This window comes from Monodelphis domestica, chromosome 8 (assembly GCF_027887165.1).
Source record: "Monodelphis domestica isolate mMonDom1 chromosome 8, mMonDom1.pri, whole genome shotgun sequence".
NCBI lineage: Eukaryota > Metazoa > Chordata > Mammalia > Didelphimorphia > Didelphidae > Monodelphis > Monodelphis domestica.
The window spans coordinates 198,880,541-198,952,629 of NC_077234.1; the positions used below are offsets into that span (position 1 = coordinate 198,880,541).

General features: G+C 39.8%; 1 protein-coding gene and 1 long non-coding RNA gene across 5 annotated transcripts; one reads left to right on the forward strand and one right to left on the reverse strand.

Annotated features, from left to right (window-relative positions):
• Positions 1 to 686: 686 nt before the first annotated feature.
• Positions 687 to 13,330, reverse strand: LOC103095922 (uncharacterized). The gene is made up of 3 exons (XR_001624130.2): positions 13,136 to 13,330; positions 5,509 to 5,604; positions 687 to 1,015 (listed from the first exon to the last, which is right to left on the reverse strand). It is a non-coding gene; the product is annotated as an uncharacterized LOC103095922 (long non-coding RNA).
• Positions 13,306 to 48,397, forward strand: LOC100016558 (zinc finger protein OZF-like). Of its 4 annotated transcripts, XM_016424877.2 has the most exons (6): positions 13,306 to 13,486; positions 15,026 to 15,082; positions 17,981 to 18,033; positions 38,333 to 38,459; positions 40,173 to 40,268; positions 46,511 to 48,397. In XM_016424877.2, the coding sequence occupies exons 1-6, from the start codon at positions 13,429 to 13,431 to the stop codon at positions 47,701 to 47,703; spliced, it is 1,584 nt and encodes a 527-aa protein (XP_016280363.2). In that variant the 5' UTR covers positions 13,306 to 13,428; the 3' UTR covers positions 47,704 to 48,397. The 4 variants fall into 4 exon arrangements, with proteins under 4 accessions (XP_016280363.2, XP_056663506.1, XP_056663507.1 ...); XM_056807528.1 differs by having other exon boundaries at positions 13,362 to 16,616; XM_056807529.1 differs by having other exon boundaries at positions 13,363 to 16,616; positions 38,303 to 38,459.
• Positions 48,398 to 72,089: the final 23,692 nt, after the last annotated feature.

A 72,089-nucleotide genomic window follows, 5' to 3' on the forward strand; every position in this document is an offset into this window, starting at 1 on the left:
ATCTCCTAATTGAACAATGAAGGTACTTAACTCTTACCTTATAGTGAAGCTAGAACTTTAAGCTAAGTCTATTTTAAGATCTTAATACAAAAAGATGTTAAGTAACTATAGAGGTTAAATTAATCACAAAAAGGTCAAGTAACTAACAAAAGGTGAACTTAAAGAAGTGTTAAGTAATTCTAAAGATATAATCTAATCAAAAGAAGATGAGAACTAAAAGTATGGGCAGTCCTGGAGAAAGCCTTTGATGTGATTGGTAGACGTGAAAATTTAGAGGAGGAGACACAAGGGTGAAAGATCTATATATTTGGGTCACTTCCTCTCTCCGTCACTTTTTGGTGGTGGAGAGTTGGCTGATAGCAGCGTGCTGGGCCTTTCAGCATCTTAGCATGGCTACAAGCTATTCTCTGGTTCAGTGGTGAGTTTCTGGCTGAGTTTTCCTCCTTTACTTTCCAACTTTATCCTCTTAGAAGCCTCTAATCTTCTTCAGAGGCCTAGAGGAGGGGATTTTAAACTCCCCCTAGCACAGGCCAGGCAAGAGAAATCCTATATCCTCTTCTCTCCTCCTTAAATTCCTTCCCTCTATATTAATTAAATTACCATAAATTTCCAGACTGGCTTGGGTATTTTATTTGAGATTTCCCTTGGCGACCAATTAAATCTAGATTTAAGTCACAACCCTAAAATTATCTTTACATAGGTGCTTCATTTATTTTTTGTTTGATATTTTCAAATTTAGATCAGGCATTTGGTCTTTTTGTGTGCCTCTTCATGACATCCATGATTGACTTTCTGGCCTCTTTCATCTATTCATAATCATCTTCAACCCAAAGGTCCCACCCTTTTTCAGTTTTAGAGTCAGCACTAGAAGTTGAATCTTTAAGAGCCCAATGGAGTATTGAGCAAAGCAGCTCTATGATGCATTGGAATGATGCTGAGAAGTGTCCTACTCTGGAACATATCGCCCTATGGAGTCATGGAGAAAGTCTGTGTTCTTGCTGGGAACTGTGTGGATCTGTGGAGAAGAAAGAGAGGCTGAAGTGAAAGTTCTTCCTTCCCAATACTTACAAGTGACATGTTCTCAACCACAATCTCTGAAGAGTTTGTGAGAATCTGGCCAATGCCGTATATTCTGAGGGGAAGAGAGTTCTACAAGGTGCCTAAAAAGAGAACAAAGGTCTAGAATGTTTTCTGCATGACTGAAACCCAGTCTGATCTGGATAAAACACAAGGAGGGTCCTAAGGGGATGTTAATTATAATCCGGACTCGAAGGAGTGATCTGGCATACTTTCCAGACAAGTGAAGGAGACTTTTTTGTTGTGACAGTCAGGGCTTTAAGTACCTCTTGGTAGGATGGTTCATAGTCCAAGCCCTTGCTTTATAATTGCTTTCATTTGTATAAGGCATATATTTCTTAATCATATATCATGTCACAAAATAAAAGTAATTATGATGGAGAAGGGAGAGTTCCTTTATTCAATTAAAAAGCAAGATTTCATCAATTTTGGTTTTCTTTCAGCTAATACAGAGGAAAAAATGTTGGCACTTTCCTTATGAGAAAGAAATGATCTAAACACACAGCTAGAACTCTAGAAAATTCAAAGAACAAGAGTCAAGGGAATGAGTAAAAGATACTGATGGCCCATAGAAAGGAGAGGTTGGCCAGATCTGAAAATAACCTGATACTCTGGAGGGACCACTTCTATTTCCAACCTGCTTTATGCATAACATGTGTCTGGTGTGCTGGAATGAGATGTTTGTCCATTTCACTTCCTTTATTCTAGGATTTGACTTCTGAATAATTTGAGGAATTTCTGTCTCTCTCTAATGCTTTTTCAAATTCTGAAGAATTTATAAATCTTTTCTTTCCTCTAGGATCTCTTGAGTTACTCTTCTTCACTGCCTAGTATTAACCATGTGGATTCTCAGCAAAGAAAAGCAGACCTGTTAGGGACTGATAACTGATCTTTATTTGATTCCCTGACTCACACTTAGCAGATGCTACTCCAACCTCTTTCTTTCTCAGACCTCCCACATCCATCCAACACCACCACAGGGAGAGGTAATGAACTCTAAACCTCTTTTCTTGAAGAAAGAGAATCTCAAACATCTTGTTTTTCACATGGATCTACTTTTTTGGGTCTTCTCTGATTGAATTCTCCACCAGGGCCCTGATATGGGCACCATCTCTCCACACAGAACTCTTTTCATCCCACTTATGCGTATTGTGTATCTCTGTTAGATTGTTAGAACCTTGGGGCTAAGAGAATAGAAAACCAGAATCTACCAGGGCAAGCCTCCCCAAAGACAACAAAAGAGGGAACAAGAGATCTGGAATGGAAATCCATAGAAGGGAAGGAAGGACAACCTAGAAGAAAAGTCAACAGTAAAAGAAAATCTTTCTACTTCCAAAGCCAAACATACTGAACTCAAAGATAGGAGGAACACAAACAACCTAAAGGTTAGAGCCCACCCAGAACAGAATTGGGTCAAAACTATGAACACAATAAGGAAAAGAACAATCAAAGAACATTGGCCAGAACTTCAGGACCAAAGAAAATGAAATTTCCATGGAAAGAATTCATAGATTGCCTTCAGAAAGGAACCATCCCCAGGCTGCAAACAGCAAGATTGCAAGTGGATACTGTTTTTATTAACTGTTATTGTAGGTTATAAACCCTAGCATTGATTAATATTGATAGCTGGCTATTAGATTACTAGCTGTTGATAAAGGTCACTGGAGACTGAAATATAACAAACCTATTTATTTGTTTATCAAGATTAGGGAAAGGAAAAGGAAATAGAAAAGTAGGAATATTGCTTATATATTATTTTACCCTAAAACTAAGACTTCTAACTAAGACCCAGAAAAACCTTTATCCCTCACAGGATTGCTTCTTTGCCTACACTTACTATGCTATCTGACTAAAATTAACCCTCTATCTTACTAAACGATTCTAAATTAATGTATACTTAATTCCTTCTATGAACAAATTAGACTTCTCTATTTTCTTCCATCTCCAGCTCAAGATGAGACAGTCACTGACTGACTGCAGATTCACAGAAATAAGCCCTCTTCTGCCCCTTCTGGTTTCAATCAGGGAACAGTGAGAGTCTTCAGTCTCTGTTGTTGAATCTTCCTTCAGTCTCCAAAAATGTAGATGTTATTCTCGAACAGCTATCTCCAATTCGCAGGAATAGCAGAGGAAACTACCAAGCAACCCACTGTTTGTTTGAGTCTCAGAATCCAAAAAGTGACAAAGTCCAGTAAATCCAACTGCCTTTCCTCAAGGAAACTCTGGAATTCTTCCTTCATCATCACCTAAACATTCTTTTTCTCCCAGTTAAGGTGCCCAGCACCCCTCAAATCTTCACTCCTGCCTAAGTTTTATTTCAACTCCTAAAAGTTACTAATTACTTAATACATGGAACAGTTCAAGTCAGAAACAAAAAGTACTACAAGTCCTCAGAAGAAAGACCTTCAAATACAATGGTAAGGACACTGGAATAATACCAGATTATTCCAAATCCATGAGAAATGAGAGAATGTTCCAAAGGGTGAGGGAACTCAGGATGCAGCCCAGGGAGACCTATCCTCTGAGAAGGCTGAACTGATCTTGTATCATTTACTTACTGATCTTATTTACCATTAACTGCTTTTGCCTGGTAACTGCCCAAGTCATGGTTCTCTGACTCTTGTCTTGGTTCCATATTCAGCCAACCTATAATAGGTGAAGGGCAAAATCCAGTTCTTGGATACTTCATTACAGTTCTAGTCTTGTTTCAAGGCATTAGCTGATCTTGGAGGATTAAGGGGAGCCCGAGGAAATCAGGTCTAGTATTTCAACACCCCCAAACCAACTCTCAAAGATGTCTGGTTTGCTGTCCTAAGTTGGGGCCCTAACCTTGTATTGGACTCACATAAAAATCACACTCAAAGGAGAGAAAGGGTGGGACACTTCTGGCCCCTTATAATTGATTATTCTGATCAATCATAGTGTCCATGATTATCTCAGCTCTATAACCAATGGTGGGCCTCAATTCTATGATAGAAATCTCTTATCCTGTTGGTTCTGTGCTCCCCCAAACTTATAAAAAAGATCTATCTGTATTCTTAGGGTTTGGGGCATTAATAGAGGCAAGCCCCTAATCCCTTTTTATTGACAGGAAGCATCCCCCTGCTTGTCTTCCTTGGAGAACTGCCTCAGTTTACCCTTTGATTAATTTCACTCCTAAGACCTACAAATGTGAGCTTCACAGCACTGGACAGAACAGTAGATATTCACTAATGAAGAGGAATCTGAAGTATTTTTGGAAGGAAAGCCCAAAGTGAAGAGATAATTTGCTTCATGTATACCCTAAGCAGCAGAAATTCAGGGGAGTGAATAACTGAAGACAACAGTAGCAGCAGAGAAACATCAGAGACCTGAGAGAGGCTTCTTTTATTTTTTTTAAAACCCTTACCTTCCTTCTTGGAGTCAATACTATGTATTGGCTCCAAGGCAGAAGAGTGGTAAGGGCTAGGCAATGGGGGTTAAGTGACTTGCCCAGGGTCACACAGCTGGGAAGTATCTGAGGTCAGATTTGAACCTAGGACCTCCCATCTCTAGGCCTGACTCTCAATCCACTGAGCCACCCAGCTGCCCCCAAGAGGCTTCTTTTCAAAGCTACAGACAAGGAGAAAGGGAGGAATGAGGAAACCCTGTAGGGCTAAAAGTGAAGATGAAGAGAGAGGGGATCATGAGAAGAATCCTGTGTTGTCCCATCTGCTCCAGAAGAATGCTTCTTGTGTTGGACTGGAGGACCTCAGGGGAGAAGAGGAGGTAGATACAGAGAAGACAGGGACATACCCAGAGCATCTGAAGGACCAGAAAATTTCATTTGCATTCCAGCTACATTCAGCATCTGTCCTGCCCCAGGCCCTGTGCTATGCTCTGGGGATTCCCCAAGAGGCAAAAGACAAACCTTGCTCTCCAGGAGTTCACAGTGCAATGGGGGAGGGAGATAATATGGAGGCACATGTGGACACAAAGCAAGTTCTGTCCAAGAGAAATAAGGAAGAATGAGAAGAATGAAGGCACTCAACTAAGAGGGACAAGGGAAGATTTCCTGCAGAGTTTTTAGTCTTTAGTTGGGACATATAGGAAGTTCAAAGGGGTCAGTGTTCTGAACTGTGGACGAAAAATATTCCAGGCATGGCAGAAATCCATCAAAAATGCCTGAAGCTAGAGGCAACCAGGTGACATAGTGGATAGACTGCCAGATCTGGAGTAAGGAGGACCTGGGTTCAAATGTGACCTCAGACACTTCTTAGCTGAGTGATTGATCCTATGCCAGTCACTTAACCCTGATTGCCTAGTCCTTGTCACTCTTTTATCTTAGAATTGATTCTGAGATGCAAGGTAAGGGTTAAAAAAACAAACCCTTTCCCATTTTGGGACAGTTAGATGACTTTGTGAATAGAGAACTAGAACTAGAAACAGGAGGTCCCAGGGTTCAAATCTTACCTCAGACATTTCCTGTGTGATGTTGGGTAAGCCACTTAACCCAATTGCCTATCTTTTAGCCATCTTCTGTCTGCCAACAGATGCTTAGTATCTATTCTAAGAGAAAAGATAAGAGATATTTTAAAAGTCTATAGCTGAAGGAATCCAGGAGGTCAGGATCTCTGGATCCAAGAATACAGACTGGGTAGTAATGTATAAAAAGACTGGAAAGAAAGACTTTGAACAACAAACAGAATGTTTTGTAAATGATCCTGGAGGGAATAGGGAACCACTGGGAGTCATGGAGTAGGGGAGTGACATGATCAGAACTGCATTGTAGGAAAGCCACTCTAGTGGCTGAATGGAGGAGGCCTTGGAGTGGAGAGAGCCTTGTGGGAGATAGACACAGCAGCAGGTTGTCCTAATAGTCCAGGAGGGGGGATGTGGGCCCCCACCAGGATGATGGCAGTGACACAGGACAGAAGGGGGCACTTTGGAGAGATGTTACAAAGGTGAAACTGACAGGTCTTGTTGCCATATTGGATATGTGGGTAAGAGACAGTGAGGAGGCATGAGTGGTTCCTAGGTTTTGAGCCCCAGGGATGAGGAGGACACAGCTATAGAGAAGGTGGGGGCTCTGTCTAAGTGAGAGAGTCTGTTTTGGACATGTTGAGCTCAAGATGTCTACTGGTTCTCTAGTATGAAATTCCTGTAAGAAAATTAGAGATGCAAGACTGGAGGTCAGCACAGAAAATGGAGATCTGAGACTCATCAGCAGGGAAATGGTGATTGTATCACTGGTAGTTGATGAGACCACAAAGTAAAGAGGTCCAGAGGAATAAGAGGAGAGGGTCAAAGACAGGGCTGGAGGAGCTCCCTCACTCTAACCCTAGCCCTACTCTTATAAGGAGTGATGTAGAGGAGGAGCCAGCAAAGAAGATAGAGAATGAGAGGTCAGAGAGGTAGGAGCTAAAGCAGGAGAGAGCCATGTCCTAAAACCCCAGAGAGAAGAGAATATCCAGGAGAAGAGAGTGGGCCAAAAGCACCAAAGGTTACAGACAGGATGGATAGAATGAAAACTGAGGAGGTGGTCTCTATTGTAGTTGAAAATCTTCAGATCTGCCCCTTAGGGACCCCCTGATGCTTGAAGGACTGGCTTTGCAGGGCTGACACACCCAGAAGCTTGCTACAAACAGGGTGACCAATAGCTCCTCCTTCCCCTCCACCTGCTGGAACTCCATAATAGAGCAAGTGGTTCTACTTCACAGGGCACTCTTACTTTCCATGCTGTGACCTGCCAAATCCATGATGGATTGATGCTCTGGACTTGTCCTGTCTGTACCATATATACCTTAAAACAGATGAATTAAATTAAGAAGAGTGGATGAAAAGGGAACAATACAATATTGGGTCATCTGCCTTCTCCCTGGAGAAAAATTAAGGACTTGCCAAGGTGGGAGGGGGAAGAGGAACAGATGGGATTCCCAGAAAAGGGGTCTCACACCTTCCCAATACCTATTCCCAAAAAACTAAAGGCCAATCATATCATGGGAAATGATGAAAAGAAGCCAGGATAACTGGGGAATAGCACTACCAAAGCTCAGACCAGATCACAAGTTAGGAGTTCTCCTAAACCTGGGGTAAGGGTAAGATAATAAGGAGATAAAGCAATGGGACAGATTAAAGAAAGGAGAGTCAGAAAAAAACTCAGTGTCTGATAAAGTAGAAAACAAGCTATTTGGTGGAAAATTCTTCCTTTGATAAAAACTGCTAAGAGAACTAGAATGCAGTCTGGAAATAAATGAGGCTTAGACCATGAGCCTACAGCATACTTTATTACAGATTCTATAAGGAAATGTGACCTTAATATTAAAGATCATACTATAGAAATTAGAAGAGAAACAGCTCACATACATCTCACAGCTACATGCAGGGATATGTGTTTAGAATATTTTATTTTCTCCCCAGTTACATGTAAAAATTTCTAGTATTCACTTTTTAAAAATTGAGTTCCAAATATTCTCCCTCCTTCCTTTTCCCATCCCCCAGGAGAGCAAGTCATCTGATCTAAACTTTACCTGAGAAATCATGCAAAATATTTTTCCAAATTATTCATTTTGTGGAAGGAATCACAAATGAAAACAAAAAGAAATAAAAAAGAGGAAACATACTTTAGGTTAAATTCAGGGTCCATCAGTCCTTTCTCCGGAAGCAGATGATTTTTCTCATCATTGTAAAGATTAAAATTAATTTCAATAATTAAAAATATTTTAGGAGAATTATTAAATGATCATTAGAAATAAAGGAATAAAAGGGATACAACATTAAAAAAAAACACATGCCAAGAGTGATAGCTTGGTCTCCTCATTGTCTATTTTAATACTTTCAATTTTTTTTTCTTCTCTAATTGTTACTGCTTCTAGTTTATCCCCATTGCAGATGATGTTTTCTGATGGTTTCAGATATATACTGTTTATTATTTTTAGGAAAGATCCTTCTATTCCTGTACTTTCTAGTGTTTTCAATAGGAATGAGTGTTGTATTTTGTCAAAGGTTTTTTCTGCATCTATTGAGGTAATCATGTGATTTTTGTCAGTTTGCTTGTTAATATGGTCAATTATGTGGATGGTTTTCCTACTATTGAACCATCCTTGCATTACTAGTATGAATCTTACCTGGTCATAGTGAATAACCCTTGTGATGACTTGCTGGAGTCTTTTTGCTAGTATCCTATTTAAAATTTTTGCATCTATATTCATTAAGGATATTGGTCTATAGTTTTCTTTCTGTTTTTGACCTGCCTGGCTTTGGAATCAGTACCATATTTGTGTCATAAAATGAATTTGGTAGGACTCCTTCTTTGCTTATTCTGTTAAATAGTTTGTATAATATTGGAATTAGTTGTTCTTTGAATGTTTGATAGAATTCATTTGTGAATCCATCAGGACCTGGGGATTTTTTCTTACGGAGTTCTTTAATGTCTTGTTCAATTTCTTTTTCTGATACAGGGTTGTTTTTCCTCTGTTAATCTAGGTAATTTATATTTTCGTAAATATTCATCCATATCACCTAGGTTGCCATATTTGTTGCCATATAATTGGCCATAATAGTTTTTAATGATTGCCTTAATTTCCTCTTCATTAGAGGTGAGGTCTCCCTTTTCATCTTGGATACTGTCAGTTTGGTTTTCTTTTTTCAAAGACACTCCTCTTATTAATCCCAAGATAGAATTATACACTGATGGGTCCTCATACGTGAATACAAAGGATGTAGAATCACAGGAGCTGCAATAGTTGACAATGACAAAATGCTTTGGCATGCATCATTGCTAAGTCATGTTAGCACCCAAGGCACCAAGCTAAAGGCCCTGCTCATGACTCTGGAGTTAGCAAAAGGAAACAGGGTTAACATTTTCATAGACTTGCATTATGCTTTCTCTACCTTGCATTCTTCTGCAATCATATGGGAAAACAGAGGGTATAAAACATCTGCTGGGAAACCAATTGCATATGGCAAATTAATAGACCATCTTATAAAAGCTGTAGATCTTCCAAAAGAAGTGGCTGTAATCCAATGCAAGTTACATATTCATGGAAAGGACAGAAAACATAAGTGGACTATCTTTTCTGGGGCATAGAGGGAGCTGAATCTCAGGACAGTCTATTACAAATGGTCCTTATCGGAACCCTAATGGGTGACCAAAGCCTGGGGAAAGGCTTGTCCCTCAAGAGGGTCTGTGTTTACCCGCTCTGGGACATATTCGGCATCAATCCATAGAGAAGACATCCCCGCAGGCTATCATAAGGGGCTCATTTCTTGGACACCCCATTTTGTTCAAAAATAGCCTCTCGGCAGGGGGCATTTCTCTCCTTTGCTTCACCGGCAGCCATATCCCTCTCTCCCTTCAACTCCTCCATTCCCTGCTACAAACTTTCCTTGTCCCCCGTTCTTCATATCCACTCATCTTTCCCTATAAATATTACACTGGCTCCTGATTGGGTAAATGCATAATTGCTTAAATAATTTTAATTGGGCCCTGATTCAAGGACCTGTTATAGATTTGTTTTTCCTTTACTTATATTTTTTTAGACATAAGACTTTTACATTTTGTATTTCATCCACAAGTTATTTTTCTCTTTTATTTGGATTTTTCATGTTTTTTATTTTCTTTTGAAAATTGATTTCTATACCTCATAACTCAGCCATGCATCTCTGAGTGATCCCTGTGTTTATTATTCACCTGGGGTGGGGCAAGTTATTGTTGTGAACTTTGATTTAACGTTGAACAATTTTAAGGTAAGAAAATTACTACCTCTCAGACTCCAGAATGTGCCATGAAGATAGATGCCTGCAGAGACCACATGCTGCACCAGGAGATCCAGAGTGAACTTTGGGATGTGAATTAAACTATGAGGGGTTGAAATGCCTTTGTTTTGAATGTATATTCTCATGCCAAATGGGACTGTTCTCAAATTGGCTTTTTGTCAACCTAGCAATCATTGGTTTTGTTCTCTTTTCCTTTTATCCACAAATTATTGCAATTTTTAAGTTGATTATGTTTCCATGATCTTTTTGGGGAAAACTGGTTTCCCAATATGATCACTGGGGGGGGGGGGTATGTATAAATGGAGATTTTGAACCTTTAACTTCATTCCACAGAGGTCCTTAGTATTTCCCAAAATTCCCTATAATCTCTCCTGTGTCTCCACATTGGCAAGATCATGTTATTAGTATTTAAGTGGATATATGCTCCACCCATGCCTCTGTTTGACCTATGACCAGGCTGAATTCAGGCAGTTCTTTTGGTTTAGTTATTATTAATAAAACTTTATAAAATTTAATATTTAGTTATTGTATATTAATTTTAATATTTACATCATGGTACCAATATTGAATAATACCAGTGTGCCAATATGGGTAACACTAGTAAAGTCCACATCACTTTCTGGTACATCTTCACTTTCTGTGTTCCCCCCCCCCCCCAATTCAGTTGTTTTTTTACAAGCCTCTCATTTTACAGGAACAAAGACATCTGTTTTAATCCCTGTATGTACTTGTATAGAATTCTGTACCCCAAGATGGCTGCCCCACCCCCCAGTCTCTTCCAACTGTCAAGTGTAACTATTGGATTCTTGTTGTCTGGGATGCCAGCTGTAATAGATGGGGAAATGGAGCCCCCCACTATGTTTACTTGAGGCTAGAGCATGAGAGAGATGGAATGGAGCAAGAAGGTGAAGAGGGGGATAGATTGTTCCTTCTCTCTCTTTCCTTAGTAAAACCAGCACTAGTTGTCTTCAGAATTACAGAGTATATCTCTTCAGAGACTGGGTTGAATGTAAAACCAAGGGCTGAAAGTGATTCTTCTTCCTTGAGGAAAAAGTATAGTTCTCCCCAAGCTTCATATCTCTCTCCATGAATATTATGAAGCAAGCACTTGATCTAAGGAATAACTGTTTGTTCTAAGGGGACACTAACAAAATAGGGTAAATAGGATTATTGGGTAAGGAAGAGGAAAGTGGGAATTAGGAGATCCCTAAAGTTAACAACTGACGCCATCCCCAAATCCTGACCCTCCTAGGTCAGTTGTGAGATCTGTCTTGACTTCTATCTATCCAGGCTGTAGTATAAAGTTCAAGGACAGACTTTAGGGAATAGAGAGAAAAATCTTCTTTGGATGGCTGGCTTTATAATCAAAGTCCTATCCACTGCTTTTCTCATCAGCTGGATCCAAGAGGTTTGAGTTCACAGAGAGAGATGGTCAAATGCTCAGAAGGTCTTTCTGCTTCAGAGATTTCTCTGAGACCAACCACTCTTGAGAAGCTCCCAAAGAGAAGTGAAGTAACTCTTTTGAATCTTCTCAGCTCTTCTGTTTTTTTCCCAGAATTCTCTGTCTTCCCTGCTCCTCCCCACTTGGGTTGCTCTTTTGCATGCTGAATCTGACTTTCCTCTCTTACAGAGGGTTGTATAGTGTGTTAACTTGGAAATAGCACAGACCTACTTAAATAGCCAGAAAAATCAAGTCTTTACTGAGGAAAGGGATGAGTCCACACTTGGCCTTTACTCAGAGCCTGGCACTACACTTTTGCAGGGTCTACACCTGGGACTCTGGGACATTACCCAGGAGTGACACTGCCTAGAGGACAGCTCTGAAGGACTAAAGAATTTGGGGAACTGAGGTCTAGGAAATATTATTGATTGGCATCCCCATGGCTATACAGAAACTGGGAATGTCAAACCAGCTGACCGGCTTGGGACAGGAAGCAGAGCAGAGGCCAGGAGCTGAGGGAAATGGCCTGCCAACAATGGACACTAAAGGGGGTGGCCCCTTCCCAAGTATGACTATGGCTCTGCTTGGGAAAGGCTCTCTGATACAATGGGAGAAGCTCCTGAGACAAAGGATAGTTTAGCATTTGATTAAAATGTCTTAACCTCACCTAGCTGAGTCCTTGCACTATGATTGTTCAGTCTGAACCTGCTAGTTTGTGACTGCCTTCAACGCAGATTCTTCAAGGGAACAAGGACAAGCTTTGGGGTCTCCATCTTTCAAGATGACTGAACTTGGGGTTCATTAGATCTTACTAGGCTTCAAGTTTGAGGTTTCTGGATTTCACGTGGATAGTGGGGGTGACCTGGCCTTCCCTCCCTGTATCTTGGTCCCTGTGAACCTGTGCAGAGTTTTAAAATATTGTGAACTTCAGCCCCCAGCATGCCCCAGGGTTGCTCCCCTAGCTCCTGGTGTGGGATTGGTCTTGAATGGACCAATCCTGTGCTGGGGAGGGACCACGCCTCCTACATCCAGGCATGGGATTGGTTTATATAAAGACCAATCCCACGCCTAGAAGGGAACTTTGAATCTACATTCAAAGTTTAGCAGAGTTAATTTCAGTTGGGGGAACTGGTTTTTCTTATCTTATTAAAGTTAATCAGATAAAAGTTTTTTTGTTTGTTTTTTAAATTTTCTTCAAGGGCTTGAAAAGACAAGTAGGATCCCTCCTGTGAGGAGCCTTTCCTAGCTCTTGAGCTGGTCCTACCATCTGGACCTGAGGATCTCACACAGCTGAATCCATTCACTGCCTTGGAAGGTCTTGCCACACACTTAGCAACTCACCACCAAATGTCAAATCTCCTCAGATCATGGTCAGCGGGAAAGTGGTCAGTTTACTTACAGCCCAGGCTTCTAGGGGAGAGCACGTATAGACAAGTATAGGGCCTGCAATCGGAGGAGTCAGATGGTGGCAAACACAACCACACGAGGGAACTGGCCTAAGAATTCTTCAAAGCCTCCCCCGCAGCCTGGCGCCAATCTCACGGTATTACTTAGGGTTCAGCCTTCTGCAAAAGGTTATTTAGAGGACCAGGAATGAACAGCAACGCCGGTACGATCCCACTCCCGAGCCTGGCTCTCGAGACCCTCGGGAACCTGGACACGCACACGTTATTTCTTTTCCCCTCCTTTTCTGCAAGGGTGGTGGGGGGAGGAGAGGAGAATAATTTTGCGTCTCCCAAACTGTTTTATTGCCAAAAAGAGCTTGGAACTCTGGACCCCGGAGGCCCCCGGGATCCTTTTCTTTCATCTCGAAAGTGAGGAGACAGTGCCCTGAAGTGGGCGAGCACAGAAAGGAACAGCCCAGAAACCAATATTTCCTACCTGGCTCCCTGGGAGGACGCTAGGAGGAGGGGCTGGGCAGCCCCGCGGTGACGGGGAGAGGGGATGAAGGGGTGGAGCGAAGCTCAGACTGCTCCCAGGGAAGACGAGGGTGTAGGATCAGCCCCCAAGGAAAGGGCGGAGCCGTCCAGCCCATGATGCACCAGCAGCGCAGAGGTCTCTGGGAAATAGGAAGTCAGGCGCTCGCTCTGTCCATACCTCCTTCTTCCCCTTCCAAAGATTTGTGCGGCTAGGAACCTCCTGCTCCCCCAACTGAATGAACGGCTAATTAGTTTATGAAATCGTGGAACAGGGACTGCGGGGAAAGGAGCGACGATCACTGGGGGAGAAGAGGTCTACAGTGGGGAGGATCTAGTGGTAGAGGGCATAGCTCATGGTGGGAGAAGGAATGGGAACCGCAGAGGGCATTACTCCCTTCCCCACGGGCAGCCCCAGGCAGCGTGGATCCCCTGGGATATTTGTGTGGGGGGCGGTGTTTGAAGTCTCGTGGTTTTTTGGGGAGGAAAGACCAGCTCCCGCGGGTGCCGCCTTGAGGCTCATTCATGTACACACTCCGATCTGCCCAAAGTCGGGACCCCCTCGAGGCTCTGGAGTTTGGCAGGGCTGGATGAGGTCCGGAAAGGACCTGGGTAGGGCAGGAGCTGACCCGGAGGGAATAGCCGTGCCCGGATGACAAGCTGTTGGCAGACTGCGAATTTCGTTACCGAATGATGTGATTTGCCCATGGGGCTGCTCTTGTTTCTGGGAGGGTTTGGCTGTGGCTGCCTGCTTCCCCTTTGGGATCTTGTTTCCTGCCAAAACATCCTGACTGGGGACAGGAAAAGATACAATTTTCACACGCCCTGGAAGGACCCAGGGGTCCTGCCTCACTGCTCCTAGGACCCAGACACCCCCCTAACCCCCCTCCCACTTCCCTCCCCGCCTCTGCTTTTTTCAAACCGTCCAGCCCCATGAAAGGCAGCAGAATCCCAGGCACGATCCTGACTGAGTCTCAGGCTTCCCCTGCTCATCCCTGGCAGCCTTAGACCCCTCTTGTTGGAGAAGACTTGGGCTATCTCCTGAAACTTAGAGCCTTTGATCTGATCAGAGGTTAGGCACTCCTCAAACCCCAAATCACTTTCCTGTTGACTTTTATTTAAACACATCCCCTTCTGTCTTGGGGAGAGGGGCAGGGATCCTGCTTTACTTCCACCTTAGTTGGTGACTCCCTCACTGCAATCCCTCCAGCCAAGTGAAAAGCCCTAGTTGCCACTTGGGCAGTCCTCTGTTTCAGGTTACCAAAAGCACGTTCTGATCAGGCTAAATAGGAAATACTGACCAAAGAGAGGGCACTAGAATTGGGAGGAGTTGAGGAAAGCTTCTTGCAGGAGGTGAGATTCTAGTTTGGACTTTAGGGAAGCTGGGGAGGTCATTGGTCTGAGCTGGGGAAGAGAGAGCATTCTGCCTGCCCATGGGGGACAGCCAGAGAAAATGCCTGTGACCTGGGACACAGTGGTGGTGCTGGTGGTGGTGCTGCTGCTGTGGTTCCTGTTCATGGAAGCACCAGGAGGCTAATATGGCCAGGTTCCAGAGTATGTTTCAAGGAGAAAGGTGGAAGAGAGGATAGGAGGGGGATGGGTCCTAAAGGGCTTTGGATGCCTGAGGGCATTGGAGCTTTGATCCTAGAAGAAATGTGTGCTTTAAGTTAGCAGTGGGTCAATGAGATGCCCTGGGCCTGAGCAAAGTCACCTCAGGGGCTGAAATGAGAGCAGGAATAAAGGGAGACTAGGAAGACTCTCCCATAGTGAGCTGCCCAGAATCTAGCAGGAAGTCTTGGTCCTCAGATTCCTTTGCTTTCTTTTTTGGATGGGAAATCTCTCATTTTCCTTGCAGCTTACTCACCCTACCTTCCCTTGGAGCAGCAATCTCACTGCCTTCTGGAGGTTACAGGTAGGTCCGATCCCAGCTGCCCTTCTACCAACCTCCACCTATTGACTTCTGTTGGCTCTCCTTGTCATCAGGTCTCCTTCTCTTCATCTAACCTACCTTCATCTCTTTTCTTTTTTCATTTTTGTCATGTCTACAGTCCCCCTCCACAGATTTACCATTAGGTCACACTTTTCAGACCTACAGATTTTGCCCAATGTAAGGGTTAAAAATTAAGGTTGGACTAAACATATGAGTGTGGTCCAAATTAATATATCTTAAGTCAAAATGACTTTTAGAGCAGTTTATTTATAGAGGGAAAGAGTGAAAGTAGAGAAATGAGAAAGAGGGTAGTATAAGAAATGTGACTTAACCAGCTAGATACCTGCTCAGGTGCCTGGCATTGCTCTGGCAGGGCTCCCAAGGCCCAGCAGGAGGGCCCAGAGGTAAGACCCCTGAGAAGGAGGCCTATCTGGTGTTAATCTCTCAGGAAGTCAGGAAAGGAAGGTCAGCTTTTTCCACTCACCAATTCAAAGTGAAGTACAGTCTCACCAAATGATCTTCCATCAACATTCATAACCTCTAAAGAGCTTCAACAACTCCCTCACAGGAAGTTGCAACCTTATCTTCCTCATTCCCTGTGCCTTCCCCCTAGTTCACAGGGACCAGTTGTAATTTTAGAATTTTCTTAAGACTGCCCAGTGAGCAGTCAGTTGTTTCTGAGTTGTCATCCACTTTAGCACTTGGGTTGCGGATCTCCCCCCACTTAAGCATAAAGTGGGGGTGTATAAACTTCTGTTGATTAAATCTAAAAGTAGGCAGGGGAGAATTAATCCATCTTCACACCAAAGGATGCTGAGGCCTGTCTTTCAGCCTTCCCTTCAGGACCCAGGTGTCCTATCTCCCTGGCATAACTTCTGATTAGGGATTTCATTGTCCTATCTTCATACCCAGTCCCCTGTAAACATCCATGAGTTCTTTCTTCCTCCTCCAAGGACCCAGTTTTGGATGCATGTGAAAGGGAATTCTTTATCCCTTTGTCTATTTTGAGTTAATCAATCAAGAACTTAAAGTAGCCCTTCTTAACCCTTGGTAAGACTCTTAAGTGGAAGAGTTCACAAGTCACCAAATTACTCTACAGACACAGTCTGTGCAGGGCCAGACAAATTTGGGAGCTGTGATTGGTTTCTGTGAAGGGGGAGAGACAGGAAGTGACAGGAAAAAGGACTTTAAAAGATGAGACTGGGAAGAATTTTCAACCATTTTGCCCTGGTGGTTCATGCTGAAGGATGGCTTCTAGGACTTGTGCTCATTCTGGGATGGTGAGCCTGGCTGAAGGGAGAGTTGGAGGCAGTCACTTTTTTCCTGGACTTGTCCTTGACTGGAGCTTTCTGCACTGGATTGGCTTGCTGGGTGAGTTACCAGAACCGAAGGAGGAGGCTTGCATTGGTGGATTTCTGGCTGGAGACCCCACCTGGACTTCCATGTGGAGACCCGGAACTTGAGGGAGCCATTGCTGGGGGCTGAGCTGGACTTCACCAGAGCAGCACGTAGAGAGGTAGACTAGACCTCTGTCTCTGCCTTCTTCCTACATTTCCCCCTTCAATTCCTCTACCTCATTGTAAATAAAAGCTACTAACAGTCATTTTGACTTAAGGGCTAATATTTTATAATTGGCAGCAACAATCTTACTTTCATAATGCTTAATGCTTCTATTTGTCAAACCCATTTAATTAAAACCAATTTTTAAATCTTACATGCAAGATTGCAAATTCTTTCCTTTCCCCCTGACCTTCCCCTTGTTAAGAGTTTTCTTAATTCTTCCCTTTTTCTCTTTAAGAGGCAAAGGAGCAAAAGGTTTGTATGAGCCCCTCCGCTGGGCAGTGCCAGTGGATGACCCTTAGAAGGGTGTGGCTGGCAGTTGGTAGGTGACTTGCAGACAGCTGAAAAGATGCTTTTGTCTCTGGGTTCCCCGGAGAGCAGAGCTGTCTGTCTGTGTCTCTGAGGCCAACTGGCAGCTGGAAAAATAACTGACAGTGTGTATAGAGCAATGAATTTAAGGAGGTGGAAGGTGATTGATGCTGATTGATTCATTCAGATGGGTGGTTAGGTTGTGGGTATATCATTAGAAAGGCAGAGATAGGCCAGGCCTGGCCTGGCAGAAGACACTGTCCTGGAAGACAGATAGATTTAGGGGCTTTTAGAAATGCTTAGTGAGGAGTGGGACCTTAGGTATAGGCATCAGAGTTGTCTCACTCTCCTCCTTGCTCTTTCCTCTCCAAACTTTCCTCAGAATAAACTAAGTGTTTTATATTTTACTGAACTGCTCTCCTGACTGTTGTTCAAACTCCTACCAACATTTTAACCCTTTACACCCCACCGCCCTTGCTTTGGAGCAGATTCTCTAGCAGACCCCAAGCATTGGGCTCCCTGTCTCCAGTTTCCCTTCAAGGATGCCTGAGCTCTACCACAGAGCCTCTGGAGTCCTCCCCAGCTCCTCCTTAGACTTCAGGGTCTACTTACCTCGTTTCTCCAGCCTCAGCTGTCCAGCTGGAACACTACCACTGAAACGTTTCTGACTTTCTGGCCACGACTCATGTGAAAATCATCTTCCCAGTCCCTCCCTTTGCTCCCCTTATTCATACTTACTGATTTCCTGCTCCACTTTTGTCAAAGCCATCCAGCCCCCTTTCCTGCCAGGGGTCTGAAGCCTGTTTTTTTGCCCACACATTTCCACTCCTCATTTCCTGGTGGTTCCCCTCTAAAACCCTGCTCCCTCATCCCCATCCCTGCAACCTTCCCTTGATCAGTGAGTCAATCTGTTATCTAGCTAATGGGTAACTTTGGAAATCTAGTGGCATAATGGGAAAGATAGGAATTTTACAAAATGGAGTTACTTGGGCTACTTTGCTACCTCTACAGGAATCCTGGAGTCAGGGAGAATGGCCTCTGAGAGTGACAGACTTACAGCCCAGGTGAGTGTATTTCAGGCACAGATTTGACCAACGTCAGCCAATGAGGTGAATTTCATTCATTATAAAGAATTTATTATGAAGATGGCAATAGCTTACTTAGAGACCATTTCTTACATAAAATAGGCTTGAAACAAAATGCAGGAGGAACAACACTTTCCTGCTCTTCTTCTGTATTTTCAATTGATTTTACTGTCACTTTGGTATCTCAGACACTAATGTTTCCCCCAGAATTACTGACCTTCCATGTTTGATTTCTCCTTCTTTAAAATTACTGACAAAGACAACCATTTCACTCAGTCTTCATTACCTAGGGATCATGTCTTTGCTCTCTTAAGTGCCTGGACAGGCCTGAAGCCTAGTCTTGAAGGTTTCCCCAGGACTGTACTTTAATCAGAGAAGAAATGATGCTACTAATTTCCTTCTGCCTCAAGTCATACAAATCTCCCAAAGTCAAAAAGGCTGCTCCTTCTTTAACATTTCCTTGGTCTAGGCAATGAGGGAGTAGAAAAGCCCTTCTCTGTGCCAGGCACTATTGAAAACAAGGACAAAAAGCATGGCATATCCTACAAGTTCCTCCCAGTCTGATTGAGGAGGTAGACCTGCAGCTGTGACTGTGCAAACAGGCTCTATGAAAGGTTTATGGGAGGTATTCTGAGAAGGAAGACTGACCAAGAATTATTTGTTCAGAAGGTGAAAATTTAGCTTACAGTTGAAGAATGCTCAGAGGCCAAAATGAGGATGGAGAACATTCTAATAACAAGTGACAGCCAATGGAAAGGCACTGAATCAGAACTCAAAGATCAATCTAGAGGCCAATTTCCTGGATTATAGAGGATTAAGGTGTAAGAAGACAGGAAAGGGGGTTGAGGTTTCTTTTATGAACCTAATATGTGCCACTAGCTCCTGTTGCAAAAATTATCAGTCATCAATAGTCATAGCCTGAATAAGACACCCAGATAGGGGGAGTATTGATTTCAGATCCATTCCAGAGTGTCACCTACACAGCTGCTATCCTACTGAGCTCCCTGGCCCACAGAGTCAAAGTGGTTTTAGGTAAGACCAAGAACAGCTTAAAGCCATTCAGAAATAGGGCCTTTTTTTTAAAAGAGAAGCTTCAAGTATTCAAAGACCTTTAGCAAAGCTATTTGTAGTTGACCCAGGAACAAGGCACATTATGTGAGGATAATTTTAGGGTTGTGACCTAATCTAAATTAATTTGGTCGCCAGAGAAGATCCCAAATAAAAATAAAAAGTCAGTTTGGAAATTTATGGTGATGTTAATTAATTAATTAATATAGAGGGAAGGAATTAAGGAGAAGAGGGAGAAGAGAGAGAAAGAGGGTATAGGATTTCTCCTGCCTGGCCGGAGTTCAAAGACCTCCACCATGAGGTCTTTTTTTTTTTTAACATTATTTTATTTGGTCATTTTCATACATTGTTCATTGGAAACAGATCATTTTCTTTTCCTCCCCCCCAACCCCCCGCCACCCCTTCCCTAGCCGGAGCGCGATTCGACTGGGTATCACATGTGTCCTTGCTCTGAACCCATTTCCTTGTTGTTGGTATTTGCATTAGGGCGCTCATTTAGCGTCTCTCCTCAATCATGGCCCCTCAACCTCTATAGTCAGGCAGTTGCTTTTCCTTGGTGTTTTTACTCCCTCAGTTTGTCCTCTGCTTGAGGATAGTTTTTTTTTTCTTTCTCGTAGATCGCAGCAGGTTGTTCAGGGACGTTGTAAAGCCATTACTGGAGAAGACCATTACATTCTCTTGTACCACAATGTGTCAGTCTCTGTGTACAATGTTCTCCTAGTTCTGCTCCTCTCACTCTGCATCAATTCCTGGAGTTCGCTCCAGTCTCCATGGAATTCCTCCACTTTATTATTCCTTTTAGCACAATATTATTCCATCATGTTAGATTTTAAATGGTTGAAGGCCTTAAACTGTAACAGTTAAAAGAGTGATGTTGTAAACTGTAGTGAGTTAAAATGGTGGAAGATATAAATTGTGATAGATATAAGAGAGGGTGAGTAAATTTGACCGCAGAAATAGGTTTCACTACAGTGTCTTGGTTTTTTTTTTTTTTGAAACCATTCCTACCCAAAAGGGCTTATATTTTCTTTTTTTTTTTTTAATATATTTTATTTGATCATTTCCAAGCATTATTCGTTAAAGATCATTTTCTTTTCCTCCCCCCCACCCCCCATAGCCAACGCGTAAGTCCACTGGGCATTAGATGTTTTCTTGATTTGAACCCATTGCTTTGTTGATAGTATTTGCACTAGATTCTTCATTTAGAGTCTGTCCTCTGTCATGTCCCCTCAACCTCTGTATTCGGGCAGTTGCTTTTCCTCGGTGTTTCCACTCCCATAGTTTATCCTTTGCTTATGAATGGTGTTTTTTTCTCCTGGATCCCTGCAAGTTGTTCAGGGACATTACACCGCCACTAATGGAGAAGTCCATTATGTTCGATTATACCACAGTGTATTAGTCTCTGTGTACAATGTTCTCCTGGTTCTGCTCCTCTCGCTCTGCATCACTTCCTGGAGGTTGTTCCAGTCTCCATGGAACTTCTCCACTTTATTATTCCTTTTAGCACAATAGTACTCCATCACCAACATATACCACAGTTTGTTCAGCCATTCCCCAATTGATGGGCATCCCCTCGTTTTCCAGTTTTGGGCCACAACAAAGAGCACAGCTATGAATATTTTTGTACAAGTCTTTGTGTCCATTATCTCTTTGGGGTACAGACCCAGCAGTGCTATGGCTGGGTCAAAGGGTAGATATTCTTTTTTTTTTTTTTTTAAATATATTTTATTTGGTCATTTCCAAGCATTATTTGTTAAAGACATAGATCATTTTCTTTTCCTCCCCCCCCAACCCCCCATAGCCGACGCGTAAGTCCACTGGGCATTAGATGTTTTCTTGATTTGAACCCATTGCTTTGTTGATAGTATTTGCATTAGAGTGTTCATTTAGAGTCTATCCTCTGTCATGTCCCCTCAATCTTTGTATTCAGGCAGTTGCTTTTTCTCGGTGTTTCCACTCCCATAGTTTATCCTTTGCTTATGAATGGTGTTTTTTTCTCCTGGGTCCCTGCAAGTTGTTCAGGGACATTACACCACCACTAATGGAGAAGTCCATTACGTTCGATGATACCACAGTGTGTTTGTCTCTGTGTACAATGTTCTCCTGGTTCTGCTCCTCTCGCTCTGCATCACTTCCTGGAGGTTGTTCCAGTCTCCATGGAACTTCTCCACTTTATTATTCCTTTTAGCGCAATAGTACTCCATCACCAACATATACCACAGTTTGTTCAGCCATTCCCCAATTGATGGGCATCCCCTCATTTTCCAGTTTTGGGCCACCACAAAGAGCGCAGCTATGAATATTTTTGTACAAGTCTTTGTGTCCATTATCTCTTTGGGGTACAGACCCAGCAGTGCTATGGCTGGGTCAAAGGGTAGATATTCTTTTGTCGCCCTTTGGGCATAGTTCCAAATTGCCCTCCAGAATGGTTGGATCAGTTCACAGCTCCACCAGCAATGAATTAATGTCCCTACTTTGCCACATCCCCTCCAGCATTCATTACTTTCCTTTGCTGTTATGTTAGCCAATCTGCTAGGTGTGAGGTGATACCTCAGAGTTGTTTTGATTTGCATCTCTCTGATTATAAGAGATGTAGAGCACTTCTTCATGTGCTTGTTAATAGTTTTGATTTCTTTATCTGAGAACTGCCTATCCATGTCCCTTGCCCATTTATCAATTGGAGAATGGCTTGATTTTTTGTACAATTGATTTAGCTCATTATAAATATGAGTAATTAAACCTTTGTCAGAGGTTTCTATGAAGATTTTTTCCCAATTTGTTGTTTCCCTTCTGATTTTAGTTATATTGGTTTTGTTTGTACAAAAGCTTTTTAGTTTGATGTAGTCAAAATTATTTATTTTACATTTTGTGATTCTTTCTATATCTTGCTTGGTTTTAAAGCCTTTCCCCTCCCAAAGGTCTGACATGTATACTATTCTGTGTTTACCCAATTTGCTTATGGTTTCCTTCTTTATGTTTAAGTCACTCACCCATTTTGAATTTATCTTGGTGTAGGGTGTGAGGTGTTGATCTATTCCTAGTCTCTCCCACACTGTCTTCCAATTTTCCCAGCAGTTTTTATCGAATAGTGGATTTTTGTCCCAAAAGCTGGGATCTTTGGGTTTATCGTATACTGTCTTGCTGAGGTCGCTTTCCCCCAGTCTATTCCACTGATCTTCCTTTCTGTTTCTTAGCCAGTACCAAATTGTTTTGATGACTGCTGCTTTGTAATATAGTTTTAGGTCAGGGACTGCAAGGCCCCCATCGTATGTGTTTTTTTTCATTATTTCCCTAGATATCCTTGATCTTTTGTTCTTCCAAATGAACTTTGTTATGGTTTTTTCTAAATCAGTGAAGAAGTATTTTGGTAGTTCAATGGGTATGGCACTAAATAGATAAATAAGTTTGGGTAGGATGGTCATTTTTATTATATTGGCTCGTCCTATCCATGAGCAGTTAATGTTTTTCAGTGTCTTGGTTTTTAAATCAAATATAAGGTGGTTGCCAGGGAAATATTCCCAATTATTCAAATACCCAAGTCAACTGGGTTTTATAGAGATTTTAATTAATACAAATGTGGAATTAAAGGAAAGAGAGAAAAAGGAAATAAGTATGAAGGGCCTTAAACCAACATGGCCTAGACCTGAGTCTTAAGAGAGAGAGATCAGTCAGTCAGTCTTTTAACACTCACCACAAGGTCTGTCTAAGCAAGGATTCTAGTGACACCAGGCCAGCTCCATCTCAGCTGACTTCACCAGAGAGAGTTCCAGCCAGAGTCCTCCTTAAAGAGCCTTCCAGTCAGAGACTGTTCCAAAGGGCCTCTCTCCAGAGCCTCCAGAGGGACAGAGTCCCCTCAGAGGAGCTCTAGCAAGACCTCCTTAGAGATTGTCCTCCAAGAGCTTCCCTTCTCCAGAGCCTCTCTCAAGAGAGTCTTCCCAAGCAATCCTCATCAGAGATCCTCAAAAAGGATTTTTTGCTCAAGAGATTCTGCTTTTTCTTATATAGGGGTTTTTCTCCTATGTCACCTCCCCTAAGTCCTTACATCTACCAATCACTGTAGACGTTTTCCAAAGGACTGCCCATCTGAATTCCTACTAAGTCGACTAATCTCCTCAGTAAGTCTGAACCAGAAAAAACGCTGCTGTGTCGACTAATCTCCTCAGTAAGTCTGAACCAATGAAAACACAGCTGAGTCAACTAATCTCATTAAGAGAAAACTTGCCTGACCCTTTTAGGTACCTAGCATCTCATTGTATCAATTCTAAAAAACAGGCATGGCTCAAAGAACTCCTTGCCTTATTATAAGCATGGGTCCAAGTACTTTCATTGTTTAGCAAGGAGTTTTCTCCCCTAAAGCAGTCTTAAGTATGGATGGAGTAGAGGTTCTCCCATTTCTGATCCTGGCGAGTTCTCACATCAAAATGGGGAATGTTTCCCAGTAGGGAATTTGTTCCAATGGAGGATTCCTCAATGTGGAAATTTTTAACATTCACAAGTCTGAGAAATTTCAAGATTTACAATCACCAACATATACCACAATTTGTTCAGCCATTCTCCAATTGAAGGGCATCTCCTCATTTTCCAATGTTTGGCCACCACAAAGAGCGCAGCTATGAATATTCTTGTACAAGTCTTTTTCCTTATTTTCTCTTTGGGTTACAAACCCAGCAGTGCTATGGCTGGATCAAATGGCAGACAGTCTTTAATCGCCCTTTGGGCATAGATCCAAATTGCCCTCCAGAATGGTTGGATCAATTCACAACTCCACCAGCAATGCATTAATGTCCCTACTTTGCCACATCCCCTCCAGCATTCATTACTTTCCTTTGCTGTCATGTTGAACAATCTGCTAGGTGTGAGGTGATACCTCAAAGTTGTTTTGATTTGCATCTCTCTGATTATAAGAGATCTAGAACACTATTTCATGTGCTTATTAATAGTCTTGATTTCTTTAACTGAAAATTGTCTATTCATGTCCCTTTTCCATTTTTCAATTGGAGAATGGCTTGATTATTTTTTACAACTGGTTTAGCTCTTTATAAATTTGAGTAATTAGACCTTTGTCAGAGGTTTTTGTTATGTAGATTGTTTCCCAATTTGTTGCTTTCCTTCTAATTTTAGTTACATTGGTTTTGTTTGTACAAAACTTTTTTAAATTTGATGTAGTCAAAATTATTTATTTTGCATTTTATGACACTTTCTAAGTCTTGCTTTGTTTTAAAATCTTTCCCTTCCCACAGGTCTGACATGTATACTATTCTGTGTTCGCCTAATTTTCTTATATTTTTCTTCTTTATATTCCAGTCATTCGAATGCCCATTCTGAGTTTATTTTTGTGTAGGGTGTGAGGTGTTGATCCAAACCTAATCTTTCCCACACTGTCCTCCAATTTTCCCAGCAGTTTTTATGAAATAGTGGGGTTTTGTCCCAAAAGCTGGGGTCTTTGGGTTTGTCAAAGACTGTCTTACTGAGGTCATTTACCCCAAGTCTATTCCACTGATCCTCCTTTCTGTCTCTTAGCCAGTACCAAATTGTTTTGATGACTACTGCTTTGAGATCTGGGACTGCAAGGCCACCTTCCTTTGTATTTTTTTTCATTATTTCCCTGGATATCCTTGATCCTTTATTCTTCCAAATGAACTTTGTTATGGTTTTCTCTAATTCAGTAAAATAGTTTTTTGGTAGTTCAATGGGTATGGCACTAAATAGATAAATAAGTTTGGGTAGGATGATCATTTTTGTTATGTTAGCTCATCCCATGAGCAATCAATGTTTTTCCAATTGTTTAGATCTAGTTTTAATTGTGTGGAGAGTATTTTGTAGTTGTGTTCATATAGTTCCTGTGCTATCTCGGCAGATAGATTCCTAAGTATTTTATATTGTCTCGGGTGACTTTAAATGGAATTTCTCTTTCTAATTCTTGCTGCTGAGCTGTGTTGGAGATATAGAGAAATGCTGATGGCTTATGTGGGTTTATTTTGTATCCTGCAACATTGCTAAAGTTGTTGATTATTTCGATTAGCTTTTTGGTTGATTCCCTAGGATTCTTTAAGTAGATCATCATGTCATCTGCAAAGAGCGATAGCTTAGCCTCCTCCTTGCCTATTTTGATGCCTTCAATTTCTTTTTCTTCTCTAATTGCTACTGCTAGTGTTTCTAATACAATGTCAAATAGTAGAGGTGATAATGGGCATCCTTGTTTCACTCCTGATCTTATTGGGAATGCATGTAGTTTATCCCCATTGCAGATGATATTAGCTGATGGTTTTAGATATATACTGTTTATTATTTTTAGAAATGTCCCTCCTATTCCTATGCTTTCTAGTGTTTTTAATAGGAATGGGTGTTGTATTTTATCAAAGGCTTCTTCTGCGTCTATTGAGATAATCATGTGGTTCTTGTTGGTTTGCTTGTTGGTGTGGTCAATTATGTGGATGGTTTTCCCAATGTTGAACCAGCCCTGCATCCCTGGTATAAATCCTACTTGATCATGGTGGATGACCCTTCTGATCACTTGCTGGAGTCTTTTTGCTAGTATCCTATTTAAGATTTTTGCATCTATATTTATTAGGGAGATTGGTCTATAATTTTCTTTCTCTGTTTTTGATCTGCCTGGTTTTGGAATCAGTACCATGTTTGTGTCATAAAAGGAGTTTGGTAGAACTCCCTCTTTGCTTATTATGTCAAATAGTTTGTATAGCATTGGGATTAACTGTTCTCTGAATGTTTGATAGAATTCACTTGTGAATCCGTCAGGCCCTGGAGATTTTTTTTTAAATTTTTAAACATTATTTTATTTGGTCGTTTCCATACATTATTCACTGGAAACAAAGATTATTTTCTTTTCCTCCCTCCTTCCCCCCACCTTTCCCTCTCCCATAGCCGACACACCATTCCACTGGTTATCACATGTGTTCTTGACTCGAACCCATTTCCCTGTTGTTGGAATTTGCATTATAGTGTTCATTCAGAGTCTCTCCTCAGTCTTATCCCCTCCAACCCTGTAGTCAAGCAGTTGCTTTTCATTGGTGTTTTTACTCCCACAGTTTATCCTCTGCTTGTGGATAGTATTTTTTAGATCCCTGCAGATTGTTCAGGGACATTGCATTGACACTAATGGAGAAGTCCATCACCTTCGATTGGACCACAATGTATCAATCTCTGTGTACAATGTTCTCCTGGTTCTGCTCCTTTCGCTCTGCATCACTTCCTGGAGGTTGTTCCAGTCTCCATGGAATTCCTCCACTTTATTATTCCTTTTAGCACAATAGTATTCCATCACCAACATATACCACAGTTTGTTCAGCCATTCCCCAATTGATGGGCGTCCCCTCGTTTTCCAGTTTTTGGCCACCACAAAGAGCACAGCTATGAATATTCTTGTACAAGTCTTTTTCCTTATTATCTCTTTGGGGTACAAACCCAGCAGTGCTATAGCTGGATCAAAGGGCAGACAGTCTTTTAGCGCCCTTTGGGCATAGTTCCAAATTGCCCTCCAGAATGGCTGGATCAATTCACAACTCCACCAGTAATGAATTAGTGTCCCCACTTTGCCTCATCCCCTTCAGCATTCATTATTTTCCATAGCTGTCATGTTAGCCAATCTGCTAGGTGTGAGGTGACACCTCAGAGTTGCTTTGATTTGCATCTCTCTGATTATAAGAGATGTAGAGCACTTTTTCAGGTGCTTATTAATAGTTTTGATTTCTTTGGCTGAGAACTGCCTGTTCATGTCCCTTTTCCATTTTTCAATTGGAGAATGGCTTGATTTTTTGTACAATTGATTTAGTTCTTTGTAAATTTGAGTAATTAAACCTTTGTCAGAGGTTTTTGTAATGAAGATTGTTTCCCAATTTGTTGCTACCCTTCTGATTTTGGTTACATTGGTTTTGTTTGTACAAAAACTTTTTAATTTGATGTAGTCAAAATTATTTATTTTACATTTTGTGACTCTTTCTAAGTCTTGCTTGGTTTTAAAACCTTTCCCTTCCCAAAGGTCTAACAGGTATACTATTCTGTGTTCACCTAATTTACTTATAGTTTCCTTCTTTATGTTCAAGTCATTCACCCATTCTGAATTTATCTTGTTGTAGGGTGTGAGGTGTTGATCCAAACCTAATCTTTCCCACACTGTCTTCCAATTTTCCCAGCAGTTTTTATGAAATAGTGGATTTTTGTCCCAAAAGCTGGGATCTTTGGGTTTGTCATATACTGTCTTGCCGAGGTCGCTTTCCCCCAGTCTATTCCACTGATCCTCCTTTCTGTCTCTTAGCCAGTACCAGATTGTTTTGGTGACTGCTGCTTTATAATATAGTCTGAGATCTGGGACTGCAAGGCCCTCTTCCTTTGTATTTTTTTTTCATTATTTCCCTGGATATCCTTGATCTTTTGTTCTTTCAAATGAACTTTGTTATGTTTTTTCTAAATCAGTAAAAAAATTTTTTGGAAGTTCCATGGGTATGGCACTAAATAGATAGATGAGTTTGGGTAGGATGGTCATTTTAATTATATTGGCTCGTCCTACCCATGAGCAGTTAATGTTTTTCCAATTGTTCAAGTCTAGTTTTAGTTGTGTGCAGAGTGTTTTGTAGTTGTTTCATAAATTGTGTTGGAAATATATAGAAATGCTGATGGCTTATGCAGGTTTATTTTGTATCCTGCAACTTTGCTAAAGTTGTTGATTATTTCAATTAGCTTTTTGGTTGAATCTCTAGGATTCTTTAAGTAGACCATCCTGTCATCTGCAAAGAGTGATAACTTGGTCTCCTCCTTGCCTATTTAGATGCCTTCAATTTCTTTTTCTTCTCTAATTGCTACTGCTAGTGTTTCTAATACAATGTCAAATAGTAGAGGTGATAATGGGCATCCTTGTTTCACTCCTGATCTTATTGGGAATGCATCTAGTTTATCCCCATTGCAGATGATATTAGCTGACGGTTTTAGATATACACTGTTTATTATTTTTAGGAACGACCCTTCTATTCCTATGCTTTCTATTGTTTTTAATAGGAATGTGTGTTGTATTTTATCAAAGGCTTTTTCTGCATCTATTGAGATAATCATGTGATTTTTGTCGGTTTGCTTGTTGATATGGTCAATTATGTGGATGGTTTTCCTAATATTGAACCAGCCCTGCATCCCTGGTATAAATCCTACTTGATCATGGTGGATGACCCTTCTGATCACTTTTTTTGAGTTTTTTTGCTAGTATGCTATTTAAGATTTTTGCATCTATATTCATTAGGGAGATTGGTCTATAATTTTCTTTCTCTGTTTTTGACCTGCCTGGCTTTGGAATCAGTACCGTGTTTGTGCCATAAAAGGAATTTGGTAGAACTCCTTCTTTGCTTATTATGTCAAATAGTTTTTATAGTATTGGAATTAACTGTTCTTTGAATGTTTGGTAGAATTCACTTGTGAATCCATCAGGCCCTGGGGATTTTTTCTTAGGGAGTTCTTTGATGCCCTGTTGAATTTCATTTTCTGATATGGGATTTTTTAAGAATTCTATTTCTTCTTCTGTTAGTCTAGGCAGTTTGTATTTTTGTATATATATTCGTCCACATCACCTAGATTGGTATATTATTGCCATATAATTGGGCAAAGTAATTTTTAATGATTGCCTTAATTTCCTCTTCTTTGGAGGTGATGTCCCCCTTTTCATCTTTGATGCTGTTAATTTGCTTTTCTTCTTTCCTTTTTTAAATTAGATTGACCAGTACTTTGTCTATTTTGTTTGTTTTTGTCAAAGTACTAGCTTCTAGTCTTATTAATTAAATCAATAGTTCTATCACTTTCTATTTTATTAATTTCTCCCTTAATTTTTAGGATCTCTAGTTTGGTTTTCTTCTGGGGGTTTTTAATTTGTTCGCTTTCAAGTTTTATTATTTGCATTTCCAATTCATTGATCTCTGCCCTCACTAGTTTGTTAATATATGCACTCAGGGATATGTATTTACCTCTGATTACTGCTTTGGATGCATTCCAAAAGGTTTGAAAGGATGTTTCGCCATTGTCATTTTCCTCGATGAAATTATTAATTGTTTCTATGATTTCTTCTCTAACTTACTGATTTTGGAGGATCATATTTAATTTTCAATTAATTTTTGATTTGGTTTTCCATGTACCCTTACTGATCATTATTTTAATTGCCTTGTGATCTGAAAAGGCTGCATTTATTATTTCTGCTTTTCTGCATTTGTAGGCCATGTTTCTGTGATCTAGTGTATGGTCAATCTTTGTGAATTTGCCATGTGGTGCTGAGAAGAAGGTGTATTCCTTTTGTTCCCTATTTATTTTTCTCCATATTTATATTAACTCTAAGTTTTCTAAGATTTCATTCACTTCTTTTACCTCTTTCTTGTTTATTATTGATTTGATTTCTCTAAATTTGTAGTGGTTGGTTCAAATCTCTTACTAATATGCTTTAACTGTTTATTTCTTCCTTCAATTCTCCTAGTTTCTCCATTAGAAATTTAGGTGCTATACTATTTGGTGCATACATGTGGATTAGTGATATTTCCTCATTATCTAAAATACCTTGTAACAAAATATAATTACCTTCCCTATCCCTTTTAATCAGGTCTATTTTTGCTTTGGCTTTATCAGATATCATGATTGCAACTCCTGCCTTCTTTCTATCAGTTGAGGCCCAGAAGGTCTTACTCCATCCTTTAATTCTGACCTTGTGGGTGTCTACCCGCCTCATGTGTGTTTCTTGAAGACAACATATAGTAGGATTTTGGATTCTAATCCATTTTGCTATTCTTCTACATTTTATGGGTGAGTTCATGCCATTCACGTTCAAAGTTATGGTTGTCACTTGTGGACTCCCTGGCATTTTGATATCTTCCCCTAGTTCTGACCTTTCTTTTTTAGCTATATCCTTTTGAACCAGTGATTTCCTTTGGGTCAGTCCCCCTAGTCCCCTCTGTTGATATGCTTCCCTTTCTAGCCCCTCCCTTTTTGTGCTCCCTTCCCCTCCCCTCTCTCTTTCCCTCCCTTTTTATACTCCCTCCCCTCTTCCCCTCCTTAATTTCCCTTTCTTTCTTACCCTGTTGGATAAGATAGAATTCAGGATCCCACTGGATCTAGATGATCTTCCCTCTCAGAGTTGATTTCACTGAGAGTAAGGTTTAAGTAATTCCACTTCACGCTCTCTTCCTCTCCTCATATGTGAGTTCTTCCCCTCCCCTTCCCATGTGTATCTTTGTATGGGAAAGATTATTCTATTGAGTCCCCCCCATTTCTTGAAGTAAATCTTAGTATTGTTGAAGCTTCCCTGCTTCCTTTTTCTTTCTTTGCCCCCCCTTTCACCAAATCTTCTTGATGCCCCAATATTTCCCTATGCATGATTCTTTTAATTACTCTGATGTTGCATACAATTTTTGAGAGTTACACAAAACATTTTCCCCACATATTAATATATATAATTTGATGTAAATGTAGTCCTTATAGAAGAGAGTTTGACTTAAAGAAAAAGATAAGATTTGTCTCCTTTTCCCTTTCTTTCCTATTTACCTTTTCAGTTATTTTCCATGCTCTTTGTTTTTTGATATCGAACTTTCCACAGAGCTCTGATCTTTTCTTTGCAAAAACTTGGAAATCTTCTATTTTGTTGAATGTCTAAACTTTTCCCTGGAAGTATATAGTCATTTTTTTTAAACCCTTAGCTTCCGTTTTGGAGTCAATACTGTGTTTTGGCTCCAAGGCAGAAGAGTGGTAAGGGCTAGGCAATGGGTGTCAAGTAACTTGCCAAGGGTCACACAGTTGGGAAGTGTCTGAGGCCAGATTTGAACCCAGTACCTCCCTTATCTAGGTCTATCTCTCAATCCACTGAGCTACCCAGCTGCTCCCTATAGTCAGTTTTGATGGATAGCTGATTCTTGGTTGAAGACCCAGCTCTCTTGCCTTTCTGAAAATCATGTTCCATGCCTTACAGTCATTCAGAGTGGAAATTGCAAGGTCTTGTGTGACCCTGATTGGCATTCCTTTATTTCTAAATTGTCTTTTTCTGGCTTCTTGTAAGATTTTTTCTTGTGCTTGAAAGCTTTGGAATTTGGCAATTACATTCCTGGGAGTTTTCTTTTGGAGATTTAGTGTAGAGGGTATTCTGTAAACTCTTTCAATGCCTGTATTGCTCCCTTGTTCTAGAATCTCTGGGCAGTTTCCTTTGATGATATCTTGTATTATAATGTCGAGATTATTATTTATTTCTGGTAGGTCAATTATTCTCAGATTGTCTCTCCTTTCTCTGTTTTCCAAGTCTGTCACCTTGTCAGTGAGATATTTTATGTTCTCTTCTAATTTCTTAGTCTTTTGGCTTTGCATTATTAATTCTTGCTCTTTTGCAAGATCATTTTCTTCCAGTTGCCTGATTCTGACCTTTAAAGCCTGGTTTTCCTTTTCAGTTTGGTCAAGGTGTTTCTGTAGTTGTGTTTTTTCGTGCTTCAGATTTCCAAGTTCCTTTTGGATTGTTTCCCATTTTTCCTCCCAGGCTTCCATCTTTTTGATAATTTCCAATTTAAATTCTTCAAGAGTTTGTGGGGAATTTCCATTTTCTTTGGACGATTTTGGAGCATTTACTTGTGTTTCCTCTTCTATCTCCTCTGTATTTTTTATTTTTGCTCCATAAAATGTGTCTAAAGTCACCCCCTTCTTCTTGCTTTTCTTGGTGTTTGGAGGCTTTTGCACTTCTGTACTGTTTGCCATCTCTATCTGAGTGAGGAGGACTGGCTCTTCGTGTATCTGTCTGATGGTCCGAGGCTTTAGCCCCAGGCAAATTGTCCATTCTCCGCAGCTGCTCCGTCTTCCCGGGGAGGCCCAAGGTCTGCCCTCTCCTGCCTGCCAGCATTTCAGGTGTTACTGCACTCAGTTCCCTCCAGTTGCTTCTCCGCTGCCTTACTTCCATGCTCTGGGCCTGGCACAGCACTGTCTGCAAGGTATCTCAGTGCCTTTGCCAGCCCTGAAGTTTCTGTTCTTTCAGAAGACCCTGCTCTCTAAGGGGGGAGGGGTCATAGCCTCCCTGGGTTCTGAGGGCTCCTGATGGGATTAAGTTCAGCTGCTTTGGGCCAAATGGGCCCCGAAGCAAAAAAAAAAATACCTCCTCTGCAGTCTGTGTTGAATGCCCTGAGACTGGCCCAGGTTACTTTCAAGGAACTCCCTTCACAGCAACCCCTTTGCCGACCCTGAGGTTTCTGTCCTTTACGAAGCTCTGAGGGCTCCTGATGGGATTAGGTTCAGCTGGTGCCCTGAAGCTGGAACCTCCCATGAGACTCAGATGGAAGGACCCAGTCAGGGGGCTACAGGCTTCCCCCTTCTCTCTCTGTTTCCCTGCCGTCTGTGTTGGGTGCCCCAGAGACTGGCTCAGGTTGTTTTCACGGTGAGTTCTTCAGGATAGCCGGCCCTGAGGCCCTTTTGCCAGCCCTGAGGTTTCCCGCTGCTGTGGGCTCAGCACTCTGGGTTGGGGGGAATGGGTCCTGGGACCTTCCCTCTGACTACCTCTTAGATCCGAGTGATCTAGGGTTCTGGCTTGGGGGGGGGGGGCGTACCTTTTGATCCAAGTCAAGGAGGAGGGTTCCCCGGGTCTGTCCTGTTGTTCAGTTTGAATTTCGGTGCCCTAGGAGCATTCAATTTGTAATCGGTAAGGAAGGGTTTTCAGAGGTCTGAACTTTCGCTGCCTCTAAGCTGCCATCTTGACTGGAAGTCCCTCACCTCCAAATTTTCTAACTGTAGGTACATACATTATTTCACCTTCTAAGAGGAAATTACAATGGTTAGATAGAAGAAAGAAATAGAAGAAAGACAGACAACAAAACCAATGTTTGCTGGGCATATTGAGAAAAACCAATTAGGGGGCAGTTCTCTTTTGGCATAAGAGTATACATTCAAATAATTGTTCAATCAAACTTCAGTTCAATCAACCACAGTCAAAGTTCACTCTTGATCTTCTTGATGTAATTTGGTTTTCTGGCATCTTTCTGCAACAGTTCATTCTCTGGATTTAGGAGTTAGCAAGCTTCTTTCCTTGAAGATCTTTTCTCGAACAAAATTTCAGTATCTTGGATTTTTATTCAAATACAATCCTCCCATGAAGTGGGTGTTAAGAAATATCCAGTTCAGCTCAGGAAGCATGATTGAGTTATGTAAAGATAATTTTAGTGTTGTGACTTAAAGATCTAAAATTAATTGGTTGCAGGGGAAAATCCCAAATAAAATACCCAAGGCAGTCTGAAAATTGGTAATTTAATTAATATTGAGGGAAGGAATTTAAGGAGAAGGAGGGGAGAGGATATAGGATTTTCCTGCCTGGCCTGTGCCAGGAGGAGTTTTAAAATCCCTGCCTCTAGGTCTCTGAAGAAGATTAGAGTCTTCTAAGGGGATAAAGTTCGAGAAGTAAAGGAGGGAAATTCAGCCAGAAACTCACCACCGAACCTGACAATAGCTTGTAGCCATGCTAAGATGCCGAAAGGCCAGTACGCTGCTCTCAGCTAGCTCTCCACTGCCAATCAGGGAAAAATAGTGTCGTGAGATATGAAAAATCCCAACTATATAGACCTTTCACCCTTGTGTCTCCTCCTCTAAATTTTCACGTCTACCAATTAATCAAAGGCTTTCTCCAGGACTGCCCATACTTTTAGTTCTCATCTTCTTTGATTATATCTTTTGAGTTACTTAACACTTCTTTGTTAAATTGTCCTTTTGTTAGTTACTTGACCTATTTGTGATTAATTTAACCTCTATAGTTACTTAACATCTTTTTGTATTAAGATACTTGACCTTTTTGTGATTAATTTAACCTTTATAGTTACTTAACATCTTTTTGTATTAAGACCTAAAAATAGACTTAGCCTAAAGTTCTAGATTCACTATAAGGTGAGAACTAAGTACCTTCATTGTTCAATCAGGAGATTACAACTTTATCTTCCCCTAAAGTATATCTAAGTAGGGTGGAGTAATTTTAAAGTTCACAGTTAGGGGTTTATGAGTTAATTGTCAAAAGAAGAGAAAAACAAAAACCAAAAACATAAAGAAGAGAGAAAAAAATGGAAGAAAGTTAAACTTTTGGAAGAAAGTTAAACTTTTGGGAGAAAGGAAAAAACATTCAAACTAGGCCCTTATTTGGGTTTAATAAATTTCTAACAGGCCTTTGTATTAGGGTCCAATTAAAGTAATTTCTAATCCCACAAGTCTGGACAGAATGCAGTAATATTTCACTTACCCATTTGCAGCCAAGACTATAGGAAGTTGCCATAGTATAAGAAAGAAAAAGAACTAGAATTTTGTTTTGATAGGGAAGTGTAATTCCCTGGTCTGATTTTTTTGTTACTCTTAGGAATATGGGGAGCCAGGATGATAGTCAAACTTTGGTACTTGTCTGAGTATTTCACAAAGCATGTAGATACAAGGAAGTCCTACGATTTAACATATGTCAAGCATCGCAACCTTGAGTCTCACACTAGTTTTTCCTGTGTGCTCTTTTTGGCACTATTCAGGTTAAGTCTATGCTCCTTGTTTTTATCCCTTTTTTCTGGAATTAGACACAAACATTAATCACAGTCCCATAACATTTTATCAATAAATGGCAGATTCCCACAGTTTAAAGCTTTTTGTGTATGCATTAATATTATAGCAAGTATATGTGTGTGTGTGTGTGTGTGTGCGTGTGTGTATATATTTTTAAACTTATATTACTGCAGGAAAAAATAATATTAATCATATGTACCTTTAGTACAAGAAATGAGAAAAAAGGGGGGAAATCAAATATTCTAATCAAAATAAAAGAAAAGCAATAATAAAAAAGGCAGAAAATCAGGAATTTAATGTGTTCCTGAAAATGGTATCCACTTGTCTATGGATTATTAGCTCCAATGCATGTGATAGGATACAGTCAATCAGTCTCAACAGAAGATGCTCTCTTTACATGTGAGCAATGAATCCAAGAGTCCTTCTCTCCAATCTTTATAAATGTTGGAGTAGTTAACACTATTTGGAATGGCCTTTCCCAGGAAGGCTGAGTTGCTCCAATAACATGGAAATTCTTGTATCTAGAAATGATACTGATTTTTGAGAAGTCATTTTATAACATTTAAGTGTGCTTAATCTCTGCTGTCTCATCTGATATCTTTGCTCATTCCCTGGAATTTTCCAAGTCAACCATCATACCATCAACAAACACAGATAGTTTGAGTAATCAGCATCCCTGCTGACAAGTCTCAGACTGACATTGTCTGCCCTAATGTATTTGCTGACCTCCAGACTTGCATGTCAAATTTCTATACTGATATTTCAAACTGCATGACCTGTGGACATCTGAAACTCAGTGTATCCAAAACAGAAACTGTTCTCTCACTATCAGACAGAACGCCCACCTTCTCTACTGCACCCTCCTCATCCCTCAGGCTCAAAACCATAGGAGTCATCTGACTCCTCACTGTCTCTTATCCCACATAACCAATACGGTACTCAGACCTGCCAGTTTCACCTTTGCAACATCTCTTCAATATTCCCCTTTCTGTTCTATGTCACTGCCATCATCCTGGTGGGGGCCCAAATCACATGGTGCCTGGACTATTAAGACAATGGGTGGTAGGTCTGCCCCACTCAAGAGTCTCCATTCCAAATCATTCTATATTCAGCCACTGGAGTAATTTTCCTATAATGGAGTTCTGGTTGTGTCACTCCTGAACTCTTTAGATTCCAGTGGACCCCTATTGACTCAGTGATCAAATACATAAAATTTGGCTAGTGTGAATTTCAAAACTACTACACCCTATTCAGACCATTCTTTAGAAGATTGGATTTAGCTATTTCCTGATCAATAAACAATAAAGATACTTGAAATAACCGAATCAGGTCTTGGAAACTACATTCTCCACCTTACTCAGTGTAACAAGATTAGGAAAGGCTGCAAGCAAACTCAAGATTTAATTATTTGAGAATATGGCCTTCAACAGACATGTGCAAAAAAAGGACAGACCTCTGAGTGGTCCTAGGTGAGCCGCAATTGGCACATGTGAGACACAGGAATTGAGGTAGAAAACAGCCTCTGGAGTTCTTGGGACTTCCTGTGAGGAGGGCTAGAGTGCAGTTCGAGGTTGGAGCTTGAGGTTGGAGGAGCCCTGCAGACTGCTTTCCTTCAGATTGGTCACGTGAGTGATAAGGACTGATCCCTTTCCCTGCCTTGGCTGTCCAAGGTCTTAACACCCACTTTGGCTCAGCCTGAGCCAGAGTGGTTCTGAGTTAAACTTCTTTCCTTTTCTCCCTCTTTCCTTCTATCCCTTTTTCCTTCTCTCTCTCTCCCTCTAATGTTTTCTTCCTCTTGTTGTAATTAAAACACCATTAAAATTTGGCAGCTGACGTGGGTATTTTATTATTTGGGATTTCCCTTGGCAACCATTTAAATTTAGATTTTTTTCAGTCTCAACCATAATATTCACCCTTTACACTATCCTCAATTCCTGTGTCTCACATGTGCCAATTGCGGCTCACCTAGGACCACTCAGAGGTCTGTCCTTTTTTTGCACATGTCTGTTGAAGGCCATATTCTCAAATAATTAAATCTTGAGTTTGCTTGCAGCCCTTCCTAATCTTGTTACACTGAGTAAGGTGGAGAATGTAGTTTCCAAGACCTGATTCGGTTATTTCAAGTATCTTTATTGTATACCTTACACCTGAATTTGTATTCTTCAATCCAGTAGCATTAGCCTCATGGATTCTTTTAGCTGCAGGTTTGTTGGGGTTTTTTTAACCCCTTCCTTACTTTTATAGAATTGATACTAAGTATCCGTTCAAAGCCAGAAGAGCAGGAAGGGCTAGGCAATGTGGGGGTTAAATGACTTGCCCAGGTTCACATAGTGAGGAAGTGTCGGAGGCCAGATTTGAAACTAGAACATCTCATCTCTAGACCTATTTCTCTATCCATTGAACAGTTGAACTGCCCCAAAATGGAAGAGTGTTTTTGAACCCTTACTTTCCATCTTAGTATCAATACTTATGTAGAAGAACAAGAAAGACTAAGTAATGGGGGTTAAGTGACTTGCATAGGGTCACACAACTAGGAAGTGTCTCCAGCCAGATTTCAACCTGGGTCCTCCTGACTCCAGATCAGGTCATCTATCCATGGTGTGGCCTAGTTGGCTCTGGATCCAAGCATTTCCAATGGTTGTACCCCGTGCCTGAGATATTTCTTCCTTCGCAGTTCAGAACATTGACCCCACTTCCCATAAGTCCTAATTGAAAACCTTCTACAAGAGCCCTAACTGTAACCCCAGTGAATTAGAATGCCTTCATTCTTTTCAATATTCCTTGTTCCTCCTGTACAGACCTTGCTTTGTATATATACATATATATTTGGCATATGGTCTCTCTCTCCCCCATTGTGTTGTAAGCTCTCTGAGGACAAGGATTGTGTTTTGCCTTTTGGGGAATCCCCGGAGCTTAGCACAGGGCCTGGTGCATGAAAGGTGCTGAATGTAGATGGAATGGGATTGAAAATTTCTAGACCTTGATATAATCTGGCTATATCCCTCTCTTGTCTGTCTCCTCCTCTCCCACTCTGTACTGTGTTCCCACAAAAGAAGTATTCGTCTGTAGATGGGACATCACAAGATTCTTCTCATGATACCCTCCTTTGTCTCCACTGTTACCCCTACCAGTTTTCCTCATTCAACCCACTCTTCTTGCACAGATTTACAAAGAAGCCTCTCCCTTCTTCTGTTGTTCCTCTGCTACTATTATCTGGAGTTATTCACTGCTGCACGGTGCTGTTTGAGCTTTCTTGAGAATCAAATTTCAGGATTTCTTTCTAAAAATATTTCAGGTTCCTCTTCATTAGTGAACATTTACTATTTTCAGGCAGTATTGTTTTACTCACATTCACATTTAATTTTAGAAAATTTAAGGTCTATGATCACAAAAAAAACTAAATTAGGAAAAACTGGAGATACTAATGTAATTATGAGGGAGTTAGGGGATTTCACAGTCACAATTCCATACTTAGATGTTCCTTAGCATTATTCCAGTAAGAGCAATTTTCTCAGAATTCCACTGGGCTCTTAAAGATGATGGTTTCAAGTGTGGACTCTGACACTCTTAAAGGGTTAGGGGCCAGACCTTGTCTGTGCTTTGGTTTCCTCCTGAATTTGATGAGTCAGATTATTAATCCTGGTGTGTATTTCAGGCCTATGTGCTGTGACTTTTGATGATTTAGGAGGTGGTGACATTCAAGGATGTGGCTGTGGACTTCACCCGGGAGGAGTGGCACCTCTTGGCCCCTCCCCAGAAGGAGCTGTACAAGGAGGTGATGCTGGAGAATGCCTGGAACCTTCTGTCTGTGGGTAAGGACAATTTTCCCTGGTAAATGAGCCTGCAATCCAAGCAAATGGCTCCATTAGTATTAGATAACATTTGGAACAGTTATGAGAAAGGGAAAGATACTAGTTTCCTAAGTCCAAGAAACAAGGACCTTCTGCTGCCTAATTTTCCAATGAAATAACTTGGCATTGTGTAATATGAACTTGGAGATTTCCTTTGGTGCTCCTAAAACTGTCTCTTGTCTAGAGAGCTTCTATCAAAAATTAAATCCATGTTCAAGAATCTCAGACATGGAATCTTAAATATTCTTTTGTCTCACCTTTACCTGAACCTGAATTTTGCCTCCCAACCAAATCTCTAAAAACTGTTCAGGTAGGTTTTCCTTAGAACTTCTTCATCTTTCGGATGGATCTAGTATCTGGAATATTTTTCTCTTTAATAAGCATAAACTTTTAGCTCATAGGTCCTAGGTGTTCCTTTTGTTAAGGGTAAATTTTTAGGGTTGAGACTGAATATAATTTTAGTGGTCGCCAGGGATTTAAATTCTAAATCCCAATGAAATACTCAAGTCAGAATGGAATTTTATGGTGGTTTATTTACAATAGAAGGAAGAAATTGAGAGAGAGAGAGTGAGAGAGAGAGAGAGAGAGAGAGAGAGAATGACTTGAGTGTCACTTGCTAGCATACTCAGATCACAGACTATCGTCCCCCACACTTAATCCTTAAGTGGGGATGCATACATTCCTGGTTGCTAAAATTCTAAAGAATAAGCAGGTGGAGTAAATCTAAAATTCACACTAGCAGAGCATATTTGTCCTAAATCTTCTTTCCTATTGCCCTCAACCTCCAGCACAGCTGATGAGAAATAGAAGGAAGGAAATATTCATTTATAATGACCTATTCTTGGCCATGTACTCTGCCACGGGTTTTCTTTATATTAGGTCACTTCTTCCCATATAATTATCCCCATTTTACAGTTGAGGAAATAGAGATTAGATTAAGAAGCTTGTTCTGAGGCACACACATCATTATTGTTTGTGGCCAGATTTAAACTGACACCGTCTTGACTCTATCCACTGAACTTCTAACTGCCTCTCATTTTGTAATAATGGAAACTATAGAATGAGTCCATCCTTCTACAAAGGAAATGCACCAGAACCAAAATTTCTCATTCCAAATTGGTTTCATGATCTCTCCCTCTTCTTCTCCCCCAAAATAAATGCTGTGGAAACTGTTGTTCAGAAGTCCTTGTAAGCATCCTGCTTATCTTCCTCTGTCATTATCGGAAATAATGGACTAACTGAGAAACAGAATGGGGACCAATGAGGATTTGTTGCGTCTCCCAGTAGAAGAGGCAGAACATAAGGTTTTATCTAAGTTTCAGGGAGTGAGGAGCAGTTGAGTGATGGGAGAAGAGCTGATCCATCAAGGTCCCTTTGTCTGGACCTTCAGATTGATCCAGAACAATGACCCTTTTACCCAGCTTGTGCTTAGGAGTTTCTGCCAGAATGGAACCCAGCTGGGTGGGGAGTGAGTAGTGGGATAGAGGATTTGGCTGTGTTCATAAATTACAAGCTCCATAGCAGAAAAACATGGCACATCCTATCCTGGGTTTCTTGCATTACAAATGCTAACCCCATGGAGAGATTCTCTACATGGAGTAACTGGATTCATGTGCCTTTCCCTAAAGATAAATTTCTCTCCATCTTCATCCCTAATTGATTCCCCATAACCAGGGCTTGCAGTTTCCAGAGAAGATGTGATCTCTTATTTTGAGCAAAGGGAAGCAGCATGGATGCTAGAGGAAATAGACCTGAGAAACTGCTGTCCAGGTGAGTAAGGCAATGTGAAGAGTGAATCAAACTCTCTTTGTCTATCATCAGCAACTTTTTAAGTTAATCAAAAACTTAAGTTCCCCTACTTAGAACCTTACCAGTCATTAAGTATTAGAGTTCACAAGTCACTTTCTAGAGTGGGTGACAACTCCAGAGGCCACTGTCCCACCCCTGGGCAGTGCTAGGCAAATTGGAAAACTGTAATTGGTTCCTGGAATGTGGGGAAGGGACAGGAAGTAATGTGGAGAAAAGCCTATAAAAAGTCCTGAACTTCCTGTCCAGTAGAATTCTCTTTTGGAGTTCATCTTTGGAGTCTCTGCTTCTTGGACCTTCTCCTTTGGACTTCTTTTGAGAAGGGCTCCTTGGGGCTTTTGGACCTTGACCTTGACTTTGAGCTTTGGGTCTTTCAACTGGAGTTTCCAGTTTTGGAATTTCAACTTTCAGTTTTGGAGCTTCTTGAAATTGAGGACTTTTCTTGTTGGGTTCACTTCTGCCTTGGTGAGCTTAGCTCACAAGGGTTCTTCTGCACTGGGACCTTGCCTGGATCCTACCTGGCTTGCGGATTCCCATGTGTAGATGGGAAGTCTTTTGGGGAGCTAGATTTATTTCACCAGATCTGCTTTTAGGGTAGTTTAGATAGTCTCCTTACCTCTTTCCCTTCCACATTTCCCTCTTTTTACTAATATTCAAATTAAACAAAATCATTCAAAGCTGCTAAATAGTTTTCCTGACTTAAGGGATAATAATTGGTGACCACTTTTTATAACTCTCTTATTTAGTCAAAATCCAAATTTAATAATTATATTGAGAAGTGTTCTGTAAGAGCTGCGGCTATCAGAGATTTCTGTATGCCATAGTGAAGAAAGGGCTAGATTTGAGGGCATGAAAACCTCATTTGGAGTTCTTTTTCAGACATTTTTAGCAGTGGCTTCCTGGGCATGTCACTGAATCCCTGAGCCTAAGTTTTGCATCAGTAAGATGAAAGAGTTGGACTGCATGTCCTTTCAACTCCCTTCAGGGGATCAGCCTATGACTTCATAAGAAGTCATTGTTTAGGATCCAAGAACATGAAACTCTCCTGAAACCGCTAAAAGGGATTAGGTTATCCAATTAGGTTATCCAATATGAGCTCTTTATTGACAAGAAACTGGTATTAGTGCTTGCTATGTGCCAGGTCCTGTACTAAGTTATAAGGGACAAAAAACCATGCATTGGATACCCTCTGTTGTCATGGAGATCACCATCTGCTAGAGCAAACAGCATGCCAACAATTCTGTAGAAACCCTTCAGATACTAAATCCATTTCAGCGAATAGAGAGAAGGCACAAAAGTGAAGGAGCACTAGGGAAGTCTTAATCATGGAAAGTAGCCTGGAGCTTCAAGAAATCTAGTTTGAGGATATTAGTCAAAAAGTATAACAGAGAAAACAAGGGAAATGTATTGATAAACCTAACTGCAAATGGCCATCTCTAGCAGTTTAGCCCTGAAACTGAATCGATATTAGACAATATGTCATGGGGATAAATGGATCAAGTGAGAGTTTTTGGAGTATGATGGAGAAATTGTTTTATTGGTTCTCATAGAAAAAGAATCATTATTTCATTAGTGTGGGAAATACTGAAAATGAAAGAAAAATAGAGGTACTGGAATATGGAATAGACTGGGTTTAGATGAGGGAGTGGAATGGTTTTTTGTACATGTAAAGAGATTTTCTTTAGTTAGGAGGAGAATGACCCTTTTTCTCTGATACTGAGGCCAAAAAGGAAAAGGAGGCATCTGAGTTCTGTAAGATTTGGTGGATAAGATAGCTCTTCATAAATGTCCAATTTTTTAACAGTGAAATATGTAACTGAGTTCTCAACTCAGAAGGTATGGGCAGAGAGTGGGAGGAAGCCATAAAGTAGAGATGGAGAAGGAAAATATTTAGAAAAGATGCTGTGGTGAGTGGCAAAGAGAATCAATTAAGGAAAGGTCAAAGGATTGGCTTCCTATAGTGAACAACCAGCTGAGATTAGGGAGCCTAAATTTATAGTGGACCCAGGGAGTTGGTTTCATGATTTTCATTCTGTCCATTCATCAGCACAGGAATAGGAATGAAGACTGTGCATAAATCACCAGCTCCAGGCTCTTCCCTTATCTCCAGGGCTCAATCTTTGCCCCGTTCTGGGAGAATCAGGTGACCACATCACTTCAATGTAGGGAGATGGAATGCTAGAAAGAAATCTCTGTGATTTTCAGGATTGGGTCTACTTTAATTCCAACAGAGTTATTGTTGATTACTGAAAAATAAGGGCAAGAAAGAGAAAGAAACATGGCCGAGACTAGAACATGCATTTGCCTTCCAGGAGAGATGCTGAAATAGCTTGGGCCTCTCATAAGCCCTGGGTTTAGTCAGTAAACATGGATTAAATATAAAATATCTTCTAGGGAAAACCCCTGAGAATACAAAGGAAAGACAAAACAAGCTCACAATCTAGGATCCCCACATGGAGGTGGTTTAAAAAGAAGCAACAGATTCTGGATCTCACTCTTAGATGATCCAGGGAGAAAAGAGTGTTGAGGAATGGAAATGCATTTAATTCAACAGGGAAATAAGAAAATAGAGGAATGAAGACATTTGAAATGAACAGCAGAGGGCAGCTGGGTGGCTTATTGGATTGAGAGCCAGTCCTAGAGATGGGAGGTCCTAGGTTCAAATCTGGCCTCAGATACTTCCTAGCTCTGTGACCCTGGGCAAGTCACTTAACCCCCATTGCCTAGCCCTTACCACTCTTCTGCCTTGGAACCAATACACAGTATTGATTCCAAGACAGAAGGTAAGGATTTTTATAAAAAATAAATGAAATAAGATGAACAGTAATCAAAAGGAGGAAATATCAAAATTAAAATGATAAAATAAAATCCAACATTAGAATAGGGCATCTACTGTGTGTCACATACCTTATAAATATTATCTCATTTGATCCTCATAGGAACCCTAGGACTAACTTGGTATTATTATGTCAGTGTTGTAGTTGAGGAGACTGAGACAAACAGAGCTCCTATGAATTGCCCAGGGTTAAAAGTCCTAGCAAGTATCTGAGATAGAATGAGAATTCACCACCATCTGTACTGAGATTTTTAAAAGAATATTATGAAAATGCCAGCATCTCTGTAAGGTGGGAAATAGGGAGAGAATTATACGAGCTCTCTTGCTTGGATGAAAATTCTTTTTTTTTTTTTGGTTTTAGTTCTCTAACCAACCAACAATATGACTTACTACCTTACCATGAGAAAGATTGGTTTTTCCATTGACTCATGACAAACATTGTATTAAATGATAAATGTGCTTGGAGATCAGTAGCATAGGATTTAAAAAAAAAGTTTCTCTACAAAATCACCTTCATAAAGATATAATTTCATTTTTTTCTCCCACTGGCAAATTGGCTACACTCTCACTAAAAGAAAGTACTGAATGACTAACCTGTATTGCAGACCAAGGCCTTTATGAACCTTCCTGCCAGAAGAACAAGAACTTAAGTGGAGTATAAGTTCAACTCAGAAAACAAGTATAGCATTGCAGTGAGTGGCCAGTGAAGGGCTTTTTTCATAAAATGTTTGTGGTCAATGAGGATTTCTTAATGCCCTCTACTCTGAATGTCTAGTGACCAGGGTTTGAAAAGAGACTGCTATCTCAGTTGTAACAATAATGCAAACACAAGTAATGTCTTGATCTCATAATTATAAACTTGATGAGATTTAATTATGTGAGATTTAAAATGGTTGAGGTCTTAAACTGTAGTGATTAAAATAGTGGAAGATATAAATTGTGATAGGTATAAGAGAGGGTGAGTAAATTTGACCACAGAAAATATGTTTCACTACAGCATCTTGGTTTTTAAATCAAATATAAGGTGGTCGCCAGGGAAATATTCCCAATTATTCAAATACCCAAGTCAACTGGGTTTTATAGAGATTTTAATTAATAATATAATGAGGAATTAGAGAAAGAGTAGGAAAGGAATAATTATGAAGGGCCTCAAGCCAATATGTCCTAGACCTGAGTCTTAGAGAGAGAATCAGTCAGTCAGTCTTCTAACACTCCCCACAAGGTCAGCCTAAACAAGGATTCTAGTGACACCAGGCCAGCTCCATCTCAGCTGACTTCATCAGAGAGAGTTCCAGCGAGACCTCCTTAGAGATTGTCCTCCAAGAGCTTCCCTTCTCCAGAGCCCCTCTCAAGAGATTCTTCCCAAGCGATCCTCATCAGAGATCCTCCAAAAGGATTTCTCCAAAAGGAGTTGTCTCCTCAAGAGATTCTGCTTTTTCTTATATAGGGGTTTTTCCCCCATGTCACCTCCCCTAAGTCCCTACATCTACCAATCACTGTAGATGCTTTCCAAAGGACTGCCCATCCAAATTCCTGCTAAGTCGACTAATCTCCTCAGTAAGTCTGAACCAGTGAAAACACAGATGAGTCAACTCATCTCATCAAGAGAAAACTTGCCCAACCCTTTTAGGTACCTAGCATCCCATTGTATCAATTCTAAAAACAGGCCTGGCTCAAAGAACTCCTTGCCCCACCATAAGCATGGATCCAAGTACTTTCATTGTTTAGCAAGGAGTTTTCTCCCCTAAAGCAGTCTTAAGTACGGGTGGAGTAGAGGTTCTCCCATTTCTGATCCTGGCGAGTTCTCACATCAAAATGGGGAATGTTTTTCAGTAGGGAATTTGTTCCAATTAAGAATTTCCCAATGGGGAAATTTTTAACATTCACAAGTCTGAGAGATTTCAAGATTTACAATTACAGGGTAACCCAGGAATGGGACAACTACTCATGTATAGAGACAACAAGTGAGAATCTATTATTGCCTATGAGCATGAATGGCCAACCTTCCTGAAAGTTTGGAAATAATATGATGTCTAGTTGATAAACTTAAAGAATGTGTTACACTTAGTCAGAAGGAGCCAGAGTTTGAAATTATCATTGGTTCACCCAAGAAAGCATCATATTTCTGGTCATGATCATTTGGAATCATTGCAGGAAAAAAAAAATTATGTTTGAAATACTTGTTACCCAAGAGGAAAAATATTGTTATAACAAAATTGGGCCATTAATTCTTAAAGTGCCAGTAACTAATTTTTAACTTAATTCCTTGGAGCATTATCTCAAATCTCAAAAGGGCTTATGAAACACTAAATGGGAATGGTTCACAAAAGGACTAATAAAGAAACATGCAGCCCATTTCCTTATAAAAGGATGATGGGGTTGGGGAGATGTGTAGCTCAGTAGACTGAGAACCAAGCCTAGAGATGGGAGGTCCTAGGTTCAGATCTGGCCTCAGAAACGTCCTAGCTATGTGACCCTTCGAAAGTCACTTGATTTGCATTGCCTAGCCCTTACCACTCTTCTGCCTCAGAACCAATACACAATATTAATTCCAAGACAGAAGATAAGGGTTTTAAAGAAAAAAAATTAAAAGGATGATGGATTTAGGTTACTATACAAGATACATTTTTAAACATAAAAAATGCCATGTCTTCATTTAAATTCAGGAGAAGGATTTGTAGGGAAAAGAGGCATTCGAAGAAAAGCAAAGGCTCAAGAAGTAGGGAACAGAACAAAATCTTTCATGGCTTGGGTGAATGCAAAAAACAGTGTTGATTTTCTTCATTTGATCCGAGATCTTGCAACAACAAAAAAATAAGTTTAAAAGCAATCAGGAAGGAAATTATATAATGCTTAAAGATTAGCGAGATCATGCAATAATAGGAATATTTAGTATATATGCACACTGTGGTATGATACCTGTGAGGATAGGATTGAATGTATAAGCAATGAAAACAAGCAAAAAGGAAAAATTAAAAGTGAATTGTCTAGTATTATGGATATACCATGCCCAGTCACAAGATTTAGTCTGAGCTGCTGGGATTTGGGTCAAGTCACTCAGGCAGACATTTTGAGGTCATGATCTGAGATAGGAATGTAATAATGCCAGCCTTGCCAAAATTATAAAGAGCCAATGTGCTGCAATGTTAGGTTCTTTGTTAAAGTGTTCTTTATATTTGAGGTAATGATATATTCAGATGATGGATTGTATCCCTTAAAGTTGGAAGACTTTTCTTCTTACTCAAGGAAATAGGATATAAAGCAGTTTATGCTCTGACAGTAGAATAAAGGTCATATATAAATATATGTATATATATATATATGTATATATGTGGCTATGTACATATGTTTCACTGTTTGTTTCTTTTAGAAGGAGAGATGAGACCTGAAATGAAGGAGACTCCAACAGAAGTGAGCCTCTCTGTAGAAGAAACAGACCAACAAAGATATATGAATGATGGTCTCAATAACTTAGCTTGGAGAGAATTTGGTGTTGAATCTCAAAATTTGTCGCTTATTGAACATCAAAAAATGCACACTGAGGAAAAATCTAGTGTATGTAATCAGTGTAGAAAGACTTTTATGTTCAGAGCCAGTCTTGCTGTACATCAGAGAATCCACACTGGGAAGAAGCCTTATGAATGCAATCAGTGTGGAAAGACATTCAGGGACAGCTCCAATTTTGCTGTACATTTTAGAGTCCACACTGGAGAGAAACCTTATGAATGCAATCAGTGTGGAAAGATATTCAGTTGTAGCTCCCGTCTTGCTGTACATCAGAGAATCCACACTAGAGAGAAACCTTATGAATGCAAGCAATGTGGAAAGACATTCAGTCAAAGGTCCAGTCTTGCTTTACATCAGCGAGTCCACACTGGGGAGAAACCATATGAATGTAAGCAATGTGGAAAGGCATTCAGTCAGACCTCCAAACTTGCTTTACATCGGAGAATCCACACTGGGGAGAAACCTTATGAATGCAATCAGTGTGGAAAGACATTCAGGGACAGCTCCAATTTTACTGTACATCTAAGAGTCCACACTGGGGAGAAACCTTATGAATGCAATCAGTGTGGAAAGACATTCAGTTGTAGCTCCAGTCTTGCTGTACATCAGAGAATCCACACTGGGGAGAAACCTTATGAATGCAATCAGTGTGGAAAGACATTCAATTGTAGTTCTAGTCTTGCTGTACATCAGAGAATCCACACTGGGGAGAAACCATATGAATGCAAGCAATGTGGAAAGACATTCATTCAGAGCTCCAGACTTGCTGTACATCAGAGAATCCACACTGGGGAGAAACCTTATGAATGCAATCAGTGTGGAAAGACATTCAATCAGAGCTCTGGTCTTGCTGTACATCAGAGAATCCACACTGGGGAGAAACCTTATGAATGCAATCAGTGTGGAAAGACATTCCATCAGAGGTCCAGGCTTGCTGTACATCAGAGAATCCACACTGGGGAGAAACCTTATGAATGCAATCAGTGTGGAAAGATATTCAATCAGCGGTCCAGTCTTGCTGTACATCAGAGAATCCATGCTGTGAAGAAAACTTGAGTAAATCAATGTAGAAAAACAATCACAATGAATTCTAGTCTTTCTCATCATCAGAGAATCTACACTGGTATGGGGAATATTTATCACACCAATGCAAAATCTCCAAGCTAATTAGGTTCATTGAGAGGAGGCCAAACTCACATTAAAACTGAACCAAGCTTTAGGAGATAATCTGTTTTAAAAGTCAGATGACATCCTGTCCCAAAAGACAGACTGAATATAGAATTTTTTCACATGGACAGCTTGTACAAGTCCTGATGATATCCTGCCCAAAAAGGCAGAAAGAATGCAGAATTTTCATATGAACAGATTGCACAAGTGCTGAATAAGCTGGAAAGTATAAAAAATACTATCAGTGGCAACTATATCTATTATTATTACTGACCATTTCAGTAAAGGGTTAGAATTTAATGTTTTTTCCACTGACAACTTCCATTTAGATGGAAGAATATATAACTGACATTTGCACCAGAGTAAGTTTGGACCCAAGGGCAGCCCTCTACCTCCGGTCTTATGATCTTACAACAGGGTTTGGTGGGGTTCTTTGGAACTTTTGGTTTTCAGACTTAAGGTCAAAAAGCTTGTCAGAAAGTTTTGATACCATCCTTGAACTGTATTTTCTTAGCTAATGTTTTGTTATAATTAAAATGTTTGGGAGCAAGGGAAATATATATATCAATTATGATCACTAAAATATGTTTTCTACTGTGTCTTGGTTTTATATAAATATAAGATGGTCGCCAGGGAATATATTCCCAATTTATGAATATGCCCAAGCCAACTGGGTTTTATAGAGAAATTTAATTTATAATACACTGATTAATCAATAGAAAAAGAGAGAAAGTAAGAAAGGAATAAGAATGAATAAATCAGTCAGTTGGTTTTATCACTCACCCAAGATCTCTCTAGGTAAGGCTTCTCATGCCAACCTCAGGCTCCACCTTCAATAGAGCCTCCTTTCAAGAAATGTTTCCAGAGAATTCTCCTCCTTCAGAGCCAACCTTCTCTCCTGGTCCTCCCACAGAGCAACCTCCTCAGTCCTCCTTCAGAGCCACCTCGCTCAGAGCAAAACCTCCTCCTTCTCTCCTCAGACCCCACTATCTTTAAGGAAACCATCTAAGTCACCTCCCCTCAGTTCTCACATCTACCAATCACTGTCGATGTCTCCCCTGTGCCAATGGTGGCTCTAGCTTAACCCAGGACCACCCAGAGGTCTGTTTCCTTTGCACATGTCTGTTGTAGGTCATATTCTCAAATAAATCTTGATCTATGCTACAGCCCTTCCTAAATCCTGTTAGGACTGAGGGGGGTGGAAATTGTATTTTCCAAGACCTGATTCTGTCATTCCAAGTATCTCTATTGTATCAATTCTAAAATCAATCATGACTCAAAGAACTTCCTGTTCTATGCTTAAGCATAGGTCAAAGCCCTTTCCATTGTTTAGCAAAAGGTTTCTGTCCTAAAGTAGTCTTAAGTAGGGAGGAGAAGGATCCTCCCATGCCAAGAGGTTTCACATTCCAATAGAGTTCTTACTATCAGTAGGAAATTTTTTCCAAGTATGAAATTTCCCAATGGTGAAATTTCCAACATTCATAAGTCTAAGAAATTTTAAGGTTTACAGTTTATAGTTCCTTTGAAGCAAACTATATTATCTGTGTTATAATCATAAAAGCTAATACTATTGTAATCATAAAAGGGGGTTAACAGATTTCACACATACACTGGTAAGAAATTTTATGGGACTTCCGGTTAAGATGGCGGCTTAGAGAAAGCTAAAGCTCAGATCTCCGGAAAACCCTTCCCGACCGATCTCAAAATATAAGCTCCTAAGGCACCGAAATTCAAAACGATCAACAGCACAGACCCTGGGAACCCTCCTCCTGGACCTGGACCCGGTTCAAAAGGTACGGCTCCCCTCAAAAGCCAGAACCCGAGATCACTCGGACCTCAGGGGTAGGAGTGCAGAGTCCAAGGCTCCGGGAAGCCGCAGCCCGGCCTGGCTCAGAGAGCAGGGTCCTCAGAACAACAACCGGTGAAAGTTACTGCCTGGGGCTTCCGCTGCAGAAAGCTGGTCGAAACAACAGCAACCCTCAGGGCGGGCAAGACAGCCTCATGGGCTGGATCCTGCTATCCAAGTCTCAGTGAAAGTCCTTGCCCTCGGAGCTTGGGTTAGCTGCAGCCCATCCCCCCACAGGCCGACGAAACAGCCTCATGGCCAGCCATTCTGAAGGCAACTTCCGGAAAGCAACGTGGTCCGACCCTTCCATTCCAGTTCCAGTGAGGCATATTCAGTTTAACCCAGGGAAAGCTCATAGAACCATCTGCCCAGGACTAAAGCCTCTGAACACCAGACAGAGACAAGAAAAGCTAATCCTCCACATTCAGAAATGGCAAACTCCACAGAACCACAGAAGCCCCAAAATACCAAGAAAAATAAGAAGAAAGGGGCGACTTTGGACACATTCTATGGAGCCAAAATACAAAATACAGAGCAGATAGAAGATAATATAAAAGAAAATGCTCCAAAACCTTCCAAAGGAAATGGAAACTCTCCACAGACCTATGAAGAATTTGAATCAGAAATAACCAAAAAGATGGAAGCCTTCTGGGAGGAAAAGTTGGAAATAATGCAAAAGAAATTCACGCATCTACAAAACCGGTATGATGAAACTGAAAAGGAAAACCAGGCTTTAAAGGCCAGAATCAGGCAGCTGGAAGACAACGATCATGTAAAAGAGCAAGAATTAATAAAGCAAAGCCAAAATACCAAGAAATTAGAAAAGAACATAAAATATCTCACCGACAAGGTGATAGATCTGGAAAATAGAGGGAGAAGGGATAATTTAAGAATAATTGGACTCCCAGAAAAGCCAGAAATAAACACCAAACTGGACATGGTGATACAAGATATAATCAAAGAAAATTGCCCAGAGATTCTAGAACAAGGGGGCAATACAGCCACTGACAGAGCTCACAGAACACCTTCTACACTAAACCCCCAAAAGACAACTCCCAGGAATGTAATTGCCAAATTCCAAAGCTATCAAACAAAAGAAAAAATCCTACAGGAAGCCAGAAAAAGACAATTTAGATATAAAGGAATGCCAATCAGGGTCACCCAAGACCTTGCAAGTTCTACTCTGAATGATCGTAAGGCATGGAACATGATCTTCAGAAAGGCAAGAGAGCTGGGTCTCCAACCAAGAATCAGCTACCCAGCAAAACTGACTATATACTTCCAAGGGAAAGTATGGGCATTCAACAAAATAGAAGACTTCCAGCTTTTTGCAAAGAAAAGACCAGAGCTCTGTGGAAAGTTTGATACCAAAAATCAAAGAGCAAGGAATACCTGAAAAGGTAAATATTAAGGAAAGGGGAAAATGTTATCTTCTTCTTTTACTCAAACTCTCTTCTATAAGGACTACATTTATATCAACCTATGTATACTAATATGTGGGGAAAATGTAATGTATAAATAGGGGGTAAAGAAAGACTAAATAGAATAATCATTCTCACACAAAGATTCACATGGGAAGGGAAGGGGAAGAAAACTCCTACAAGAAGGAGAGGAAGGGGGGGGGTTTACTTAAACCTCAATCTCAGGGAAATCAACTCTGAGAGGGAAAAACATCCAGATCCATTGGGATCTTGAATTCTATCTTACCCAACAAGGGTAAGGAGAAGGGAAAACCAAGGGGGGGAGGGGGAGAGGGAGAACAAAAAGGGAGGGAAAGAGAGGGGGAGGGGCTAGAAAGGGAAACATCAAGGGAGGGGACAAGTGGGACTGTTTCAAAGTAAATCACTGGACTAAAAGGTAGAGCCGAAGAAGAAAAGGTTAGAATTAGGGAAGGCAATCAAAATGCCAGGGAGTCCACAAATGACAATCATAACTTTGAACGTGAATGGGATGAACTCACCCATAAAACGTAGACGAATAGCAGAATGGATTAGAATCCAAAACCCTACCATCTGTTGTCTTCAAGAAACACATATGAGGTGGGTCGATACTCACAAGGTTAGAATTAAAGGTTGGAGTAAGACCTTTTGGGCTTCAACTGATAGAAAGAAGGCAGGAGTTGCAATCATGATATCTGACAAAACCAAAGCAAAAATAGACCTGATCAAAAGGGATAGGGAAGGTAAATATATTCTGTTAAAAGGGACTATAGACAATGAGGAAATATCATTAATCAATATGTATGCACCAAATAATATAGCACCCAAATTTCTAATGGAGAAACTAGGAGAATTGAAGGAAGAAATAGACAATAAAACCATACTAGTGGGAGACTTAAACCAACCATTATCAAATTTAGATAAATCAAATCAAAAAATAAATAAGAAAGAGGTAAAAGAAGTGAATGAAATCTTAGAAAAATTAGAATTAATAGACATATGGAGAAAAATGAATAGGGATAAAAAGGAATACACCTTCTTCTCAGCACCACATGGCACATTCACAAAAATTGACCATACATTAGGTCACAGAAACATAGCACACAAATGCAGAAAAGCAGAAATAATGAATGCAGCCTTCTCAGATCACAAGGCAATAAAAATAATGATTAGTAATGGTACATGGAAAACCAAATCTAAAACCAATTGGAAATTAAACAATATGATACTCCAAAACCATTTAGTTAAAGAAGAAATCATAGAAACAATTAATAATTTCATCGAGGAAAATGACAATGGCGAAACATCCTTTCAAACCTTTTGGGATGCAGCCAAAGCAGTAATCAGAGGTAAATTCATATCCCTGAATGCTTATATTAACAAACAAGGGAGAGCAGAGATCAATCAATTGGAAATGCAAATGAAAAAACTGGAAAGCGATCAAATTAAAAACCCCCAGCAGAAAACCAAATTAGAAATCCTAAAAATTAAGGGAGAAATTAATAAAATCGAAAGTGATAGAACTATAGATTTAATAAATGAGACAAGAAGCTGGTACTTTGAAAAAACAAACAAAATAGACAAGGTACTGGTCAATCTAATTAAAAAAAGGAAGGAAGAAAAGCAAATTCACAGCATTAAAGATGAAAAGGGGGACAGCACCTCCGATGAAGAGGAAATTAAGGCAATCATTAGAAATTACTTTGCCCAATTATATGGCAATAAATACACCAATTTAGGAGAAATGGATGAATATATACAAAAATACAAACTGCCTAGACTAACAGAAGAGGAAATAGAATTCCTAAATAATCCCATATCAGAAATTGAAATCCAACAAGCCATCAAAGAACTTCCTAAGAAAAAATCCCCAGGGCCTGATGGATTCACCTGTGAATTCTATCAAACATTCAGAGAACAGTTAATCCCAATACTATACAAACTATTTGACATAATAAGCAAAGAGGGAGTTCTACCAAACTCCTTTTACGACACAAACATGGTACTGATTCCAAAACCAGGCAGGTCAAAAACAGAGAAAGAAAACTATAGGCCAATCTCCCTAATGAATATAGATGCAAAAATCTTAAATAGGATACTAGCAAAAAGACTCCAGCAAGTGATCAGAAGGATCATTCACCATGATCAAGTAGGATTCATACCAGGGATGCAGGGCTGGTTCAACATTAGGAAAACCATCCACATAATTGACCACATCAACAAGCAAACTAGCAAGAACCACATGATTATTTCAATAGATGCAGAAAAAGCCTTTGATAAAATACAACACCCATTCCTATTAAAAACACTAGAAAGCATAGGAATAGAAGGGTCATTCCTAAAAATAATAAACAGTATGTATCTAAAACCAACAGCTAATATCATCTGCAATGGGGATAAACTAGATGCATTCCCAATAAGATCAGGAGTGAAACAAGGATGCCCATTATCACCTCTACTATTTGACATTGTACTAGAAACACTAGCAGTAGCAATTAGAGAAGATAAAGGAATTGAAGGCATCAAAATAGGCAAGGAGGAGACCAAGTTATCACTCTTTGCAGATGACATGATGGTCTACTTAAAGAATCCTAGAGATTCAACCAAAAAGCTAATTGAAATAATCAACAACTTTAGCAAAGTTGCAGGATACAAAATAAACCCACATAAATCATCAGCTTTTCTATATATCTCCAACACAGCTCAGCAGCAAGAACTAGAAAGAGAAATCCCATTCAAAATCACCTTAGACAAAATAAAATACCTAGGAATCTACCTCCCTAGACAAACACAGGAACTATATGAACACAACTACAAAACACTCGCCACACAACTAAAACTAGACTTGAACAAATGGAAAAACATTAACTGCTCATGGATAGGACGAGCCAATATAATAAAAATGACCATCCTACCCAAACTTATTTATCTATTTAGTGCCATACCCATTGAACTACCAAAATACTTCTTCACTGATTTAGAAAAAACCATAACAAAGTTCATTTGGAAGAACAAAAGATCAAGGATATCCAGGGAAATAATGAAAAAACACACATATGATGGGGGACTTGCAGTCCCTGACCTAAAACTATATTACAAAGCAGCAGTCATCAAAACAATTTGGTACTGGCTAAGAGACAGAAAGAAGGATCAGTGGAATAGACTGGGGGCAAGCGACCTCAGCAAGATAATATATGATAAACCCAAAGATTCTAGCTTTTGGGACAAAAATCCACTATTCGATAAAAACTGCTGGGAAAATTGGAAGACAGTGTGGGAGAGACTAGGAATAGATCAACACCTCACACCCTACACCAAGATAAATTCAAAATGGGTGAGTGACTTAAACATAAAGAAGGAAACCATAAGCAAATTGGGTAAACACAGAATAGTATACATGTCAGACCTTTGGGAGGGGAAAGGCTTTAAAACCAAGCAAGATATAGAAAGAATCACAAAATGTAAAATAAATAATTTTGACTACATCAAACTAAAAAGCTTTTGTACAAACAAAACCAATATAACTAAAATCAGAAGGGAAACAACAAATTGGGAAAAAATCTTCATAGAAACCTCTGACAAAGGTTTAATTACTCATATTTATAATGAGCTAAATCAATTGTACAAAAAATCAAGCCATTCTCCAATTGATAAATGGGCAAGGGAAATGGATAGGCAGTTCTCAGATAAAGAAATCAAAACTATTAACAAGCACATGAAGAAGTGTTCTACATCTCTTATAATCAGAGAGATGCAAATCAAAACAACTCTGAGGTATCACCTCACACCTAGCAGATTGGCTAACATGACAGCTATGGAAAGTAATGAATGCTGGAGGGGATGTGGCAAAGTAGGGACATTAATTCATTGCTGGTGGAGTTGTGAACTGATCCAACCATTCTGGAGGGCAATTTGGAACTATGCCCAAAGGGCGACAAAAGAATATCTACCCTTTGACCCAGCCATAGCACTGCTGGGTCTGTACCCCAAAGAGATAATGGACACAAAGACTTGTACAAAAATATTCATAGCTGCGCTCTTTGTGGTGGCCCAAAACTGGAAAACGAGGGGATGCCCATCAATTGGGGAATGGCTGAACAAACTGTGGTATATGTTGGTGATGGAATACTATTGTGCTAAAAGGAATAATAAAGTGGAGAAGTTCCATGGAGACTGGAACAACCTCCAGGAAGTGATGCAGAGCAAGAGGAGCAGAACCAGGAGAACATTGTACACAGAGACTAATACACTGTGGTATAATCGAACGTAATGGACTTCTCCATTAGTGGCGGTGTAATGTCCCTGAACAACTTGCAGGGATCCAGGAGAAAAAAACACCATTCATAAGCAAAGGATAAACTATGGGAGTGGAAACACCGAGAAAAAGCAACAGCCTGAATACAGAGGTTGAGGGGACATGACAGAGGATAGACTCTAAATGAACACTCTAATGCAAATACTATCAACAAAGCAATGGGTTCAAATCAAGAAAACATCTAATGCCCAGTGGACTTACGCGTCGGCTATGGGGGGTGGGGGGGGGAGGAAAAGAAAATGATCTATGTCTTTAACGAATAATGCTTGGAAATGATCAAATAAAATATATTTTAAAAAAAAGAAAAAAAAAGAAATTTTATGGTAAGAAACAGTCGATGGGGAAAGACATTCAGTTGGAGCTCTAGTCTTGCTATTCTATAATTAGAATTTTGCTCCCCAGAACTCTGTTTCCCAGTTTCCCATGTTCCTTCTCATTTCACTTGCTAAGATATGGAGGATATATTTTTATGTAGCTCCACCCTCTTGCTCTTTTCCCAGTAACATGGTTTGTGGAGGTGGGATGAGTGCCAGGCAGGAGAATTTCACTCTCTTGGCTTTTACTCAGGCTTTTACTTTTGTTCTTTTATTTTTCTTACTTCAAGTGACTCTTAATAAACTTTATAAATATAATACTTGGAATTATTGGATATTAATTTAAATCTAACTATACATCAGATAACCACACAAATGAGAACTTTTATGAATGCAAGCAACATCAAAAGACATTCAGACAGAGCTCCTATCTTGCTTTACATCAGAGAATCCATGCTGACGAGGAGCTTTATGAATATAATCAATGTTAAAAAACATTCATAGTGTGCTCCAGTCTTGTACATCAGAGAATTAGCACTGGGGAAAAACCTTATGAATGCAAGCAATGTGAAAAGGCATTCACATGGAACTCCAGTCTTGCTCTCCATCAGAGAAACCATAGACTTTCACATAGAACTCTCACCTTGCTCAAAATCAGACAATTCACTCTAGTATGTCACTCTAGTATGTCATAAGCCATACTAAGATTAGGTCCAAATTAGGTCTAATGACTTAGGCCTAAATTGTGATGCCATAATCAAATTAAAGTGGGAGCATAGAATAGTTTTGCCTTTCAGATCAACTTAATGCTAAGGGAAGAATTTCTGAGCAAAGAAGAAATAGATAACATGAGATATATCATAGATTATTTTTGTTATATTAAATTCAAAACTACAAATAAAATCAATGCAAACAAGGTGAAAAAGTTTTAAAAATATGTCCAAAATTAAATACTTCAGTTTTTAAACATTCTAACCACACTCTAAAATATCCTAATTCATCATTCCATGGCATCTAGATCTAAAGAGGAGTTAATTTAGTAAAGGAGTTGTGGTATAGAAATAATTTTTAATTAGCACAATTTCATATACAGTGTTTCCCCAAAATCCCCATAAAGGAAAAATTAAGATACCAAATGATATTATGGATTTAAAATATGAAATAAAATGTTTGACAGTCAAATGATTTCTATTATCTTACAGAGAAAATCACCATGCATCTCTCAGCTTGACATTCTGGACTGATTACACTCAGACACCAGTATAACTTAATCACTTACATATGAAATTTTAAGCATATATTTGCATTAAGGTTTGTGCTCCCAATACAAGGTCAAATATAATTATCTTAATAGGAAAACATGTGTGAAGTTAAGTGATAATACATTATAATTTATTTTAAGACAGTCACATCCAATCTAGATTCACAGTTATAAAATGGTACCCTACAGAATCTTTTGTTAAGAGACATTTGTTGCCAGCTCCTCAAATGACAGAGATCTCTACTTTCATTTAGTCTGGCTGCCCAGGTTTTATGGCAGTCTTCCTGCTCTGAAGAAGGAAGGTCTGAATCTTGGGGATGAAGGAGGGAAAGAGGTAGGTGTTGAAGAGATGGGGAAAGTGGAACCCCATAGAGTACCATATTTGTGGGTAGTAGCCCAGGGAGAATTCAGGCACTGGGGAGAATTTTGAGGCCTGAGGAAGAAGCAGTTCTGGGAATCAGAAAGAAATGCTCTTAAGAATTTTAGGGACCAGAAGAAATTCTTAGAAAGAGGTTATCTGAAAAGACTGAATCTAAGAGGTTAAGGTGAACATGGAGAACATGTTCTAAGCAGTGAAGACAACTAAGGGAAAGGCAGAGTTAAAAGATGGGGGATCTAAACCCAGACTCAGCCAGGAGGCCAGCTCAAGAATGGGAGACTCAAACTCAGGTTCAATCAAGAAGAAAAGAATTTTATTTAATAAAGAAGTAATTTATGGTGGTACATAGCTGTTGGAATAGTCTGGGAGCTGATCAGGTGGCCGTAGGGCTGATGGACAAGCCTAGGGAATAGTAGAGTAGTCTCTTAGGAGCTGACAACATGGAGTAGCTCTCTGCTATAGGGTGGCAGATTCATGTATGGAGTAGTAGTCCCAACTGTAGAATAGCAGCTTCCCAGCTCTGTAGATTAGTGTTGGCATATTTGTTAGAGTAAGGGAGCTTGGCATCATGTCCCATTCCAGAGAAAACTTTACATTTCCTGAAAACCCTGGAAGGCAGCCATGGCCAAATTCAGACAGAGGTATGTTTTGGGGTATGATATTGTAGGGAATAAGGAGCATGAATAAATTCACGGGATACCACTGGAATTCCAGAGTCTCCAAGGCACACATCCTTTGTTCCCCATTGTCCACCTTGTCATTATTGGTCAGTGTGGGAGAAGTCTCCCTGCCCTCCTGGAATGAGAATGTGGAAAGGGGTGAGACACTGACACATTAGAGGACAACTATAGGTCATGAATTATATCTTACAGTTCTAAAACAATAGAATACTTTAGTTCTCATATTTAGTACAATTAGGCACAAAGCTGATGCCCGCTATAAAATATTAAAAATCCAGTACATAGAATGGTTAATTGATCAGTATTCATTTCATGTTTGACTAATGCATAAATTACAGTTGATGTTTAACCAGTGCTAACTAGTGAGAACTGCCAGATTTCAGAGTTTTAGGGTCCCTTTCCTATTATTACCTCTCAATGCCTGCTATCGGCCCACATCAAAGTAATTTTAAAAAGTCCAGAAGGTGATTGAGAAATTCCCTCTGATGAAGGGCAGAGCTTGGCAAGTAGAGTCAGGCGAATCTTGAGGTCCTGACCCAGGCTACCATTGGAGAAAAGGCCCCATCCTGGGTCAGGGGCTGGGCAGAGTGGGGCTCTTTGGTCTGGGAACATCCACCCAGATTGGGCTGGTTAAAAGCAGGATCATTAGGAGGTGAGATCACTCTGTCTTTTGGAAACCAACTCCCAGGTAAGTCTAGGCCAGGAACCCAGAAGGAACCAGATTTCTGCTGGCTCTTCTTTCCTTTGATTTTTATTCCCTACTTCTTACCTTATTATGAGCATCTTCTGTGGCAATCAGGGACATGGATTTCCTAAAACTAGCTACTGGCTATCCACTCACATTCACATCCCAAATGCCACAGGGCACCATCCCCAATTTTACCACTGAGTCGCACTCTCCCTTTACACATATCCTATACCAGCTCAGAGGTCCTATGTCCCTACCCCCCAGCTCTTGGTTAGAGGCTTGTTATACTGCTTTCATCACAGGCCACTTGTAAATTCCTAATTCATGAAATTATGAAATGGCGATAGACCTGCCTCCTTTTTTGGGTACTCAGTAGGAAGGATCAGGATTGATATTTAGAAGGTGGCAGCAATCATTTAAATAGGACCCAGAGTCAAGTAGGGAAAAGTGGAAAGGGATATGGAGGTAGAGGTGTGCCTCTTAGATGGAAGAATGTAATAGGCAAGGAAATCTGAATGGAGAAGCAGATGAGGAAGGGGCAAGCAGAGAGTATCACTCACAGAACCATAGACTAGAGTTAGAATTACTAGAATTATAGAATTAGAATAGCCTAGACCCCAAGGAGATGAGAGAGGGCTGGTGGCAGGGGTTTGGGTCTCATTTGTATACTTTTTTGTTGGTGGGGAGAGGGGAAGGTCCTGTCTGTGCCACCTTGAGATGAGTTCATTGACATCCTAATCATCTCCAAGTTACTGGTAAAACTTTTTTTTAATTGAAAAAAATTTTATTTAATTAGCTAATTTAGCATATTTTTCCATGGTTACAAAAATCATGTTCTTTCTCTCCCCTGCCCCCACTCCCCTTCCATAGCCAATGCACAATTCTACTGGGTTTTACATGTGTTGTTGATCAAGACCTATTTCCATATTATTGATATTTGCACTAGGGTGATCATTTTGAGTCTATATCCCCAATCATATTCCCACCAACTGCTGGGAGCCATCAAGCCATGTTGTTTTGATACAGTCACTTGTGGAAACCAGAAAATCACAAAGTGGCTCCTTGGAAGGATGGAGACACTCACTTAGCCCCTCTCTGTGTGACTTCTCTCACTAACATCCCTTACTATTGGAATTGCTGTGATCATTTTTCTCTCCCTAGCTTTTAGAAAAATAATATGAGAGCAAAATACTTGCAGGATTAATACTAATATTCCATATCATCCCCCCAGAATATCACCAAAAGTTTACACTTACGAAATTAAACCTAAAAGACTCTTGTGGATTAACTTCTATAACAGTTAAATTAGTTTCTCTACTAAAAAGTATTATATTTTTATAAGGTTTATTAAAGATTATTAGAAATAAAGAAAATAAGAAATACAAAATAAGAAAAGCATGTGCCTAGGGCACATTAGCCCATTCACAGCCACTTACTCTACATCTTGCATGCCAGGTAGAGAGATGTGTGTTTAAAAGCAGAAGAAGAGAGTCTTGGGAAACAGAGAGCCCTTTAAATAAAAATTTTGTTCTCACACTCCAGTGAGGACTCAGGTGAGATTATAGGGAATTCTGGGAAATACCAAGGACTTCTGGGGATTGAAGTCTGGGGTGCAAATCTCCATTTTTACAATCCCCATTTGATCATTATTGGGAAACCAGTTTCCCCAAAAGGATCACGAAAACATAATCAACTTAAAGATTACAATAATTTGAGGATAAGAGGAAAAAAGAACAAAACCAATAATTGCTAGATGCATTGATAAAAAGCCAGTTAGGGGGAAGTCCCCTTTGGCACAAAAGTATGTATACAAATAAATGTTCAATCAACCAAACCCAAAGTTCATTCTTGATCTTCTTGTGCAGCTTGTGGTCTGGAGGCATCTTCATGGTGTCTTCTCCAAACAGTTCAGTTTCTGGATTCAGAGAGGTATCATGTTTCTTAACCTAAAATTCTTCTCAAAAGGAATTTAAACTTTGCATTTTAAAATAATAATATTTTTACATTCCCCCCTTGAAGAGGGTGATTGAAAAACACAGGGATCATTTAGGGATGCATGGCTGAATTATGAGGCATATGAATCAATTGGCAAGAGAAATTAAAAAGACATCAGAAAAATCCAAATAAAAAAAGATAATTTCTGGGTTAAAAATAGACTATCAAAGTCTTATGTGTAAAAATTCTAAGTAAAGGCAAAATAAATCTATAACGGGTCCTTGAATCAGGACTCAATTTAAATGATATAAGCAAGTAAGCATTTACCTAATCTGTAGCCAGGACTATAGAAAGTTTGGCACAGTATGAAAGACAGAAAAGGAACTAGATTAAAGGAGCCAGGTAGGAGCCAAGTTTGAGATACTTGTCTGTAAGTATTTTCAGAGTGTGGCTACAAGGAAGGCCTACATCTTAATGTATGTCAAGTGTTGCAACCTTGAGTCTTCACACTAGGTTCAAGTCCTTTGTATTGGCTTAGAAGTCCATCACTCCTTCCTGGATTGGTTTCTTTGTTGACGTGTGTGCTCTTTTGGTACAATTCAGGTTTAGCTTTGTGCTTCTTTGGCCTTGTGCAATGGATTTTTTGGTATTCTTTGTCCTGGAATCAGACAGAATCATTAAGCAAAGTCACATAATTTTTTCAAACAATTAGTGGCATCATTTTTATAGTCTCAAGCTTTTGGGGGCATGTATTGACATTATAGCAAATGTATTTTAAACTTATATTACTGCAAAATCAAAAAGTTAAAGAAAATCTTAATACTGGTGACATGTACTTCAAATATAAAAAGGAGAGAAAAAATAAAAAAGTGAAATAGTATATTGCACATGCAATAAAAATATAATAATAAAAGAGTTGTAAATTAAAAAATATAGCTTATAATCATTGTCACACTGTGTCAGCTAAGAAAATATAGAATACAGGGCTTTCTCACCAAAAATGAGATCCATTTCCTCTTCATATCTGACCATGATCCACTGTGAGTACAAGCAAATGAATTTTACAAGGTAACAGTTTTTTTAATAAAGGACAGTAGTACAAATATGTAGGTATCAATATCCCCAAAATTCTCAATAACCCAATTAATTACAATAGCAAACAAGCCCACTATCATATTTCAAATGACTTGCTGTATGACCTTTAAAGAAAATGGATACTTGTTACAATTTTTACAAATGTAGCAAATCTTTCAACCTTGGTAAACATATTTAAACAAAGTAAAATTATTTTGGGTCTAGAACATCATCAAGAAATCTAGATATCATTAGAAAAATGTGGCAGAGGAGTCTAGGAAAAACCCAAACCCCTGTACTGTTGATGTTGGGTAAAGTGAACTGAGGAGTTATAAATGAGAGATGCTCCTCTTTTGGGAGTGCTCCAGAGGTACTATATGCCCTGGGATTAACTTCCCACCTTCATTGGTATGAGACTGTTATTTCATCTGTTTACATTTTTATAAATGTGGGAGGTAGGGATTATAATTGTATTTCACTTCAGCTACTAAAATGGCCCTTACCTCCTGTGTAGAAACAGGCAAAATGACAAGAGATTGTTAAAAAAATTCTAAAAATCATGCCTAAAGACCCCTTTAAATCAATTTGAGCCTTGCGGGTAAACATGGCTGCAATCTAGATGCCACACGCTTCCTCTCCCCGGCACCGAACAAAATAGACTACTTCAAAGGAGCATAAAAATCACCTTTGGAGGAACAGAAGAACTCCCCAGTACTCCACAGAGATAAAGGTACATGGGGTTTGAACATTTCCACACTATAATAAGGAGGAAAATTTGCACAGAAATGTGAACTGAGCCGCCCTTCCCCACACACACACCTCCCCCACCAAACCAGAGTGAGCTACCAGAGTGCTCACTGGGACAGCGAGTGAGTGAGGAACATCTCTGTCTAGGGGGGCACTCCAGGGTCCTTGGGATCTGGGGACTGCCAGGAAACAACATCTCAGGGTGGTTTCACAGGAGAATCCTGCACTGAGCACAGGGGGCCCACAGAGTTGTACTCGGGGCGGTTGTGCTGAGTATCTGGGCAGAGCTAAACACCAGGGGTGGACCACGCACTGATTATCTAGGCAGAGCTGAACACCTGGACAGTTTGGCTGTGATCAGGAGCCCAAACTAGTCTGAGGCAACCTAAATTCACAGAAAACCCACCCACATTACCCAGACCCCAGACCAAAAAAGAAAATGGAATAAAACCACCAAAGGGATGGCTCACATGGCCCAAAATCAAGCCTCCAGGAAGAAAGGGGAAAAGGTGACTATTGAAAACTTTTATGGTGGGAGTACCCAAGGAAAAGAAGAGAATGAGGATGAAATAAAAAAAAAATCGGAACATACCTCCCAAAAAGGAAACTATCAACAAGCTCTGGAAGATCTCAAACTGGAGTTTATCCAAAAGATGGAAACCTTCTCGAAAGAAAAATGGGAGAAAGAGATCAGCAGTTTGATAGATAAGACTGCACAATTGGAGAAAGAGTGGGAAGCATCCAATAGAAGGGCAGACAAAGCTGAAAAGCAAAACCAGTCCCTAATGACCAGAATTAAGCAACTCGAAGAAAGTGAGATCATAAAACAGCAAGAATCAAAGCAAAGCCAAAAAATTAATGAATTAGAAGAAAACAAAATATCTCACTGAAAAGGTCACAGACTTGGAAAACAGGAAGAAGAGACAACCTCCGAATTATTGGTCTCCCAGAAAAACCAGAGATAAACAATAACCTCGATGTTATTCTACAGGAGATTATTGAAGAAAATTGCCCAAATGTTCTGGAGCAAGGGGGCAAAATAGAAATAGAAAGGGTTCATAGAACACCCTCTATACTAAATCCCCAAAAGACAACCACCAGGAATGTAATTGCCAAATTTAAGAGCTTCCAAGAAAAGGAGAAAATCCTATAAGAAGCCAAGAAGAGGAGCTTCAGATATAGGGAGGCTCCCATAAAGATCACACATGACTTAGCGGCTAACACACTAAGAGACTGCAAAGCATGGAACATGATATTTAGAAAGGCAACAGAGCTGGGTCTCCAACCAAGAATCAACTACCCAGCAAAACTGACTATATACTTCCAGGGGAAAGTATGGGCATTCAACAAAATAGAAGATTTCCAAGCATTTGCTAAGGAAAGACCAGAACTTAGTGGAAATTTTGATATCCAAGCACAGAAAGCAAGAGAAACATGAAAAGGTAAATATGAAAGAAAGGGAAAAGGAGATAAATCTTATCTTTTTCTTTAAGTCAAACGCTCTTCTATAAGGACTACATTTACATCAAATTATATATATTAATATGTGGGGAAAATGTTTTGTGTAACTCTCAAAAATTGTATGCATCATAAGAGTAGTTAGAAGAAACATGCATAGGGAAAGATTGGGGCATCAAGAAGATTTGGGGAAAGTGGGGGCAAAGAAAGGAAAAGGGAGGGGGGGAACCATTGATAATACTAAGATTTACTTCAAGAAAAAGGGGGGGGGGCTCAATAGAATAATCTTTCCCATATAAAGATACACATGGGAAGGGGAGGGAAAGAACTCTCATATGAGAAGGAGAGGAAGAGAGAGTGAAGTGGAATTACTTAAACCTTACTCTCAGTGAAATCAACTCTGAGAGGGAAGAACATCTAGATCCAGTGGGATCCTGAATTCTATCTTATCCAACCGGGCAAGAAAGAAAGGAAAATAAGGAGGGGGAGAGGGGAGGGAGTATAAAAACGGAGGGAAAGAGAGAGGGGAGGGGAAGGGAGCACAAAAAGGGAGGGGCTAGAAAGGGAAGCATATCAAAGGAGGGGACTAGGGGGACTGACCCAAAATAAATCACTGGTTCAAAAGGATATAGCTAAAGAAGAAAGGTCAGAACTAGGGGAAGATATCAAAATGCCAGTGAATCCACAAGTGACAATCATAACTTTGAACGTGAATGGGATGAACTCATCCATAAAACGTAGACAAATAGCAGATTAGATTAGAATCCAAAACCCTACCCTCTGTTGTCTTCAAGAAACACATATGAGGTGGGTCGATACTCACAAGGTTAGAATTAAAGGTTGCAGTAAGACCTTTTGGGCTTCAACTGATAGAAAGAAGGCAGGAGTTGCAATCATGATATCTGACAAAACCAAAGCAAAAATAGACCTGATCAAAAGGGATAGGGAAGGTAAATATATTCTGTTAAAAGGGAATATAGACAATGAGGAAATATCACTAATCAACATGTCTGCACCAAATGGTATAGCATCCAAATTTTTAATAGAGAAACTAGGAGAATTGAAGGAGGAAATAGACAGTAAAACCATATTGGTAGGAGACTTGAATCAACCACTATCAAATTTAGATAAATCAAACAAAAAAAAACAAACAAGAAAAAGGTAAAAGAGGTGAATAAAATCTTAGAAAAATTAGATTTAATAGACATATGGAGAAAAATAAATAGGGACAAAAAGGAATAACCCTTCTTTTCAGCACCACATGGCACATTCACAAAAATAGATCATACACTAGGTCACAGAAACATGGCACTCAAATGCAGAAAAGCAGAAACAATAACTGCAGCCTTTTCAGATCACAAGGCAATAAAAATATTGATTGGTAAGGGTACATGGAGAGCCAAATCAAAAATTAATTAGAAATTAAATAATATGATACTCCAAAATTGGTTAGTTAGAGAAGAAATCATAGAAACAATTAATAACTTTGTTGAGGAAAATGACAATGGCGAAACATCCTTTCAAACCTTATGGGATGCAGCCAAGGCAGTACTTAGAGGAAAATTCATATCCCTGAGTGCATATATTAACAAATTAGGGAGGACAGAGATCAAAGAATTGGAAATGCAAATGAAAAAACTTGAGAGCAAACAAATTAAACCCCCCCAGAAGAAAACCAAACTAGAGATCCTAAAAATTAAGGGAGAAATTAATAAAATCAAAAGTGATAGAACTATTGAGCTAATAAACAAGACTAGAAGCTGGTACTTTGAAAAAACAGACAAAATAGACAAAGTACTGGTCAATCTAATTAAAAAAAGGAAAGAAGAAAGGCAAATTAACAGCATCAAGGATGAAAAGGGGGATCTCACCTCCAATGAAGAGGAAATTAAGGCAATCATTAAAAACTACTTTGCCCAATTATATGGCAATAAATACACCAACCTAGGTGATATGGATGAATATTTACAAAAATATAAATTGCCTAGACTAACAGAAGAAGAAATAGATTTCCTAAATAATCCCATATCAGAAAAAGAAATCCAACAGGCCATCAAAGAACTTCCTAAGAAAAAATCCCCAGGTCCATATGGATTCACCAGTGAATTCTATCAAACATTCAAAGAACTGCTAACTCCAATACTATACAAACTATTTGACATAATAAGCAAAGAGGGAGTTCTACCAAACTCCTTTTATGACACAAACTTGGTACTAATTCCAAAGCCAGGCACGCCAAAAACAGAGAAAGAAAATTATAGACCAATCTCCCTAATGAATGAATATAGATGCAAAAATCGTAAATAGGATACTAGCAAAAAGACTCCAGCAAGTGATCAGAAGAATCATTCACCATGATCAAGTAGGATTCATACCAGGGATACAGGGCTGGTTCAATATTAGGAAAACCATCCACATAATTGACCACATCAACAAGGAAACCAACAAAAAGCACATGAATATTTCAATAGATGCAGGAAAAGCCTTTGATAAAATACAACACCCATTCCTATTAAAAACACTGGAAAGCATAGGAATAGAAAGGCCGTTCCTAAAAACAATAAACGGTATATATCTAAAACCATCAACTAATATCATCTGCAATGGGGATAAAGTAAACCCATTCCCATTAAGATCAGGAGTGAAACAAGGATGCCCATTATCACCTTTATTATTTGACATTGTATTAAAAACACTAGCAGTAGCAATTAGAGAAGAAAAAGAAATTGAAGGCATCTAAATAGGCAAGGAGGAGACCAAGTTATCACTCTTTGCAAATGACATGATGGTCTAATTAAAGAATCCTAGAGATTCAACCAAAAAGCTAATCGAAATAATCAACAACTTTAGCAAAGTTGCAGGATACAAAATAAACCCACATATGCCATCAGCATTTCTATATAATTCCAACACAGCTCAGCAGCAAGAACTAGAAAGAGAAATCCTATTCAAAATCACCTTAGACAAAATAAAATACTTAGGAATCTATCTGCCGAGACAAACACAGGAATTCTATGAACACAACTACAAAACACTTTCCACACAACTAAAACTAGATCTGAGCAATTGGAAAAACATTAACTGCTCATGGGTAGGATGAGCCAATATAGTAAAAATGACCATCCTACCCAAACTCATCTATCTATTTAGTGCCATACCTATAGAACTTCCAAAAATTTTTTTTACTGATTTAGAAAAAACCATAACAAAGTTCATTTGGAAGAACAAAAGATCAAGGCTATCCAGGGAAATAATGAAAAAAAATACAAAGGAAGGGGGCCTTGCAGTCCCATATCTTAGACTATATTATAAAGCAGCCCGGTCACCAAAACAATCTGGTACTGGCTAAGAGACAGAAAGGAGGATCAGTGGAATAGACTCGGGATAAGTGACCTCAGCAAGACAGTATATGACAAACCCAAAGATCCCAGATTTTGGGACAAAAATCCACTATTTCATAAAAACTGCTGGGAAAATTGGAGAACAGTGTGGGAAAGATTAGGTTTAGATCAACACTTCACGCCCTACACCAAGATAAATTCAAAATGGGTGATTGACTTGAACATAAAGAAGGAAACTATAAGAAAATTAGGAGAACACAGAAGAGTATACATGTCAGACCTTTGGGAAAGGAAAGACTTCAAAACCAAGCTAGACTTAGAAAGAGTTACAAAATGCAAAATAAATAATCTGGAATACATCAAATTAAAAAGGTTTTGTACAAACAAAACCAATGTAACTAAAATCAGAAGGATAGCAACAAATTGGGAAACAATCTTCATAAAAATCTCTGACAAAGGTTTAATTACTCAAATATACAAAGAACTAAATCAATTGTACAAAAAACCAAGCCATTCTCCAATTGAAAAATGGGCAAGGGACGTGAACAGGCAGTTCCCTGCCAAAGAAATCAAAACTATTAAAAAGCACCTGAAAAAGTGCTCTACATCTCTTATAATCAGAGAGATGCAAATCAAAACAACTCTGAGGTATCACCTCACACCTAGCAGATTGGCTAACATGACAGCTATGCAAAGTAATGAATGCTGGAGGGGATGTGGCAAAGTGGGGACATTAATTCATTGCTGGTGGAGTTGTGAATTGATCCAGCCATTCTGGAGGGCAATTTGGAACTATGCCCAAAGGGTGATAAAAGACTGTCTGCCCTTTGATCCAGCTATAGCACTGCTGGGTTTGTACCCCAAAGATATAATAAGGAAAAAGACTTGTACAAGAATATTCATAGCTGCGCTCTTTGTGGTGGCCAAAAACTGGAAAACGAGGGGACGCCCATAAATTGGGGAGTGACTGAACAAATTGTGGTATATGTTGGTGATGGAATACTATTGTGCTAAAAGGAATAATAAAGTAGAGGAATTCCATGGAGACTGGAACAACTTCCAAGAAGTGATGCAGAGCGAAAGGAGCAGAACCAGGAAATCATTATACGCAGAGACTGATACACTGTGGTACAATCAAAGGTAGTGGACTTCCCCATTAGTGGCAATGTAATGTCCCTGAACAATCTGCAGGGATCTAAAAAATACTATCCACAAGCAGAGGATAAACTGTGGGAGTAAAAACAACGAGGAAAAGCAACTGCCTGACTACAGGGGTGGAGGTGATAGGACTGAGGAGAGACTCTAAATGAACACTCTAATGCAAATACCAACAACATGGAAATGGGTTAGAAACAGGAAAACATGTGATAACCAATGGAATCGTGCGTCGGCTATGGGAGAGGGAAGGGTGGTGGGAGCGGGGAGGAGGAAAAGAAAATGATCTTTGTTTCCAGTGAATAATGTTTGGAAATGACCAAATAAAATAATGTTTAACAAAAACTATTTGGTACTGGCTAAAAAAAAAAAAATTATAAGCTCCTTGTGGGCAGGGACTGCCTTTTACCTACTTTTGAATCCTCATTGCTTGGCACATAGTAGTCATTTAGTAAATATTGATTGATTATGACTTTAAAAAAGATTTAAAAGGCTTAAAATATCAATTTTGGTAAATTAATTAGGATTATGCAAGATTATAAACTGAAAAAAATTTTAACCACATCTGGTTCTAATTAATCTTTAACATTTTTTATATGTTAATACTGACTTCTCAATAAATACTGTAAGATTTCAGTCAGTGTTGTAACGCCAGCAATTTCAGGTAGAGAAGATAAAGTTGAAAAGAAATGTCAAATCCTCTCCCTAATTCTACCATGAATCTGCTGGTGTGGTTTCAAGAAAAACGGCTTCTTTGCTCCATTAGTTCTTCCATTCATAATATGTACCCTTCCTTCACAATTGTAATAATGTACTACCTTAATGACGTCAATCTTTTAAAGGTCTCTGAATTTTTTCAGTTGAAATAAAAAAAAGTACAGTCATCAAAAAAAAAATCAATTTGAGATATTTAGCTCATTAAATTTTCCAAAGGTTGTTATATAATTGTAGTTCTGATGGAGTCCATCTATACTTTATGTGAAAATTTACAAAGTCAAAACAGAAAAACTGTGTTTATATGGGCTTATTCAATAATGCTTATTCAGTGTAGTTATAGGGGAAAAGCAACAGAATTTAACAATAGTTAAAACCCAGTACATTAAAATGATTCAGTGTGACAGAATAGTATTGAGTACATTAATATATGAACTTAAAACCAACAAAATTAAATCTTAAACAATATAATCAGCAAAATGCAATAGAATACAGAGATTTTTATAAAACATTGGAGTCTGAAAAAGCCTTAAAATATATAACCTCCAGTCTGTTTAAAGTTCCTTGTTTTTTTTTAATTAATTATCCATTTAGATGCCTATTGTCAGAAGGCAGAAGATTGGTAAGGGGTAGGCAATGGGGGTTAATTGACTTGCCCCAGGGTCACAGAGCCAGGAAATGGCTGAGGCCAAATTTCAACCCAGGACCTCCTGTCTCTAGGCCTGACTCTCCATCCACTGAGCCACTGAGCTGCCTCCCCATAGTGAGGATGGGTTTCTGGAATCTCAAATTGGGCTAAAGAATTGCAGGGAGTTGAATTTTCCCCCTGAATACCAGATGAGCTAAGTAAAAGAATCAATGCAGTCAAAAGATATCCCTTTAAAGCAGCCATGCTTATAACTTCCTGTTTGGAAAAGTCTCTTCCTTCTCTTCACTCTCGCCCTCTGTGATCTCCTGTCCCCTGCCCCCTGCCATGTGGAGACTAAGGAAAGAACACCCCTGTTTTTACCAGCTGATTTTTGATCCTGAAGAAATTGGGTCTGCTACCAGCAGCCTTCTGTATCAGAGGCCAGAGTTGCTGGGACTGGGCCGGGGATGGGCCAGGTGAGCAAGAGAGAGGCCAGGAGCAGGAGCTGGAGCTGGATCCGGGGTGGACAGGGCCGGGACCAGGTGAGAATAATCTTGGTACAGATTGCAGGAGCACACAAGCAGGCAGGCAGGAGTAAGATGAGTCAAGAGGCTTTGTTAAAAAGCCTTGGAGAAATGTGGCTTAGAAATCATTATCTAGGCTATCTTTTTTTTTAATTGAGAGTTTTTCTCTTGTTCCATTTGGTCACCATTAACTGTAACAGTTAAATTATTTTCTCTACTAAAAAGTAAGGTTTATTAAAGATTATAAGAAATCAAGGAAATAAAAAATACAAAATAAGAAAAGCATGTGCCTAGGGCACATTAGCCCAGTCACAGCCACTTACTCTAAATCTTGCTTGCCAGGTAGAGAGACATGTGTGCTTAGAAGCAGAAGAAGAGAGTCTTGGGAGGCAGAGAGCCCTTTAAATAAAAATTGTATTCTCACACTCAGGTGAGAACTCAGGTGAGATTATAGGGAATTCTGGGAAGTACCAAGGACTTCTGAGGATTGAAGTCCGGGGTGCAAATATCTATTTTTACACTTCCAACACAGCTTTACTCAAAATTCTCCACCCAATATACAGGCCTGGAACAATTTCTCCTAAGGCAGTATCAATCACCCTAGTGAAAGTTTGGTACATCATGCCGCAGTGACTTGATATACTCCAGAGGTTCATCCAGCGGCCTCTCTGAGGACCGAGGGTTGTCTGTCCAAATATGACATCACGGTCATATAAATGGAATGAGATACACCATGCATTCAGCCCATGTACACAGGCATCACACACAGTGCTATGCCATGGCACCATGGTAGTTTTATTATATAGGTTTTTGGTATGCACACACAATCAGTTCCCTATATATGTGACATTCTACAGTTTGATTGGATATGATCAAATCACCTAAACAACACTCTTGTGATGTTACTACAACAAAGAATTCTGTGATCATTTACTATGTTTCTACAACACTCTGTGATAGATATGATTAATGCGAATAAAGCCATTGGTAGGTTAGTACCCCTTGACCTGCTGAGAGAATAATTGTGTTTTTGGTCAGCTTTCACGATCCATCATAATCACTTGGGAGATGAACAACAAAACATATTCATATCTAGGTGTGAGGACTTTAGGCAGACCAATTTTGAAGTTTTCCTCAATTTACAAGTTCTGTTTTCCTTGTGTTACTTTGAAGTGGCTAGCGATGCTGGTTGGCTTCTGTTCCAACAAATTCATTTGAGTGTGGTTATATATATATATATATATATATATATATATATATATATATATATATAGTTATATAGTTATATAGTTATATAGTTATATAGGACAAGATTCATTATATTGTAGGGCCTTGGAGCGTGTCTTGTGCTTGAGAAAGGAGGGGTCAAGGGCAGTAATCTTTGGGCTTTTATTCTGTAATGGTAATCTTTTGGGGGGGGTAATAACCTAGGGGGCTTAAAGTAGGGTATATATTTATTGATCCTATAAGTATTTTCTCTCATATTATTTTACCTGTATTGGGGAGAGAATTTCTGGAGACTGTCATATCCTGGCCATTTGACAAGGTCACAGTCCGAGGAAGGAAGGCCAGCAAAGCAGACACCAGAATGAGGGCCCCCTGCTAATCCCCGATTTTGATTTCCCCAAATTTTTCCCACTAGTGGACTTGTTATGATTATTATTCTCTCCCCAATACAGGAGAAATAACATGAGAAGTCTTTCCTTATTATTATTATTATCTCTTTGGGGTTCAGACCCAGCAGTGCTATGACTGGATCAGAGTGCAGGCAGTCTTT

Coding starts and splice junctions, on each gene's coding strand:
- LOC100016558 (XM_016424877.2), top strand. CDS start 13,429: ATGAAATCGTGGAACAGGGACTGCGGGGAAAGGAGCGACGATCACTGG. Junction 18,034..38,332: donor GTGACAGACTTACAGCCCAG/GTGAGTGTATTT, acceptor TTGATGATTTAG/GAGGTGGTGACATTCAAGGA. Junction 40,269..46,510: donor CCTGAGAAACTGCTGTCCAG/GTGAGTAAGGCA, acceptor TGTTTCTTTTAG/AAGGAGAGATGAGACCTGAA.